Source organism: Cetorhinus maximus, chromosome 3, assembly GCF_964194155.1.
Source record: "Cetorhinus maximus chromosome 3, sCetMax3.hap1.1, whole genome shotgun sequence".
Taxonomy (NCBI): domain Eukaryota; kingdom Metazoa; phylum Chordata; class Chondrichthyes; order Lamniformes; family Cetorhinidae; genus Cetorhinus; species Cetorhinus maximus.
In genome coordinates this window covers 57,568,727-57,640,815 of record NC_135881.1, presented here as the reverse complement: position 1 = coordinate 57,640,815, position 72,089 = coordinate 57,568,727, and the positions used below count along the sequence as shown (strand labels likewise).

At 43.1% G+C, this 72,089-nt stretch overlaps 2 protein-coding genes across 4 annotated transcripts; one reads left to right on the top strand and one right to left on the bottom strand.

The window, feature by feature from the left end:
• Nucleotides 1-20,945: 20,945 nt before the first annotated feature.
• pter (phosphotriesterase related) lies at nucleotides 20,946-65,467 on the top strand. Its single transcript, XM_078538412.1, has 5 exons — nucleotides 20,946-21,068; nucleotides 21,487-21,933; nucleotides 39,284-39,549; nucleotides 62,492-62,632; nucleotides 64,585-65,467. Exons 2-5 carry the CDS (start codon nucleotides 21,502-21,504, stop codon nucleotides 64,793-64,795), a joined length of 1,050 nt encoding a protein of 349 aa, XP_078394538.1. The 5' UTR covers nucleotides 20,946-21,068; nucleotides 21,487-21,501; the 3' UTR covers nucleotides 64,796-65,467.
• Nucleotides 65,468-65,718: 251 nt separating this feature from the next.
• Nucleotides 65,719-70,764, bottom strand: c1ql3a (complement component 1, q subcomponent-like 3a). Of its 3 annotated transcripts, none has more exons than XM_078538400.1 (3): nucleotides 70,627-70,764; nucleotides 67,769-68,927; nucleotides 65,719-67,191 (listed from the first exon to the last, which is right to left on the bottom strand). In XM_078538400.1, exons 2-3 carry the CDS (start codon nucleotides 68,351-68,353, stop codon nucleotides 67,012-67,014), a joined length of 765 nt encoding a protein of 254 aa, XP_078394526.1. In that variant the 5' UTR covers nucleotides 68,354-68,927; nucleotides 70,627-70,764; the 3' UTR covers nucleotides 65,719-67,011. The 3 variants fall into 3 exon arrangements, with proteins under 3 accessions (XP_078394526.1, XP_078394527.1, XP_078394525.1); XM_078538401.1 differs by lacking the exon at nucleotides 70,627-70,764 and adding an exon at nucleotides 69,970-70,116; XM_078538399.1 differs by lacking the exon at nucleotides 70,627-70,764 and adding an exon at nucleotides 69,283-69,650.
• Nucleotides 70,765-72,089: the final 1,325 nt, after the last annotated feature.

Genomic DNA, 72,089 nt, shown 5'->3' with positions numbered 1-72,089 from the left:
TAATTGAATGTATGGGCAGAGTGGAGAAGCAGTGCATATTAAGATTGCCAATTAACAGGGACAGAGGGACTAAAATATGTTGTCTACACCACAAAGAATTATTCGGACAACCAAATATTCACAAAGCACCACCAAAGGCAGGGAAGAGCACCTCTGTCCTCAGCCTTTATGTTTCAGGGCCATTGCATGGACCCAGAAATGGCATTTCAAGACTCAATGGTTTTGCTCATTTGCCTTTTGCACATCAGATATTTTCCTTTCTGCACAAAGATGTATGAAAATTGAAGTAAATTTATTGAATATGCTAAATTTATTGTGAATTTCTCAATGTTTCTTGTAGACAACAAAAACAACTACAACAACATCATTTGCCTTTATATAGCACTCCAATGTAGTATAATGTCCCAAGGTGCTTCACAGGGCCATTACAAAACAAAATATGCCACACGCCACATAAGGAAATATTAACGCAGATAAATGGAAGCTTGCTCAAAGAGATAGGTCTTAAGGAATGTCTTAAATTAGGAAAGAGAGGTAGAGAGGCAGGGAAGTTTAGGGAGAAAATTTCAGAGCTACACAACTGAAGGCATGGACACCAGTTGTGAAGCAATTAAAATCTTGCATTCTCAAAAGGCCAGCATTAGAGGGACCCAAGTATTTTGGATCGTTGTAGAAGATTGCAGTGATAGGGAGAGGTGAAGCCATAGAGAGATTTGAAAATAATGATGAGAATTTTAAAATCATTTTAATTGTTTTCATAAGCTGATCATTGGTAATATCTGGAACAGTCTACAACAGTGACTACACTTCACAAAATACTTCTGACTGTAAAGCATTTAGGACATCCTGAGATCATGAAAGGCGTTATATAAATGCAAATCTTTCTTTTAGGAGTGTATCCTTTAGGAGTTTGGTTTCAAAACTGAGGGAGGAAAATAGAAGAGGAAATCTGCAGCAGGTTAGAGCCAGAAACAGGAATAACAAAGTTGATGTCCTCTGAGATTTTAATTATCAACTTATTGCATGGAGCAGGAAGGGAGTAAAAGGAATAGAATTCCAAAATATGTACAGAACTCCTTTCTCGAGCAATATGTTTCCCTGTCTACACGGAGGAGACATTTGTGGACCCCATTACGAGTAATGAAATAGATCAAGTAGATGAGCTGATGTAGGAGAGCATCTTGGGAAATGATGATTACAATATGATTTTTTTTTAATTCATTGAATGTGGGCGTTGAGCATTTATTGCCCATCCCTAATTGCACTTGTTCAGAGGGCATTTAAGAGTCAACCACATTGCTGTGAGGCTGGAGTCACATATAGGTCAGACCAGATAAGGATGGCAGATTTCCTTCCCTAAAGGACATTCGTGCACCAGATGGGTTTTTACAACAATCGGAAATAGTTTCATGGGCTTCGAGGGAAGAATTTTCCCCTCGGCGAGTGGGGGCGGGGCCCGCTCGCCAACGCGTAAAATGGCGTTGGATGATGTCGGATGGAACTCCCAACGTCACCCCGCGTCATTTCCATTTTCAGGTCAGCGGGGGTTCAGCCGAGCCAGCTGTGCGCCCGCCAACCTGTGAACAGCCAATTGAGGCCATTGAGAAACTCATTAAAATCATTAATGGACCTGCCCGTCCAACCTTAATGTTGGTGGGCAGGCCGGGAGCCCTGGAGGGCTTCAGAAAAAGCATGAAACCTCATCCATGGGCGGGATGAGATTTCATGAGGATATTTAAATTTTTAATAATGGTTTCAAAAAAAGTTATGGACATGTCCCAACTCATGTGACAGTGTCACATGAGGGGACATGTGAGGGAAATTTTTCTATCATTCGTATTATAATTTTTAATTCAGAGCCGATCTCCCTGAGGCAGCACTTAGCCTCAGGGAGATCAGTGCGCTCTTTCGCATACATGCGTGAAAGAATGCACTTCCGGCTAAGGGAATCCCACCCCCCCCCCCACCACCCCCCCCGACCTGCACAGGGAGCGCATAGCGCTTCCTGGTGAATGTAATGCTGGGCGGGCCTTAATTTGCCCACCCATGTAAAATGGCGGCACGCCCCTGATTGGGGGCACCAATCAGAGGCGCGCCCACTCCCGCACTTCCCCCCCAATGGGGGGGAAATTTTTCCCTTAATTATTTTTAATTCAAATTCCTGGCGGGGTTCTAATCCTGGAATTCTAACCTCGGTCCTTACCCCGAGCACCCCACGGGTCTCTAGATCACTAGTCCAGCGACAATACTACTACCACTATGCCATTGTCTCCCCTTGTCCATCTAGGTAGCAAAGGTTGCGGATTTGGAAGGTGCTGTCAAAGTAGCCTTGGTGAGCTGCTGCAATGCATTTTGTAGATGGTACACACTGCTGCCACTGCACATTGGTGATGGAGGGAGCGGATGCTGACGGTAGTGGATGGAGTGCCAATCAAGCAGGCTGCTTCCTCCTGGATGGTGTCGAGCATCTTGAGTGTTGATGGAGCTGCACTCATCCAGGCAAGTGGAGATACACTACTATGCATATAGATAAAGAGCAAATAGTTATAAGTATCCAGCCCAGAATTTACAAGGCACAATCATGCGTGACAAACTTTGAATTCTTTGAGGAGATAGCAGACATGGTAAATGGCAGAAATGCAGTGGATGTAGTGTATAAGGACTTGAGGAAAGCCTTTAAAGAGCTACTATACAGCACTTCAATGGAAAAAAAATGAAGGATATGGAATTATGAGGAGGATAACACATTTTATAATTGGTTAGAAGAGAGAACTCAAAAAGAAGCAGTTAAAGTCAGATTTTCAGAGTTGTTAGACGTGTGTAATGGTGTCCGACTGTTCACTGTACATCTGAATCATTTGGACATAAGCCAAAAGAGGCCAGGTCAAAATTTGCAGATGATAATAAAATTGGAAGCATAGTTGATTATTTGGTAGATCAAAGGAAGTTGTTAAAGGATTTTGACAAGATGGCAAAAAAGTGGCAGATGGAATCCAATGCCTGTAAATATTAGATTCTATAATTTGGTTAAAAATAAGAGAAATTATACACTAAATGAAAGTAGACTCAGTGCTGTGAAAAAGCAGAGATTTTTAGTGCATGTTCACTGAATATTAAAGGCAACAACTCAAATAGAAGAAAACAATAAAATAATTAAGAGGGTTCTAGGTTTTATCATTGGCTAAGAAATATAACAGTCAAGAGGTAATGATAGACCTATAAAAATCTTTAAGATCTCAATTAGAATATCAAATGTATTATTGACCTCACACAATTAGAAGGATATTGAGACATTAGAGAGGGGACTATACAGATTCACCTAGGTGCTGCCTGGTAAGAGGAAACATAAATACAAAGGAAGACTTGAAAAATTTGGTCCATTTCCATTAGAACAGTGCTGATTACAATTATATGATAGAAGTGTCTAAAATTATAACAAGATTAGGCAATGTAGATAGAAGCAGACAACTTCTAGGTCTAGAAGCCATAGAAATAAAATCAAATGTGCAACATTAAGAACAGGGAGCAAGAGAAAGCTGCTTGCATTTGTGAAGCTGTGACATTCAATTCCAGAGTTGCTGTTTAAGATAGGAACTAAGTCAACATTCAGGATTAGATTGAATAGGCGAAGGAAGGAAAGAACACTAGAGAGATATGGGAACAAGATAGATAAATGTGGTTAGGACTATTTGCTCAGATGTAGAGTAAACAACACAGACTGATTAGAATAAATGCCCCCTCCTGGGCCTGAATTTCACTCTTGGTGGGCAGACGCGATTGGTGGGCCCGCAACCGGTCAGGAAATGGGCCGCCACCTGTGCTCCCCCTCCGACCGTGATTTCACACTGGCTGACCAATTAAAGCGTCTTCCCAATGGTCAGAAAGGCCCGGGCAGGGGCAGGGCCTGTCGGCCACAGGGTCCAATGGCAACCCAGCGGGCGGTTTTAAAACAGCACAGGCAGCTCCTTGAAGGCTGCCCGGGAAGAACACATTTGCAGTGCTCTGGACAGCGAAGTTATGGCCTTAAGTGTGGCTGGAGATGGCAGGCAGCAGGACAGATCGGGCGTGCACTCACCCCCCACCTCCCCTCCCTGGTTGAGCCTCTGGAGTCATCCATTAGGCGGCAAATGCTGGATGCCCAGCGGGATGTGCGGGAGGATCTGGTGGAGATCCATGAGGATATGCATGACGTGGACTCTGTTGTGGAGGAGTCCATGCGGAGCATAAGCTCTGCGTTGACCCTCATGGCCAAGTGCATTGCCTCCTCCATTGACAGAGTGGTGACTCTCATGGAGAGGCAGCTCCAAGGACAGAATCAGGGGTTCCTGGGGTTGCACTTGGACCTGCAAGCCCTCACAGGCAATGATCTCAGGCAGTAAGTGCCAGTGTGGGAGATGGATGATGTACCCAGTATCCCAGGTAGGTGCCCATCCATCAATAGTGAGCAGGGAGGTCCAGAGCGTTGGCACATGAACTGCTTGTTGCCTCTGCAGGCTCCTCTCACAGAGCTCTGGATGACAGCAGCAGCTTCTCCGCCCCTCTGCCAGTGACTGTTACATCTAATGAGGCTGCAATGACTGGGGAGATGCCAGCCGTGGCACTGGCCGCTCCCTCCCAGGCGGTGCCAGCACAGGCTCCACGGGCCAGAGGATGCTCGCCAAGGTCATCAAGGCCAACCAGACCCTGGAACCCAGCAATCGCTGCAAAGCCTCTGGCTCACTCAGCCTGGCTGGCCTCGTCCGTACGGAAATGAATAAATGTCATTACCCGCCTGAACAGAACTTCTGTCATCAGCTTCACACAACTGTGGACAGCTGATTGGGAGACTCCACACAGATCCCCCACTGACCCCTGGAAAGAGGCAGAGAAGTTGAGGGCCACTGTGACCTTCAGAGTCACTGGCATGTGGCATCCACCCACACAGTTGGAGCTGATCTCAGGCGCAATCATCTGACAAATGGAGATCATGGTCTCCCTGGAGAGGCGGAGCCTCCTCCGACACTGCACCTCGGACATATTGAGGTAGCTGCATTGCCGCCTGTAAACCCTGGCAGCAGGATAGTGGCATCTTCTGCGGCCCCTTCCACCTTGGACTACCTGTTGGCCCTGTGCCCCCTGTGTCTGTGCCTCTCCTCCGACAGGTCGCTCCCCTGGAAGCTGCATTGGGACACCTGGCCTCCTCTCCCTTCTGCCCCTCTCTTCCTCCTCAGAGGTGCCACCAGCAGAGAGCACAATCCCCATTACCAGAGTAACAGAAGGCTGTCTGATACCTGGAAGAGTCCACATGGTCAAAATCATCCGGGGACCGTGGAGACACCAATCAGTCCTGAAATGAAGCCTGGAAATGCTTAAAATGAAGCTCAGGACAGAGACAAAGCTGTCAAGCAACCCACAGCAAACTATCTCCTAACCCCCTCACTACTCACAATGGCAATGCTGCTGACCCTTTTTATCCTGCCCTTGGATGAGGTTTTGCAAAATCTGGGCTGCCCGCCTGCCCGTTTTGCCCGTGCGACGAGTGTGAAATCGCACGGGCAACGTAAAACTTGGATCAATTGGGTTTTTAATGGCCTTAAATTGCCTCTTAATTGATGGCTGGCACGGCTCCAACTCTGCCGACCTGACAATTGTGCGCGTGCGGGATGATGTCGGGATGCTTGCCCGACATCTTCTTGCACTTTTTTATGCCCAGTCGGGTCGGACACATGCCCACCTTCGAGACGCAAAATTCTGCCCTTAATTTTGCAGTTCCTATACATTTCATAAGTTTTTATATTCCTAATCCTTCTTAAAATTAAATTAAAAATATCATTTTCATGGAGCTGTTCACTAGGGATGGTATCAAAATGGTTATGTTACAGGACGAGTCACCCAGAGGTGTGGGTTAATACTCGGGAAGCATGAGTTCAAATCTTACCATGGTAGCTAGAGTCATTACTGCATAGAAGGAGACCATTTGGCCCATTGTATAATCTCTGTATACAATTCAATCAATTCCATTATCCTGGACCTCCTCAGGTACACTTACATCCTTCCTTAAGACTGATTATCAGAACTGGTCACGAATATTCTAGTTGTGGCCTATAAAAGTTCAGCATAACTTCCCTTCTTTTGTATTCAGTACCTTTATTTTGAAGCCAAAGACCTCATAGGCTTTGTTAATTACCCTCTCAGTACGTCTGTCTGCTTCCAAAGATCTATACACATGAACTCCCAGGTCTCTCCATCCCAGCTCCCAGCTTGCTCTTTGTAACTATGCCATCTGTCATTGGGAAAATGTTAGAATCCATTATTAAAGAAGCAGTAGCAGGACATTTAGAAAATCATAATAAAATCAGCCAGAGTCAGCATGGTTTTGTGAAAGCGAAATCATGTCTCACAAATTTATCAGAGTTCTTTGAGGATGTAACAAACAAGGTAGATAAAGAGTGTCACGAGGCTATTCCCCTTTATTTTTGAAAATATGGGGCAGAATTTTTCACTTGGCGTGCGGGCGCATGCTCAAGAGTAAAATAGCTTGACGATGTCGGGTGAGAGTCCTGACATCATCGCGTACTCGCGTGATATTTCAGTCGGCGGGTGCACCCTAAACTCAGAACTGCAACCACCGGCAATTAAGAGGGCTATTAAGCCCATTAACGGTGCAATTAACTGGGATTTTTTGCTGCCCCATCCAACATTACGGTTGGTGGGCGGGCAAATCGGCCAGGCGGCCTTTGCATTTTTCAGGGAACCTCATCCAAGGGCGGGAAGAGGTTTCCATCATTAAATTTTAAAAATAAAAATGTTTGGACAGAATTTTCATGTGTTCAGGTGACTGTTTCTGATGTGTGGGCATTTATTAAAATCTTAATTTTTTGTATCTGTATGCTTGCTGTCCCTGAGGCAGCTCTCTGCCTTCAGGGAGCTTTCATTCCATGGTGCCCTACGCCTGTGCTGATTTCAGCATTCATCCTCCTCCCGTCCCCAACCCAGCACGGGTTGTATCAGCACGTACAAATCGTGGTCGGTGGCCAATCGCGGTCGACGTCCGTTTCCTGACCACTCCCGCGCCCACAGATGGCACCCACCCATCGAGCTGAAAATCCAGGCTATGAGTTTTCAACTTTCAACTGGCTGATCATTTTGCAATTTGAATTGAGATAGAGCAAACTGCTTAAAATTCAAGGCCACATTCAAAGTTGAAGCTGAGAAACAAACAAATCACCCTCAGGGGAGAATGAAAAGAGAGATATTTCCTGTAATCCAGACACCCATGTAACTTGTAACTTTCTAAGGAAGAGACATTAAAGATTCAAAATACTGGATATTGAAGCAATGGTTGCCACAGAAAAACACACCCAAAATCTCTTGAAGTATTTCAAGGCAAGGCTATTTAGAGAGATTGCAAGTAATGCAAACAGTGTCAAGAAAGTCTTCAGCAGAGGAAACAGGCTGAAGGTTGCTTTCTCTCTCTCTCTCTCTTTTGGATCAAGTGTGTCACTTGCTACAAAAAGCCAACTCCACCAGAAACCTAGCAGCCACCCAACGTCTCTTAATAATTGCAACATCTTCTACATCTGATTGCATCCAAGAAACCAGCTAACCTAAATCGACCACAGCATTTAAAAACCTCAAGGACAATCAAAGGACACTTAACCATATTTTCTTTTACCTTTCTTTAAAATTGTACTCTAACTCCCCTTGTTTCTGATACCTGTATGTGTGTGTGTGTGGGTGTGTGTTTGTGTTTGTTTGTATGTGTGTTTATGTGTGTGTGGTTGTGTGTATATTTGTGTGTGTGTGGTTGTGTTTGTATGTAAATGTGTTTGAGTGTGTGTTTGTGTGTATGTGTGTTGTGTTTGTATGTTTGTGTATTTGTGTGTATGTATGTGTGTTTGTGTGTGTTTGTATGTATGTGTGTTTGTGTTTGTATGTTTGTGTATTTGTTTGTGTGTATGTGTGTTTGTGTGTTTGTGCTTATGTGTATGTGTGTTTGTGCGCCTGAATGACTACATGAGGGCTGAATGCTTGACATCACGTATTTATTACTTTTCTCAGATTTAGTGGTTAATAGATTTGATCTTTGACTCAAGGAAACCTGGTTTGATTGACTTCTTATTGCTCACAGCTTTAATAGTTAAGTACATTCTGATTTGGAAAGGGAATATCCTTGTGAAAAATAAACTTAAAACCTTGTTGTGACGAACCAAGGAGGTTGAATAGAGAAGAGTCTGTTCAGCCCTTCTCACCTGGTCATAACAAGGGAAACCAGTAGATGTGATGTATTTGGATTTCCACAAGGTGCCACACAAAAGGTTACTGCATAAAATAAGAGTTCAGGTTATTGGGGGCGATACATTAGCATGGGTAGAGGATTGGTTAACCAACAGGAAACAGATAGTCAGGATAAATGGGTCATTTTCAAGTTGGCAAACTGTAACTAAAGGAGTACCACAGGGATCAGTGCTGGTGCCTCAACTATTTATGATCTATATTAATGACTTTGACGAAGGTGTAGATTGTATTGTAGACAAATTTGCTGATGATACAAAGATAGGTAGGAAAGCAAGTTGTGATAAGGATCCAAAGAGTATCTGGGGTATTGTGTGCAGATTTGGTCTCCTTTCTTAAAGAGGGATCTACTTGGATTGGAAGCAGTTCAGAGAAGATTCATTGGGCTAATTCCTTGGATGAAGGGGTTGTCTTATGAGGAAAGGTTAAGCAGGTTGGGCCTATACTCATTGGAGTTTAGAAGAGTGAGAGGTGATCTTATTGAAACATAGAAGATTTTCAGGGGGTGTGACAGGGTAGATGATGGAAGGATGCTTCTTCTTATGTGAGAATCTAGAACAAGGAAGCACAGTTTAAAAATAAGGGATTTCCCATTTAAGATGGAGATGAGGAGGAACTTCTTCTCTCAGAAGGCCTTTTGAATTTTCTTCCACAGCGAGCAGTGCAAGCTGAGTCATTGAACATATTCAAGGCTGGGTTAGACACAAGGGAGTAAAGGTAGGAAAGCTGGGTTAAAGGCACAGTGTGATCAGTTATGATGGTGAAGCAGGCTTCATGTGCCAAATGGCCTACTCATGCTCCTATTTCTTATGATTATGACCTTATCACCTTATATTTAGGTCAACATTGCCTCTCCCTAACACTTCTGCCAAAATGCATCACCTCACTGGACAATTTAAATTCAATTGAACATATCTCAGTAATGGTGACCAAGAAACTAGCAGATTGTTGCTAAAAACCCCACCTGCTTTACCAATGCCCTTTGGAGAAGTAAATCTAACATCCTTACACAGTCTGGTCTACATGTGACTCTAGACCCTCAGCAATGTCCTTGACTCCAAACTGACCCTGAAATGAACTGACAAATCAGTTCCTATCAATAGTGGCAGTCTTCCTTCTCATAAGACAATGGTCAATTCTGTGTTAAGCGTTACCTGGTGTAGCTCAGGAGCCTGACTCTGGCATGGCATTCTCTGCTCCATTGACTGCAGAGGAAGACAGTGGGCTGATAAGGTGCATGATTCGCTGGCCTCTGTTTTCTCTGGGCCCTGATATCAGCCAGCTGAGCTTTTCATTTCTGCTACCTCTTCCAATGCCCTTCCAAACAGTCAGCCTCAAGAGCTCATGGCCATCAGCCAATGTCTGTCAGTTGTGTGTCAATGTCCGCCATCTTCACATGCAGCTTGCAGCAGTATGGAGGCCCAAGAGGTCAATGCCGACTGGCCAGTTCACCATACAGGAGGTCGTTGGGTACATAGCCATCATCCATCAGATGAACCTGGCCGAGCCAGCGCAGACATCATTGGCTTAACAATGAGTGTATGCTGATGGAATTAACAGGCTCCAGGACCTCTGAATTGGTGACCTTGACCTGCTAAAAGACGCTGAGGATATGTCTGAGACAGCGAAGGTGAAAACTGTTTAGCCTTTTCTCCTCCCTAGCATATGTCATCTAGGCCTCACCACTGTAGACGAGCGCACTTAGGACTCAAGCTTGGGAGACTTTCAGTTTGGTGTTCTCAGTCAGGTAACTGTTGTTCCAGATTCTCTTATTCAGTATGGGCATAACAGCTGCAGCTTTTGCAATGCATGTGTTGATTTCAGTGTCAAGTGACAGATTGCTGGCGATTGTGGAGTCTAGATAAGCGAAACTATCAACAACCTCTGCGTCGCATGTCAATGCTGATAAATAGCAGTGTGACAACATCCTGGACAAGGACATTTGTCTTCCTTATGCTGATGGTCAAACCAAACTCTTTACAGGGCATGAGAGTCTGTCTACTTACCACTGAAGAGGTTCCTCAAAATGGAGTGCAAATGCAGCATTGTCAGCTTACAGCAACTCTCTGATGAGGACTTGGCGCAACTTTTCTTGGATCTCAGGCAAGGAAAGCTGAACAGCTTTCAATCAATTTTGGTATGTGAGTAGACACCCTCTCTAAATTACTTGAAGGCATGTGACATCAGTAACGAGAAGAATACGCTCGAGAGTGTTAATGCCGGAGCACAATCCTGTTTGACCCCACTACGTATTACAAAGGGTTCCTATGTTGCACCATCATATCTGACCTTAACAACCATGTTGCCATGGAAAGAGGATTGATCAGTTTCAGCAGACAGTGAATACACGCCAGCATATTCAACCGTGCTCACATGGTCGAATGCCTTGGTGAGATTGATGAAGTGATCTCCTTTGTTCATAGCATTTCTCTTGAACCTGCCGTCAGACAAGGGTAACATGAGCAAATACTTTTCCCATGATGCTCATAATTGTTGCAAGCCTGTGACTGCCCTTGTTCTTGTACAGGGTCACAACCTTTGCATCACACATATCCCTCCAGCAAAGAGAAGTTCATGCAGATGCTGCAGGGTGCTGGTTTCCCATGTTTCATGGGGTCAGGTGGTATAGCATCAGCATCTGGAACTTTGCCCCCTGCCTTTGTTTGCAATGGAGTTGTTTTCTTTGCTGATGGGCCTGTTGCCATTTACATGCCCCTAGTATTCCCTGTGTTGAAGGATATCAGGATATTCTGGCAAAATTGTAACTAGTAGTCATTGGCGCACTGCCTAGCAGTCCATTGGACTTTACTTCAATCGGCTCTTAGTGCATTTAGAGTCTTCTCGCTCGTATCTCCCTTGTAATTAGTGAAAACAGATCACTTGGCTTCGACAGGTTCCATCACAGCGATGTTAGCCTCAAACCCATCAGCATGTTTTCTGCTCTTGGCTCCCACATGTTGAGAGTGCGGTATTGCAGTCGGTGTCTCGACATACGTTCCATTTTGCTTCTGCACTCTGTGTGGGAATGGCGGACAGCAATTGTTCAATTGCGTCAAGCAGCTGTTTGTTTTTATCTGGGTTTGGCTGACATTGATACAAGAACGGCATTTCTGCTTTGAGTGAAAAAATGTTAAGGGTTGCATCCTAACCCTGGTACACGCCAGGGGGTGACCTGTAACACAGTTAGCACTGTGATAGCTGCCTGTGTTGAGAATGCTGTTCAGAGAGTCACGACTGGCGATGATCAGATTCAGCTAATGCCAATGCCCTGATGTTGGATGTCTCCAGGACACCTTGTGGCATGGTTTGTTCTGAGAGAAGGTGTGTTAATTACACAAAGCTCATGGTAGCAGCAAAGCTCAAATAGTCTCTGTCCATTCTCATTTATCTTTCCCAGGGCATGATGTCCAAGGCAGGAGGGCCATGCCTCATGGTTTGCCCCTCCTCTTGCGACAAAATGCCCCAGTAGGTAAAGATATTCTGACTTAGGGATTCTGCTGTTGGCAGTATCCAACTCCTCATAGAACCGCTCTTTTGCCTCTGTAGCAGAGCACAGCATTGCAGCATAGATCCTCATGAGGTTAACTGGCCCTGTTTGAGTTGAGAGGCTGATGGAGTGAACACATTCTGAACCATTTGTGGGGAGTTCCATCATCGAGATCAGCAAGTTCTTTCAAGCGAAGCCTACTCCCTGCTCAGGCGTTTCCTCTGAACTCTTCCTCTGCCAGATGAACACGTAATTCATTTATTTCTGTGATCTGCTCTCACAAGCCTGGTCTCTTGTTGGGAAGCTACATCAATGTTCAGCCTATCAAGTTCAACGTTGATCACAGCTGTCTGACATGTGTTCTCGACCAGCTGCAAATCACCTGTCAATCCTGTGCACATGGACCTGATGTGCCAGCTTGCTAATTGAAGAGATGGCATCTTCTATCTGTTTGTTTGTTTTGTTTGCTTGCCTCGGGCAATGGATTCAGTCCATTTGCTGAGCAGATATTCAAAGCTCCAAGCACCCATTGAAGTAGATGGGCAGTGGGGAGTCAGCACCTTACTAGTCAAGGTTGCCTGAATTGAGGCAGGCTGACCAGTAGGGCACGATGGTCCATTCAACCCATTCTCTACGCGAATCAATTTGGGCTTATCATTTAGAACTGCTGTGTCCCATGTTGTGTTAGTGCTCTGCAGTGAAACTGGAGTGACCTCTCCAGGTTGCAAGCCTGGGCAAATATTTATGCAGACTGTGGGCTGCACAAATTTCAGGGTAGTCCTCCAGGCCTTGGACGAAGAAGCTGAACATGACAGCTGAGGCAAGAGTGACTGGCCTCGACATCAAGGCAGCATTTTACCGAGTGTGGCATCAGGGAGCCCTAGCAATGGGAATCAGGGGTAAAACTCTCTGCTGGTTGGAGTCATAAAGGAAGATGGTTGTGGTTGTTGGAGATCAAACATTTCAGTTTCAGGACTGCAGGAGTTCCTCAGGATAGTGTCCTCGGCCCAAACACCTTCAGCTGCTTCATCAATGACCTTCCTTCCAACATAAGGTCAGAAGTGGGGATGTTCGCTGATGATTGTATGATGTTCAGCAACATTTGTGATTCCTCATATACTGAAGCAGTCCATGTCCAAATACAGCAAGACCTGGACAATATCCAGGCTTGGACTGACACGTAGCAAGTATCATTCTCGCCACACAGTGTCAGGCAATGACCATCTCCAACAAGAGAGAATCTAATCATCACCCCTTGACATTCAATGGCATTACCATCACTGAATCCCCCACTATCAACATCCTGCGGGTTACCATTGACCAGACACTGAATTGGACTGGCCATATAAATACTGTGGCTACAAGAGCCGGTCTGAGGCTAGGAATCCTACGACGAGTAACTCACCTCCTGACTCCCCAAAGCCTGTCCACCATCTACAAGGCAGAGGTCAGCAGTGTGATGGAATACTCCCCACTTGCCTGGATGAGTGCAGCTCCAACAACACTTGAGAAGCTTCACACCATCCGGGACAAAGCAGCCTGTTTGATTGGTGTCACATCCACAAACATTCACTCCCACTACCACCGGCACACAGCGGCAGCAGTGTGTACCATCTACAAGATGCACTGCAGGAACTCACCAAGCCTCCTTAGACAGCACCTTCCAAGCCTACAACCGCTACCATCTAGAATGACAATGGCAGCAGACAGATGGAAACACCACCAGCATAGTATAGGCAGAGCTAATCAATCCTATAATGAATGGATCAGATCGAAGCTCTGCAGTCCTGCCACAAGCAGTTGTGAATGGTGATGGACAATTAAACAGCTAACAGAAGGAGCAGGCTCACCAACAACTCCATCCTCAGAAATGGGGTTAGTCAAGAATGTCAGTGCAAAAGACAAGGATGAAGCATTTGCAACCATCTCCAGCCAGAAGTGCTGAGTGGTTAATTCTATCTTGACCTCCTCCTGACATCCCCAACATCATAGATATCAGTCTTCAGACAATTCATTTCACACCATCTGATATCTAGAAATAGTTGAGTGCACAGGATACAGCAAAGGCAACATGCTAGTTGTAGCACTGAAGAGTTGGTGCACTAGCCCCGCTAGCCAAGCTGGTCCAGTACAGATACAACACTGGCAGCTAGCCACCCAAGTGTAAAGGTGGCCAGATATGTCCTGCCCAATCCCGCAGCCATAGCAGGTTGGCACCTCATTTCAGGTATGCATGGTGATGTTTCTGGCATGCCCCCCTGCACTCTTTATTGAACCAGTGTTGATCCCTTAGCTTGGTAGAGTAGGGGATATGCTGGGCCATGAGGCTACATATTGTGGTGGAATACAATTCTACAGCTCCTGATGCCCACAACACCTCATGAAGCATGGATTTCTGCTGCTGGATTTGTTCTAAACCTATCCCATTTAGCATGGTGGTACTACCACACAGCATGATGGAGGGTGTCCTCAATGTGAAGACCAGACTTCATCTCAACAAAGCAGGACAAATCTAATCCAACCAACTGCCGCCCTATCAGTCTACCTTCAATCATCAGCAGTGATGGAAGACATTGACATTTACTCATCAATAACTTGCTCAGCTATGCCCAGTTTGTGTTCTGCCTGGACCACTCATCTCCAGACCTCATTGCAGCTTTGGTCCAAACATGGAAAAAGAGCTGAATTCTAGGAGTGAGGTGAGAGTGACTGCCCTTGACATCAAGGCTGCATTTGACTGATTGTGGTATCAAGAAAAATTGATGTCAATGGGAATGAGAGGGAAAACTCTCCACTGTCTACAGTCATACCTAAGACAAAGGGTGTATTTGTTGGAGGCCGATCATCTCAGTCCCAAGACATTGCTGCAGGAGTTCCTCAGGGTAGTGCCCTAGGCCCAACCATCTTCAGCTGCTTCATCAATGACCTTCCCTCCAGAATAAGTTCAGTTGTGGGGATGTTTGCTGATGATTGCACAATGTTTAGCACCATTCACGACTCCTCAGACACTGAAGCAGTCCATGTCCAAATGCAGCAAGACCTGGACAACATTCAGGCTTAGGCTGATAAGTGGTAACTAACATTCATGCCATATAAGTGCCAAGCAATGACCATCTCCAACAAGAGAGAATTTAATCACTTCCCCATGGCATTCAATTGCATTTCCATCACTGAGTCCTCCACCATCAACATTGCTCTTGACCAATAGCTTAACTGGACCAGCCATATACCCGGACCAGCCACAAGAATAGGTCAGAGGTTGGAAGTTCTGCTGTGAGAAACTCATCTCCGGACTCTCCAATGCCTGTCCACCATCTACAAGGCACAAGTCAGGAGTGTGATGGAATACTCTCCACTTGCCTGGATGAGTGCAGCTCCAGAAACACTCAAGAAGCTCAACAGCATCTAGGACAAAGCAGCCTGCTTGATTGGCACTGCATCTGCCACCTTAAACATTCACTCCCTCCACCACCAGCACACAGTGAGTTCAGTGTGTACAATAAACAAGACGTACTGTAGCAACTCACCAAGGCTCCTTCGACAGCACCTTCCAAACCCACAACCTTTACCCCCTAGAAGAATAAGGACAGAGAGTGTGCCCCTACCTGCAAATTCCACTCCAAGTCTCACACCAATCTGACTTGGAACTATATCACCATTGCTGGACCAAAGTCCTGAAAGTTTCTGGGTGTACCTATACAACATGGACTGCAGTGCTTCAAGCTCGCTCACCACCACCATCTCAAGGGCACGATGAGATTGGCAATAAACACATGTCTAGGCAGCAACAACCACATCCCATGAATGAATGAGAAAAAATAATTTCCAACTGTAATTTTGTTTTGCACCTATCCAAACATTGAATGGTATCCAGTCTCATTGTTACATCTTCCTTGTTTTCATCAGTTGACTATTTCCCCGGAAATGGTAATTGATTGAGCTGCTAGTTTCAGGATCATTATATATTTATTTACAACAAAAACAGATCATAGTGCACGTTAGGTCTCAGGTGGCAGATGGTCAATTTCAAGAATTGAGCCTCAGTGCCATGCTGCCAGTGAGCTACATGCTCCAAATGGGGGTTTTGCAGCTGATCACCAACTGCAATATCAGATATCAGATCACTCGGCCGACAGGAAGGTCAGTGTGGTAACTGCATGCATTGTCCCTCCCTCCTGTCAATCACAGGTCATGTGATGTACTACGGGGGCTTCGACCAGAGAGCTTTTAGTGTGGGCAAACCGGGGATGGAGTCTTTCGGACGAGGGATCAGGTCTAGGTACAAGCACTCATAGATGCCTCCGTGATAAAGCTTTACTGTTTCTTTACAAAACCTGTCTGCTCCATCAAGTTATCAGATTTGGCGACAAGGGTAACATCAATTTCGACTGTGCACCTCACCCTTTACTGTGAGTAAATTGAATTTTAAAAACTACTCACCAGTCATGCCGCCGTTTGGAAGAATCGATCCATATGATGCTATTATTGAAAATTGGAGCCAGTATGTTGAGCGCCTTGGATTTTACTTTGTAACAAATGAAATAACCGCCGAAGAAAAGCGGAAAGCGATCCTCTTAAGTGTGTGTGGCAATAAAACATAAAACCTGATTCACAACTTGACTGCCCCAAGCGCGTCCAATTCCAAATTGTATAGTGAATTAGTGGACCCAGTGAAAGCACACTCCCAGCCAAATGCAGCGCTTTAAATTTAATTCAAGAGTTTGCGCCCCGGGAGAGTCCATCTATGTGGCGAACCTCAAGCAGTTACCGGGATACTGCAATTTTGGGGATGCATTAAACGATATGCTGTGGGACTGACTGGTATGCGGAGTCAAGGACAATGCAATATCGTGCTGCTTACTTGCCGAAATCGATATCAATTTTAAACATGCTCTAGAAATCTCCCTCACCCTGGATAGCGCTGTGAAAGACAGGCAGGCTTTGCAACACATGGATAATGGTGCCCTCCTTCATGTGGGGCAGGAACCCAATGCCAAGCATAGTGCTGAAACCAGATCTGCAGCATTAAAACATGATTCAATGTCCACTGTAAGAAACATTAAGAAGCCTAACAGAAATGCTTCACCAACAACTTCAAGACAAAATTGCAATAGATGTGGAGGCGACCACAGAGCAGATACTTGTAAATTCAGAGAGGCAGAATGTCATTATTGTCACAAGAAGGGACATGTGGTTAGGCAATGCTGAACAAAGATGAAGCAGCCTGCAAGACAGCAAACAAATATGTTCGAGTTAACAGGTGCTGCAAAGGTTGAAGCTGCTGGTACTGATGTGTACTCCCTGTATAATGTAACTGCTGTGAAAACTGAGCCTATTGTGATGGCAGTACAAGTAAATGAGAAGCCACTACGTATGGAAGTTAATACTGGTGCCTCAACTATGGTGGCTGGAGAGCACACTTTCAGGTACCTGGATGAATGAAGACAGCCAATAAACCTGCACCAGACAACCGCTAAATTAAGAACTTACACAGGAGGATCTATTCAAGTAAAGGGCATTTCCACTGTCCCAGTCTGCTACAAGCAACAGACAACCCAACTGCCTGTGATAATCATAAAAGGGGAGGGATCCAATATTTTAGGTGGAGATTGGCTACAGAAGATAGCCAATTTTAAATCAGGTGGAATCCAAAGCTTCTGAAGAAATGCACAATGGTTTTTCGGGATGAATTAGGAAAGTTGGAAGGCATGCATGCCAAAATATATGTCAATCCCCAGCCAACACCATGTTTCTTCAAGACCAGACCTGTGCCTTATACACAAAAAGAAAAGGTGTTTTCAGAGCTGAGCGGGTTAGAAAGCCTGGGAATAATATAATCTGTCCAATTCTCTGAATAGGCCAGACCCATAGTTCCAGTTGTCAAGCCCAACAAGACCATACGTATGTGTGGAGACTACAAATTGACAGTAAATAAAGTAGCAAAACTAGACAAGTACCCCATTCCAAGAAAAGATGGCTTATACACCAAGCTGGCAGGAGGCAAGTCATATACAAAATTAGATATGAGCCACACCTATCAACAATTAGAATTAGATAGCACGTCGAGAGAATGCGTGGCTATTAACACACACAAGGGTCTCCATCAGTACACTCATCTACCCTTTGGAGTCTTATCAGCATGCGCTATTTTTCAGAGAACAGCGCAAAGTCTTTTACAAGGACTTCTATGAGTGATTGTATATTTGGATGTTGTTCTCCTCACTGGGTTGACCAAGGCTGAATACTTAGCCAACCTGGAGGAGGTGCTGAGAAGGTTCATGGAAACCAGCGTATGGTTAATGAGGGAAAAGTGCACATTTCAAGTATCAGAAGTGACTTATCCAGGTCACAGTGGACACCAAGGATTTGCATCCCATGGAAGATAAAGTTCAGGCAATAAAAGATGCATCATCAGCATCCAGTGTAACGGAACTCAAGTCCTTCCTGGGTATGATCAACTACCATAGTCACTTCCTACCCAACCTATCAACTGTTTTGGCACATTACACTCATTGCTGAAAAAGAACCACCATTGGTCATGGGGTTCACAACAGGAAGAAGCCTTTGTGACAGCAAAGAAATTGCTGCATTCATCGTGCTTATTGGTACACTACGACCCATCAAAAGAGCTGGTGTTAACATGTGATGCTTCTCCTTATGGTGTAGGGGCTGTTATATCACATAAAATGGGAAATGAATCAGAAAGGCCCATTGGCTATGTCTTGAGAACCCTTTCCCAAGCCAAAAAGGCCTATTCTCAGTTAGAAAAAGAAGGATTATCAGTAGTATTTGGTGTAAAAATGTTTCACATGGGTGATGTTTTACCATTGTGTCGGACCATAAACCATTAACGGGATTATTCAGTGAGGATAAGGCCATTCCACCAATAGCATCAGCAAGAATACAACGCTGGCCTCTGACATTATCTGCGTATGAGTATACTTTTATGTACTGCCCTGGTTTACACATTACAAATGCAAATGCACTCAGTCATTTCCTGTTACCAGATAGTATTGTGAATACTCCCATTCCACAAGAATTAGTGCCATCATTGAATTTCTTAGATTCTTCGCCTGTGTATCTGAAACAAATTGGAAATTAGATGAACAGGGATCCAATATTGTCAAAAGTCAGAGACTATGTTTTGCAAAGATGGCCAAACTCGCCTGTATCTGAAGATTTGAGACCATTCCATGTCAGAAACACAGAATTAAACTGTCAAGACGGAATTTTGTTGTGGGATTCAAGAGTTGTGGCCCCATCACAAGGTAGAGAGCCACTCTTGACAGAGCTTCACAGTGCGCATCCAGGCATATCAGAGATGAAAATGCTTGTGTGAAGCTATGTATGGTAGTCAGGCATTGACAGTGACATTGAAAGCATGGTCAAGCACTGTCTCCAGTGCCAGCAACAGCAGAAGTTGCCTGTTTCCGCTCCTCTGCATCCATGGGAGTGGCCTAATCGACTCTGGGTTCGACTACATATCAATTATGTAGGACCATTCCTAGGTACCATGTTCTTGTTAATTGTAGATGCACATTCAAAATGGATGGATGTATATGAAGTCAAATCGCCAATGTCAAATGCAACTATCAAGAAGCTACATCACTGTTTCACTATACATGGCCTACTTGAAATTGTCGTTTCTGATAATGGTACAGCCTTTGCCGGCACCGAGTTTCAGAAATTTATGGATGTGAATGGAATCCACTATATAAAGACAGCTCCTTGGTATCCTTCATCGAATGGCCTAGCCGAGAGGGCTGCACAAATTTTAAGTCTGGTATGAAAAAGTTATCAGAAGGCACCCTGGAATCTCGACTTTCCTGGTTTCTCTATCGTACAACACCACATTCGACTATGGATTCAACACCCTCAGAGTTATTAATGAAATGCTGTCTGTGTACATGTTTACACTTGGTGTTTCCGAATTTAGAGGAGAAGGTAGCGCAGAACCAGAGTAATCAGAAATTTAGCCATGACATTCAGTGTAAGTGACACGGTACACATGCAAAATTTCGGCAGTGGACCCAGTTGGGCACTAAGGAGCCATCGTTTCAGAGACCGGTCCATTATCTTTCCAAGTACAAGTGGGAGATAGAATCATCGGTAAGCACGTACATCACATCCATGTCGGAGAGACATCCCAATGATTATCTGATCAACCTATGATTAATGTTGAACCGTCAACTTCTGAGGTGTGCGATCGACCTAGAACAGACATCCCAGATATTTCAGAAGAGTTGGCAAATCCTGAACTGCCCAGTTTCAATGATGTGTCAGGCGGAGTCTTTCGGATGAGAGTTTGGGGCTAGCGTGCAAACACCCCTAGTTGTCTCCGTAATAAAGTTTTACTGTTTCTTTACAAAGCCTGTCTGCTCCATCGAGTCATCGCAGACGGTTTAAGAAGTGAGGTAGGTGGGGGCTAAGCATTGGGTAGGTGTAGTTAGGGAGCTTGGATTGTAAAAGGATGGGTGAGCCAGTTTTTCCATTATCCTTCAAAATTGCATGTGGTCCTATGTATGACATCAGACCCTAATTTGCACAATAAGGTTTCCATGTTATTGAGGTGGGCCCAGGGCAATGTAGTGGACGCCCCAGTAAATAGCTGGATTCGGGAATAGGACAGCAAGTTCATCACAGCTATTTTAACTTTTATATCTACTGGATGGGCCAAGGTTTCGTGTTTCTTCTATTTTTTCTGTGACATTTAGACAATGAGTTCCACATGGAAATGTACAAACAACTTACTGCATATGTTAAAGGCAATGGGGATAAGTACTGGAGGGAAGCATGTTGTTTTTTATATGTATGAATATTTGCTTTCAGGGAGGAAGATCACCCTAACATCACCATTCGAGCTCTAGCTGTCCCACCCCTCTCTACCAGCTTATATTTCACCTCATTTCTATATTTCTTAGTTCTGATGAAGGGTCATGTGGACTCGAAACGTCAACTGTATCCCTCTCCGCAGATGCTGTCAGACCTGCTGGGTTTTTTTTTGTTTTTGTTCTAACATTTCAGTATTTGGTGATGTAACTTGCTGTACATATATATTTTCAAACTAAATATGCCGACAGACACACACTAACTAAACGATATAAATATAATAACTGCTCGACTGGTTCCTGTTGCTAAATCTAGATAAGGGAAAAATGAAAAGGGCAAAGTGCAGTGAGAGCCTCGCGAGAGTGTGCGGGCTCGGATCGCGGAAGAGCAGTCAGACGAGTGATTGACAGGATTGGCCCTTCAACCGGGATTGATAGCAAGATTGCACCTCGGTTCACGCAACTGTTGTACCAACTGGGTATGGATTTTAGGAATTCATAGATCGACTATTTCTTTTAGACCAGTTGTAGCACTAACATTACTCAGTTCAGTTTAAAATGCAAAGCAATAGTATCCTGCCTGAACTAAGAGAATGACATGATCCGTTTGCACTTTCTCTCCAAAGGAAATTGCCTTTAGCTGCTGAAGCTATTCAGAGAGTTAGCGAGATTGTGGGATATTATCACGTGTGTTTTAATCTGTAGTTGGCAAAGGTTGTTAAAACTCCTGTGTCAGCGTTACTTTGCAGCCGCCTTGTGTCCAGCCGTGACTTTAAACTACTCTTGGAAAATGCTAACTCCCATTATGTGCAGAGTTCAGGACAACCTCTCTCTCATTAGTGAACACGAGCTGGCAAAGAAACCACAGCTAATCGAATGCTTGCTCTTCGTTTTCAGGGGCAGTTCAAGACAATGCCGGAGCTGAGTGGGAAAGTTCAGACTGTGCAGGGTCTGATCGATCCCAGGCAGATGGGACGTACCCTGACCCACGAGCACTTGGCCATGTCTTTTGCTTTCTGCTACTCGCCACCACCCCCAGGCCAAGAAGCGTGCTCTGAAATGCCGATGGTCATGAATAACGTTTATTGGCTCAAACAGAACCCATACAGCCACAAAGGCAATCTCCTGTTGAACGAGGAGATCGAGGCGGTTAAAGAGGAACTCCTACACTTTAAGAAACTAGGTGGTGGAACTATAGTGGAAAATACGACTGCCGGGATATGCAGAGATGTGAAGGCTCTCCGGCGCCTTTCTCAAGAGACCGGAGTTCATGTCATCGCAGGGGCAGGGTTCTACGTGGGTGAAACACACTCCCTGGAAACTCGGAACACGACCGTGGAGAAGGCGAGTGCACATAACTGGGGTAAAATCAGGGCCATGAGCAGATAAGGGATGTCACATTTGTGATGGATACATTGAATTCCCCTGTTTTTATCACCAGTTGCAATTGATGTGAGAAAGAAAACCAAAAGCAGTAGCGAGGTGGGTGGAGAGGGTAGAGGTGATACTTGGATGTTAACCAGGAGGACATCAAACAGCTGACCTTGTAGTATTCTTTCCCCAGTGAATTTTCAATATTAAAACATGCTGTCAATTAGCTTTTATCCAGAGCTGATTTTTTTAACTTCTACTGGGCGTGGGGAAAGGGGTGAACGAATCAGTCTAGTGTCTTTACTTCACGCCTTCAGCCCCCAACAGATGTTATATGACTTTACTGCTGGATTAATTCACTCAAGCCATATGGTCGATAGACAAGGCATATGTTGATCTTGCAAGTCAACACAAACCAGCTGTGAAAACCATTCCACTTGTCCCAGTAAACCTTAACTAAATGGATAATATATTATTAAAAATCAGTAAAATATTATCAGACAGGTAAAGTTCTGCCACATGTCACAATTATTAACAAAAGGCAAACGAGTAATTTCAAACCTGGAGAGAGACCTCTCCAGCAACAACCAAAAGCTTTTTGACATCAGGATTAAAAGTATCTCTTACTTTTAGATAAAGCACCACATAACAGACTTATTCAAAAAATAGAAGCACTGTTGTTAAGGGGACATTGGTAACTTGAATATGGAACTAATAAAAGAATAGGAGACAGAGAGTAATGGCAATGGATGTTTACCTGACTGGAGAGAAGTATGCATTGGAGTCTTCTCGGGGTCAGAACTGGGACCATTGCTTTTCTTGTTATAAAAAAATGACCTGGACTTGGAAATAGGGAGTATTGAAGTTTTCAGATGCTACCAAATTTGACAGTATAACAAATAACAAGGAACCATGGAACCATAGAAAAGTTACAGCACAGAAAGAGGCCATTTAGCCCATCATGTCTGCACCAGCTGAAAACAAAACTAGCCACTCATTCTAATCCTGCCTTCCAGCACCTGGTCCAGGTGCTGCAGGTTACAGCACTCCAGGTGCAGATCCAGGTACCTTTTGAATGAGTTGAAGGTTTCTGCCTCAACCACCTTGGGCAGCGAATTCCAGACACCTACCACTCTCTGGGTGAAAAAGTTTTTCCTAATATACCCGCTAATCCTTCTACCACTCACCTTAAATATGTGCCCCCTGGTAATTGACCTCTCCGCTAGGGGAACTAAGTCTTCCCTGTCTACTCTATCTGGGCCCCTCATAATTTTGTACACCTCAATCAAGTCACCCTTCAGCCTCCTCTGTTCCAAGGAAAACAACCCCAGCCTATCCAATCTTTTCTCATAGCTGAAATTTTCCAGACCTGGCAACATTCTTGTAAATATCTTCTGTAGTCTCTCCAGAGCAATTATGCCCTTCCTGTAATATGGTGACCAGAATTGTATGCAAAACTCCTGCTGTGGCCTAACCAGTGTTTTATGCAGCTCCAGCATTACATCCTTCTTTTGTATTCAGTACCTCATCCAATAAAGGAAAGCATTCCACATGCCTTCTTACCACCTTACCTACCTGTCCTGCCACCTTAAGGGACCTATAGACATGCACTCTAAGATCTCTCACTCCTTTACCCCCCTCAATATCCTCCACTTTTATTGAGTATTCCCTAGCTTTGTGTGCCCTCCCAAAATATATAACCTCATACTTCTCCGGATTGAACTCCATTGCCACTTTTCCCCCACTCAATGAAACCATTGATATTGTTCTAGAATCCACAGCAATCCTCTTTGCTATCAAATACACGGCTGATTTTTGTGTCATCTGCAAATTTACCAATTGTGCCTCCCACATTTTAATCCAAATCATTAATATATACAACAAACAGCAGGAGATCCAATACTGAGTCCTGTGGAATGCCACTGGAAACCACTTTCCATTCACTAAAACATCCATTGATCATTACCCTTTGTTTCCTGTCACTGAGCCAATTTTGGATCCAACTGGCCACATTGCCCTGTATCCCATGGGTATCCCACATGCCAGGGTTTGGGGCATCTGCTCAGGACTGGAGAGGAACTTGCAGTGGGAGGGGAAGGATCCAGTGGTTGTGGTCTATGTAGGTAGCGATGACAAAGACATAGTCACTATGAAGAGCTTGGCACCAAATTAAGGAGCAGAACCTCAAAGGTAATAATTCCTGGATTATTACCTGAGCCACATGCAAATTGACATAGGACAAATAAGACTAGAGAAATGAATGTGTGGCTAAAAGATTGGTGTGGGAGAAGTGGGTTCCGGTTTGAGCGGCACTGGCACCAGTATTGGGGAAAGTGGGATCTGTACTGTTGGAACGGTCTACACTGGAACCATGCGGGGTCTTGTGCCCTCGTGAGCCACATAACTAGGGAAGTATAGAGGGTTTTAAACTGAATAGTGGGGACAAGGGATCAAATTTGGGAAGGGATGGTAAATCAAAGAGTAGGTACAAGGCAAGAGAGAAAGGTATTAATATGGGAAATGATAAACAGACCATAACATGAAGGGACAGAGAGTACAAACCTGAGAGTAAATCAGCAGATAAAGCTAGACGTTACAAAAATAATAAAAGGACAAAACTAAAGGCTCTGTATCTAAACACACATAGCATTCAAAACAAAACAAATAGACTGATAGCGCAAATAGAAATAAATAAGTAAATAAATAAGATAGCCATTACAGAGATATGGCTACTGGATGACCTAGATTTGGACCTGAATATGGAAGCATATGTGACTTTTAAGAAGGACAGGAAGTTAGGAAAAAGTGGAGGGATGGCCCTGTTAATTAATTATGGTGTTAGCATATTAGAGAGGGATGACCTAAATTCAGGAAACCAGGATATAGAAGCAATTTGGGTTGAGATGAGAAATGATAAGCCCAAGAAGTCACTTGTGGGAGTGGTGTACAGGCCTCCTAATTGTAATTACAATTATGACAGATTATAAAAGAAGGGATAATGGGAGCTTGTCAGAAAGGTACAGCAATAATCCTGGGGGATTTTAATCTATATTTAGACTGGAAAAATCAGGTGGGCAAAGTTAGCCTAGATGAGGAGTTCATAGAATGTTTTCAGGATAGTTTCTTAGAACGGCATGTTCTGGAGCCAACCAGAGAGCAGGCTATACTAGACCTGGTACTGAACAACGATATAGGATTCATTGGTAACCTCATAGTGAAGGCACCCCTAGGTAGCAGCAATCAAAATGTGATCGAAATCTATCTTAATTTTGAGGGAGTGCGCCCAAGACTAGTATGTTATACTTAAATAAGGGCAATTATGAGGGCTTGAAAGCAAAGCTAGCTAAAGTGAACTGGCAAATGAGGTTAAGGGATAGGTCAATAGAGGTTCAGTGGCAGACATTTAAAGGGATATTTCAGAATATACAGAATATATACATTCCAATGAGAAAGAAAAGTTCCAAGGGCCCACTATCCGTGGTTAACTAAAAAAGTTAAAGATGGTATCAAACTTCAAGAAAAGCATATAATTATGCAATGATAGGTGGCAAGTCAGAAGTTTGGAAAGAATATAAAGAACGGCAAAGAATGACAAAAAGATTAATAAGGAGGGAAACATTAGAGTACGAGAAAAAGCTAGCTAGAAATATAAAGACGGATGGTAAAAGTTTCTATTAGATATTTAAATATGAAAAGAGTTAACAAAGTGAGCATTGGTCCTATAGAAAGTGCAGCTGGGGAATTGGTAATGGAAAGTAGGGAGATGGCAGATGAGTTAAACAGGTGTTATGCTTCGGCCTTCACTTTAGAGGACACAGTTAACATCCCGGAAATAGCTGTAAATCAGGAAATGGGAGGGAGAAACTCGGGAAAATTATACTCACCAGGGGAGTGGTATTGAGTAAGTTGTTGGGGCTGCGGGCTGACAAATCCCCAGGTCCGAATAGACTTCACTCTAAGGTCTTGAAAGAAGTGGCTAGTGAGACAGTTAATGCATTGGTTTTAATTTTCCAAAATTCCCTAGATTCGGGGAATCCCATTACAATGGAAAATAGTAAATGTAACTCCTTTATTCAAAAAGGGAGGTAGAAAGCAAGAAACTAGAGGCCAGTTAGCTTAACACCTGTCAAAGGGGAAATATTAGCTATTATTAAAGATGTTATAGCAGGGCACTTAGAGAAATTCAAGGCAATCAGTCAGAGTCAACATGGGTTTGTGAAAGGGAAATCAAGTTTAGCCAATTTATTGGAGCTCTTTGAAGGAGTCACATATGTTGTGGATAAAGGGGAACCGGTGGATGTACTGTAGTTAGATTTCCAGAAGGCACTTGATAAAGTGCCACATCAAAGGTTATTGCGGAAAATAAAAGCTCATGATGTGAGGATAACGTATTGGCATGGTAAAAGATTGGCTAGCTAACAGGAAACAGAGAGTTGACATAAATGTGTCTTTTTCTGGTTGGCAGGATGTGACAAGTGGTGTGCCACAGGGATCAGTGCTAGCGCCTCAACTTATTACAATTTATAGAAGTGACTTGAATGAAGGGACCAAAGGAATGGTTGGTAAGGTTGCTGACGACTCAAAGGTAGATAGGAAAGTAAATTGTGAAGAGGATGTAAAGTGGCTCCAAAGTGACATGGATAGGTTAAGTGAGTGGCAAAGATCTGGCAAATGGAGTATAATGTGGGCAAATGTGAAATTGTTCATTTTTTCAGGAAGAATAAACAAGAAGCTTATTATCTAAATGGTGAGAGGTTGCAGAGCTCTGAGATTCAGAAGGATCTGGGTGTCCTAGTGCATGAATCTCAAAAGGCTAGTATGTAGGTACAGCAAGTAATTAGGAAAGCTAATAGAATGTTATCATTTATTGTGAGGGGAATTGATTACAAAAGTAGGGAGGTTATGCTTCAGTTGTACAGGGCACTAGTGAGATCACATCTGGAGTATTGTGTACAGTACTAGTCTCCTTTTTTATGGAAAAATGTAAATGCGTTAGAAACAGTTCAGAGAAGGTTTACTAAACTAATACCTGGAATGGGTGGGTTGTTTTATGAGGAAAGATTCGACAGGTTAGGCTTGTATCCACTGGAATTTAGAAGAGTAAGAGGCGACTTGAGATCCTGAGGGGTCTTGGCAGGGTGTTTGAATCACACAATCTCACAGTGCAGAAGAGGCCCTTCGGCCCATCGAGTCTGTGGAGTGGATGTTTCCTCTTGTGGAAGAATCTAGAACTAGGGGTCACTGTTTAAAAAATAAAGGGTCGCTCATTTGAGACAAAGATCAGGAGAATTTTTTTCTCTGAGGGTAGTGAGTCTTTGGAACTCTTCCTCAAAAGGCAGTGGAAGCAGAGTCTTTGAATATTTTTATGGCAGAGCAAGATAGATTCTTGATTAACAAGAGGTTGAAAGGTTATCAGGGGTAGGCAGGAATGTCAGGTTGAGGTTCCAATCAGATCAGCCATGATCTTATTGAATGGCGGAGCAGGCTCGAGGAGCTGAATGGCCATCTCCTGCTCTTCATTCGTATGATCGTATGTTTTACTTTTCTGACCAGGCTACCATGTGGGACCTTGTCAAATGCCTTATTAAAATCCATGTAGACCACACCCATTGCAGTACTCTCATCAATACTCCTCTTTACTTCCTCAAAAAATTCAGTTAAATTAGTAAGGCATGATTTTCCCTTAACAAAACCATGCTGACTATCCCTGATGAATCCATCACTGAATCCCCCACTATCAACATCCTGGGAGTTACCATTGACCAGAAACTGAACTGGACTAGCCATATAAATACTGTGGCTACAAGAGCAGGTCAGAGGCTAGGGATCGTGTGATAAATTATCACTTTGGAAGGAATGGATTCATCAGGGATAGTCAGCATGGTTTTGTTAAGGGAAAATCAGGCCTTACTAACTTAATTGAATTTTTCAATAACAGAAAATTCTGTTTCTCAGAATTGACTCTGATACTTTTTCCACTACCAAAGTCAAATTGACCAGCCTATAATTGTCTGGCCTATCCCTCGCACCCTTTTTAAACAATAGCACAATGTTTGCACTCCTCCAGTCCTCTGGTAACTCGCCTGCATCTAGTGAGGATTGAAAAATGATCCTCAAGGCATCCGTTAGTTCCTCCCTGGCTTCCACTAACAGCCTGGGATACAATTCGTCTGGCCCTGGTGATTTATCCACCTTCGAGGATGTCAGTCCCTCCCATATCTCCTCTCTCACTATGCTTAGTGAATCTAATATTTCACACTCCTCCTCATTAAGTAGAATGTTTGCATCACCCCCTCAGTGAAGACAGAGGCAAAGTACTCATTAAGAAACCTGCCAACATCTGCATCAATGTATAAGTTACCTTGTACATCTCTGATAGGCCCTAACTTTTCCTTAGTTGTCCTCTTGCCCTTAATGTACTGATAAGACATCTTTGGGTTTTCCTCGATTTTACCTGCCAATATGCTTTCATATCCTCTCTTTGCTTTCCTGACTTCATTTTTTACTTCATCCCTGTATTTTCTTTTTAATTTTTTTTTGTTCATTCATTCACAGGATGTGGGCTTCACTGGCTGGGCCAGCATTTATTGCCAATCCCTAGTTGCCCTTGAGAAAGTGGTGGTGAGCTGCCTTATTGAACCATTGCAGTCCATGTGGTGTAGGTACACCAACAGTGCTGTTAGAAAGGGAGTTCCAGGATTTTGACCCAGCGGCAGTGAAGGAACGGTGATATATTTCCAAGTCAGGATGGTGAGTGACTTGGAGGGTTCCAGGTGGTAGTGTTCCCATCTATCTGTTGCCCTTGTCATTCTAGATGGCCGTGGTCATGGCTTTGGACAGTGCTGTCGAAGGAGCCTTGGTGAATTCCTGCAGTGCATCTTGTAGATGGTGCACACTGCTGCTACTGTGCGTCGGTGGTGCAGGGAGTGAATGTTTGTGGATGTGGTGCCAATCAAGCAGGTTGCTTTGTCCTGGACGGTGTCGAGCTTCTTGAGTGTTGTGGGAACTGCACTCATCCAGGCAAGTGGGAAGTATTCCATCACACTTCTGTCTTGTGCCTTGTAGATGGTGGACAGGCCTTGGGGAGTCAGAAGGTGAGTTACTCATCGCACGATCCCTAGCCTCTGTCCTGCTCTTGTAGCCACAGTATTTATATGGCTAGTCCAGTTCAGTTTCTGGTCAATGGTAACTCCCAGGATGTTGATAGTGGGGGATTCAGTGATGGTAATGCCATTGAAGATCAAGGGGCGATGGTTGAATTCTCTCTTGTTGGAGATGGTCATTGCCTGACTCTTGTATGGTGCAAATGTTACTTGCCACTTGTCAGCCCAAGCCTGGATATTGTCCAGGTCTTGTTGCATTTGGACATGGACTGCTTCAGTATCAGAGGAGTCACAAATGGTGCTGAACATTGTGCTATCATCAGCGAACATCCCCACTTCTGACCTTATGATGGAAGGAAGGTCATTGATGAAGCAGCTGAAGATGGTTGGGCCAAGACAACTATCCTGAGGAACTCCTGCAGTGATGTCCTGGAGCTGAGATGACTGACCTCCAACAACCACAGCCATCTTCTTTTGTGCTAGGTTTGACTCCAACCAGTGAAGAGTTTTCCCCCTGATTCCCATTGACTCCAGTTTTGCAAGGGCTCCTTGATGCAACACTCCGGTCAAATGCAGCCTTGATGTCAAGGGCAGTCACTCTCACCTCACCTTGGAAGTTCAGCTGTTTTGTCCATGTTTGACCCAAGGCTGTAATAAGCTCAGGATCTGAGTGGCCCTGGTGGAATCCAAATTGAGCGTCAGGGAGCAGGTTATTGCTAAGCAAGTGCTGCTTGATAGCACTGTTGATGAACCCTTCCATTACTTTACTGATGATGGAGAGTAGACTGATGGGGCAGTAATGGGCTGGGTTGGATTTGTCCTGCTTTTTGTGTACAGGACATACCTGGGCAATTTTCCACATAGCCAGGTAGATGCCGGTGTTGTAGCTGTACTGGAACAGCTTGGCTAGGGGCGCAGTAAGTTCTGGAGCATAAGTCTTCAGTACTATTGCTGGAATATTGTCAGTGCCCATAGCCTTTTCAGTATCTTGCCACCACGTGGAGTGAATTGAATTGGCTGAAGACCGGCATCTATGATGCTGGGGACCTCCGGAGGAGGCCAAGATGGATCATCCACTTGGCACTTCTGGCTGAAGACTATAGCAAAAGCTTCAGCCTTACCTTTTGCACTGATGTGCTGGGCTCCTCCGTCATTGAGGATTGGAATATTTGCGGAGCTGCCTCCTCCAGTGAGTTGTTTAATTGTCCACCACCATTCACAACTGGATGTGGCAGGACTGCAGAGCTTAGATCTAATCCATTGGTTGTGGAATCACTTAGCCCTGTCTATCACCTGCTGGTTATAGCTTCACCAGGTTGACACATCATTTTAAGGTATGCCTGGTGCTGCTCCTGGCATGCACTCCTGCACTCTTCATTGAACCAGGGTTGGTCCCCTGGCTTGATGGTAATGGTAGAGTGGGGGATATTCCGGTCCATGTGGTTACAGATTGTGTTCGATACAATTCTGCTGCTGCTGATGGCCCACAGTGCCTCATGGATGCGCAGTCTTGAGTTGCTAGATCTGTTCGAAATCTATCCCATTTAGTGCCACACAACATGATGGAGGGTATCCTTAATGTGAAGGCGGGATTTCGTCTCCACAATGACTGTACGGTGGTCGCTCCTACTGATACTGTCATGGGCGGGATGAGGTCAAGCATGTTTTTCCCTCATGTTGGTTCCCTCACCACCTGCCACAGACTCAGTCTAGCATTTAGGACTTGGCCAGCTTGGTCAGTAGTGGTGCTACTGAGTCACCCTTGGTGATGGACATTGAAGTCCCCCACCCAGAGTACATTCTGCGCCCTTGCTGCCCTCAGTGCTTCCTCCAAGTGGTGTTCAACATGGAGGAGCACTGGTTCATCTGCTGAGGAAGGGTGGTACGTGGTAATCAGCACGAGTTTTCCTTGTCCATGTTTGACCTGATGCCATGAGACTTCATGGGCTCTGGAGTTGACGTTGAGGACTCCCAGAGCAACTCCCTATTGACTGTATACCACTGTGCTGCCACCTCTGCTGGGTCTATCCTGCCGGTGGGACAGGACATGCCCAGGGATGATGATGATAGTGGTGTCTGGGACATTATCTGTAAGGTATGGTTCCGTCAGGATGACTATATCAGGCTGTTGCTTGACTAGTCTGTGAGACAGCTCTTCCAATTTCGGCACTGCCCACCCAGATGTTAGTAGGGAGGACTTGGCAGGGCCGACAGAGCTGAGATTGCCGTTGTCATTTCCGGTGCCTAGGCCGATGCCGGGTGGCCTGTCTGGTTTCATTCCATTTTTGTGATTTTGTAGCAGTTTGTTACAACTGAGTGGCTTGCCAGGCCACTTCAGAGGGCATGTAATAGTCAACCACATTGCTGTGGGTCTGGAGTCACGTGTGGGCCAGACCAGATAAGGACAGTAGATTTCCTTCCCCAAAGGACATTAGTGAACCAGATGGGTTTTTACAACAATTGACAATGGTTCCATGGTCATCGTTAGACTTTTAATTCCAGATTTTTATTCAGTTCAAATTCTACCATCTGCCGTGGTGGGATCCAAACCCGGGTCCCCAGAGCATTACCCAGGGTCTCTGGGTTACTAGTCCAGCAACAGTACCACTACGCCATCGCCTCACTTATATTTTATACTCCTCTAGGCTTTCCAATGTATTAATTGTTTTTTACTTTCATAAGCTTTCTTTTTATGCTTTTTCTTAACCTGTATGCTTCTAGATTACTGGGGGCTCTAGATTTAGCAATATCACCCTTTTTCTTTGTGGGGACATGTCTACATTGTGCCTGTAGAATCTTGCTTTTGAATACCTCCCACTGGTCTGTTACTGATTTCCCTCCAGTCTACTTTTGCCAGATCACTTCTCAGCTTTGTAAAACTTGCCTTACCCCAATTTAGAACTTTTACTCCTATTCTATCTTTATCCTTTTCCATCATTATGCTAAACCTAACTGTATTATGGTCACTATTTCCAAAATGGTCACCCACTGCTACTTCATCCACTTGCCCAGCTTCATTTCCTAAAACTAAATGTAGAATTGCGCTGCCTCTCATTGGGCTTGTTACATGCTGGCTAAAAAAGTTCTCTTGAATGCAGTTTTAAGAATTTTGTGCCCTTCACACTGTTTATCCTAGTTGATATTTGGGTAGTTGAAGTCCTCATCTATTACTGTTTTATTGTTTTTGCACTCAGAAATGTGCCTACATATTTGATCTCCTATTTCCCTCTCCCTATTTGGGGGCCTACAGTACACTCCTGGTAGTGTTGCTATCCTTTTATTTCTAAGCTCAACCCATACGGCCTCATTTGATGATTCATTTAGTATATCATCCCTCCTCACAGTTGTAATTGATTCTTTAACCTATAATGCTACGCCCCCACCTTTTTTAGCCCACGCTGTATCCTGTCTGAACACCCTATGTCCAGGGATGTTGAGCTGCCAGTTTTACCCCTCTTTATGCCAAGTTTCCATTATAACCATATGCTGTCACGTGTGTATCCGTGCCCTCAGCTGAGCAGTTTTGTTTGCTATACTCCTTTAAATATACCTTTAACATTGCCAAATTCCTGTCCTGTACACTTTGCCTCTTCTGTCTTTCAGGGTCGGTCTCTATTTTTCTGTCTCCTGCTCTCTGCTCTGAAGTTGTCCTATCTGAACCTGCCCTCAGGTTCCCATCCCCCTGCCAATCTAGTTTAAACCCTCCCCAACAACACTAAGAAATCTCCCTGCAAGGACATTTGTCCCAGTCTGGTTCAGGTGTGTCCGGCATGTACAGATCCCACCTTCCCCAGAACCAGCCCCAATGCCTCAGAAATCTGAAGTCCTCTCTCCTGCACCATTTCTCCAGCCACACATTCATCCAATGTATTTCCCTATTTATATACTCACTAGCATGTGACCTTGGGAGTAATCCAGAGATTACTACCTTTGAGGTCCTGCTTGCTAACCTCTACCCTAACTCCCTAAACTCAGCCTGCAGGACCTCATCCCTTTTTCAACCTATATCATCGGTACCAATGTGGACCATGACCCCTGGCTGGACAGGAGATAATGAGTGGCAGATAAAGTGATTAGGAAAAGAAATGGAGTTTTAAAAATAGGGGTATTGAATATTAAAAGAAAGAATTTATGCTAAACCTTTACAAATCACTGGCTAGGCCTCAGCTGGAGTATTGTGTACAATTCTAGACAACAAACTTCAGGAAGGGTGTCAAAACCTTTAAGGGAGTATAGGGGAAGTTTACCAGGAAGATATTAGGGATGATGGTCTTCCACTAGTCTGGTATTTGCACTTGAAAGGAGAATGGAGTGTTGATCCCAATGTGCACCTAGTAATCAAGGTGTGAGAGCAGTGTTGGTAAATAATGGCCTTTTATTTTGTGTCTGTAGAGCATGCCTGTTCTGAGCGTGACAGATAGGTGATTGTATCCTGGAGATAAAAATATTCAGCTGACCAAACTGTTACTCTTGATCCGCCATGAATATAAAAAAAATCAATGAAAATTATGACAGGCCTGCTTCATTTGAATGCTTCCTATGGTACTTTCCATTGTAAGCCTTACAAACTTAGAAACTTACTTAATAGGTATAAATACTCAAATCATTATATGCGCTTTCTGTTCATAAAATTGCCTAATTTAGATGCCAGACTATTGACCCCATTGCTAAGGACTTACTAGATAATGAATCATTGAGTTGTTATTTTGTTAAAATACAGTTGCAGGGCAAATAAGTTTGAAGGGCCTTATTTAAATCTCAAAGTGCAACTGGTAGGGGGGTAATTTTCAGTGGGGATGTAAAATTGACAGGAGTGGGCAGCCTCCTGATACACAGCCCACCCGATGACCTTTCCATTAGGGCCGATTTTCGTCTTGTGAAGATAGGAAACTGGTGGGAGTAGATCAGCTGGAGTGTATAACAGGCAGCCAATTTGGTGCTGCCAGTTTCTAACCCCACCAAAGGTGAAAATCTGCCCCGTGTAATAGTTGAATACATCACTGAGTCATCAGACTTTATTGTTTGTACTAAACACAATAAAGGTAAGTTTTCAAAATATTGCTGAGTATTTCTGAAGGGTAGACTTAGTGAAATCCCATCACATCAAATTGGTTGCAATGAACAAAATAAGCTTTGCATATGGTTGTGCAAATATTAAAATTGATCTGAATAAATAATTTAACCAGTTAAATTTAGCACATATTTCACAATCATTCCAATTGTGTATTCTCATAATGGAAAATCTTAAATGTTCTGCTTATGTGAAATTAAAGTAACTTATTGAAAAGTAACATACTGAGAAGTAACATACAGAAGGCCACCAATCATCAAGGGATTTTAATTAAGCATTCTTGCCCTATTGGGTTCAGGAACTTCACCGGATCAGTTCCTCACCTTAATTACACAGAGTTGAAATGAGAGCCATTGACGATAAGCAACATGAAATACCGTTGGTTGATGTGAAGCAGTGCCATCATGTAACTGCAGATGTCCCATAACTGTCTTCATGACCCTGCAGCTGTAGAAATCATTAGTGTAGTGCCACTGTGTGTGTGGATTTACAGATTGTGTTATATTGCCCCATCCCTCTCCTCCATCAGTTTACTGTAGCTCTAGGAAAGTATTCAAGAAATGGGCATTTCGCTTTACAGGTGATAGTTGCGCTGAATGTTGTGCTGGTAAGAATTCAATCACCACCATGAAATAGTCATGTTCATCACACTGAAATAAAGATCAGCACAGAAACATGGGCAGTTAATTATGTTTTTAGAATGAGCTTAAGACATAGCAGGTCCTGAAGATGCATTTTATTGACATACTGGTGCAATAATACTATAAATTATTTATTTACCTGTCCAGTGTAGCCACAATACCATCTGCAATGGTTTCTCCAATTCTTGCAAGATTACCTACAGTGTGCCACAAGATGACATCCTTGGCACCTTCCTATTCCTTGCTAGTGTTGTTCCTCTTTGTAATCCATTTAGTTGCCTAAGATGATGAAGCTGAGAAGACATAAAGTTATAGTGAATATGGGAGAGATGTGGCAAAGTTAAGGTTTGCAGTCAACAAGGTATTTGGGTGAGGTAAAGTTAGATAGAGGGAATGTATCATAAGTGGAAAGTCACTGGTCTTGGCATTAGACAGGATATGACTCATAGACATTGACTCATTGACATTTACAACACAGAAGGAGGCCATTCAGCCCATCATGTCTGTGCTGGTCAACAAAGATCTGACTACACTAATCCCATTTTCCAGCGCTTGGCCCATAGCCCTGGAGGCTATGGCAACGCAAGTGAATATTTAAACACTTTTTAAATGTTACGAGAGTTTCTGACTCAACTACCCTTTCAGGCAGTGAGTTCCAGACTCCCACCACCCTCTGGGTGAAAAGATTTCTCCTCAACTCCCCTCTTAGCCTTCTACTTCACCTTAAATCTATGCCCCCTAGTTATTGACCCCTCTAGTAATGGAAAAAGTGCATTCCTATCTATGCCCCTCATAATCTTATACACTTCTATCAGGTCCCCTCTCAACCTTCGCTGCTCCAAGGAAAACAAACCCAGCCTATCCAAACATTCCTCATAGCTCAGACCCTCCTGCCCAGGCAGCATCCTGGTAAATCTTCTCTGCACCCTCTCCAGTGCAATCATATCCTTCCTATAATGCAACAACCAGAACTGCATGCAGTACTCCACTTGTGGCCTAACCAGCGTTTTATACAGTTCCAGCATAACCGCCCTGCTCTTGCATTCTATGCACCGGCTAATAACGGCGGGTATCACATCTACCTTCTTAACCACCTTATCTACCTGCCCTGCCACCTTCAGGGGTCTGTGGATATGCACACCAAGGCCCCTCTGATCTTCAGTACTTTCCAGGGTCCTACCATTCATATTGTAATCTCTTGCCTTGTTAGCCCTCCCCAAGTGCATTACCTCACACTTTTTTCCAGGTTGAATTCCATTTGCCACTGCTCTGCCCACCTGACCAGTCCATTGATATCCTCCTGCAGTTTACAGCTATCCTCCTCACTATTTACCACCCTATCAATTTTTGTGTAATCTGTGAGCTTCTTGATCATACCCACTACATTTAAGTCCAAATCATTTATGTACATCACAAACAGCAAGGGCCCAGCACCAAGCCCTGTGGAACGCCACTGGAAACAGACCCAGTCACAGAAACATCCCTGCACCATCACCCTCTGCTTCCTGCCTCTCAGCCAGTTTTGGATCCAACATACCACTTTGCCTTGGATCCGGTGGGATCTTAATTTCTTGACCAGTCTGCCATGAGGGACCTTATCAAAAGCCCTGCTAAAGTCCATGTAGACCACATCAAATGCATTACTCTCATCAACACTCCTGGCTACCTCCTCAAAAAATTCAATCAAATTTGTCAAACATGACCTTCCCTTAACAAATACATTCTGACTATCCCTGATTAATCCATGTCTCTCCAGGTGCAGATATATTCTGTCCCTCAGAATTCTTTCTAGTAACTTCCCCACCATCAAGGTTAGACTGACTGGTCTGTCCCTTCCTCCCTTTTTTAATAATGGGACAATGTTAGCAGTCCTCCAGTCCTCTGGCACCTCACCTGTGGCCAAGGAGAACTTGAAAATTACTGTCAGGGCCCCTGATATCTCTTCCCTTGCCTCCCTCAACTGCCTGGGATACATCTCATCCAGCCTGCAGATTTACCCACTTTCAAGGCTGCTAAACCCGCTAGTGCGTCCTCTCTCTCTATGTTAATTTCTTCTACTATTTCACAGTCCTCCACCCTGATGTCTATATCTGTGTTGTCCTTTCCCATTGTGAAGACAGATGCAAAGTATTCATTGAGGACTGTACCCATATCTTCTGGGTACACACACACATTACCTCAATGGTCCCTAATTGGCCCTACTCTTTCCCTAGTTATTTTCTTGCTTTTTATATATTTTAAAAAACCCCTTTGGGTTTTCCTTTATTCTACCCACCAATGCTTTCTCATGCACTCTCTTAGCTTTCCTAAGTTCCTTTTTAAGTTCCCCTCTGCACTTTTTATACTCCTTTGAGGACTCTGCCGTATTGAGCCCTCAGTATCTGCCATTAGCTTCTCTTTTTTTTGCTTAATCCTAACCTTTATGTCCCTTGACATTCAGGGTTCTCCGGACTTGGTCCCCCACTTTGTTTTTACGGGAACATATTTGCCCTGTACTCTCACTATTTCCTCCTTGAATGACTCCCACTGCTCTGACACAGTTTTATCTACAGGCATCTGCTCCCAGTCCACTTGGGCCGAATTGTATCTCACCTCAGCAAAATTAGCCTTTCCCCAGTTTAGAACTTTTATTCCCGGTCCAACTTTATTCTTTTCCATAACTATCCTAAATCTAACTGAGTTATGGTCACTATCTCCAAAATGCTCCCCTACCGATACGCCTTCCACCTGCCCAAGCTCATTTCCGAATATTAGGTCCAAAACAGCCCCCTCCCTTGTTGGGCTTTCTACATACTGGCTAAAAAAGTTCTCCTGGATGCAACTTAAGAATTTTGCTCCCTCTCTACCTTGCACACTAAAACTATCCCAGTTAATATTTGGGTAGTTAAAGTCCCCTATTATTACTGCCTTATTATTCTTATATTTCTCTGAAATTTGATACATATTTGATCCTCTATCTCTCCCTGACTGTTTGGGGGTCTATAGTACACACCCAACAGTGTGGTTACCCCTTTTGTGATTTTTTAATTTCTACCCATATGGCCTCATTTGATGATCCTTCCAAGATATCATCCCTCCCTCCTCACTGCTGTAATTGATTCCTTGATCAATATTGGGATCCCCCTCCTCTTCTACACCGCCCCCCCATCTCATCTGAATACCCTATAACCAGGATTGTTGAGCTGCCAATCCAGCCCTCCTTCTAGCCAAGTCTCGGTCATAGCTATGATATCATACTCCTATGTGCCTATCTGCACCCTCAGCTCGTCTGTCTTATTCCTCAGGCTCCTTGCATTACAATATATTCCATTTAGCCTTGTTAAACTCATTTCTTTCCTATCTAGCCTGTGTTTCCTCTGCCTTCCAGACTCACTTACTAGTGTTTTAACTTCTAATTCCATCTCAGCTTCTCTCCCCTCTGAACTATTTTTCAGGATCCCATCCTGCTTTTTGATTTTTAGCTTGGAGCCAAGTAGCAAACAATGATTGAGTCAAGTTGTGCTAAGTTTGTGTGGATATTCAGGAAGGTGAAAGGATCAGGTCAACGTGTGGCAATTCTGATGGAAATTAAATAGGATATCTTCATTCTTTTTAATGTGGATTGCACGAAATTCTGGTTTATTAGATAGGCAGTCCAACAGCATAGCAAAATTTGAAGTATCAAGGATAAAATAGCAAAGTAACAATAACATACACATAAAACCTGGCCACAGACTTCTAGATTATATCAGTGAGGGACAATATCAGAGAAGCTATTGCAGGTGGCATGCTGGCTACATCATGCAAGTAAAAATGTGTATTTTATTGCAACTTTAAAATCCTTGGGATTTACCAAAGCTTTATAACCAATGGGTTATATTTGGCAGCTAATCACCTGTTTTCTCGGCAAACACATGCAAGAAGAATGTTGTACAAGCAGCAATAAGACGAAATGCAGGACCAGATCCATGTGGGTGCAGGAGATGAACCAAGGATGAGAGACAGTGGAGGAGGGTGTTGTGGTTGATCATGTTGAAGACAACAAAAATATCAAGGAGGATGGAGAAGAATAACACCTCCCAATTGTGCAGAGTGTTGATGGTGACTTTGAATATGAGGATATCAATGCTGTGGACGGGATGCAATAAGGATGTTTCTGGTGCAGAGGAAGACACTGAAACTGAAGAAAGGTCAGAGATGAGGGTGAAACCAGAGGATGATGCTGAGGGATTGGGGTGGACATGAAGACGTGAAATGATCAGAGAAATGATGAAGTGGTTGGAGTGTCAAGTGTTAGAAATCTTAGCAGTGGTGGGGGAAAGGGGAACACAAAGGTTGAGGAAGTGGAAATGGATGAGGCTGATCAACAACATGGGAGCATAATGAGGAGAGCAGTTGGGGGAATTTGGGTGTATGTTGAAATCAGTGAGCAACCTATCAGAGTTATCTTTGTCATGAGCACTATTTTTAACAGCAAAAGTTATTGTGGAACTCTGGTTTAATTACACCATTAGGTTTGCTTTGTTTAGTTAACAGATATTATGGTGAACGAAATTCTGCATGGAGCTGATGGAACTGACATCAAATGTGGAGTGATCGGAGAAATTGGCTGCTCTTGGCCAGTGATGGAGAGTGAACGAAAAGTTCTTCAAGCTACAGCTGAGGCACAATCACAGCTTGGCTGCCCTGTCATCATTCACCCAGGCAGAAATAGTGACTCACCTTTCCAGATCATCCGAATACTACAAGAGGCTGGGGCTGATATCTCTAAAACAGTCATGTCCCATCTAGATCGGTAAGTGGAGAATGTTGAAGGAGAGCATTGCTTATGTCCAAGATTCCTTAAATAACTGCTTTAATGGAAAAAATAAGTTTTGACTTGCCTGAAGTTATCCAAGCAAATTAGGCAACTAACTACTATAAAATGGTAATCCAGAAATCAGTATTTTAGGAAAGTGAGATGAAAACAGCAGAAGAATGTTTGTTTATTTGTGAAGCTGATACAATGCAATAGAAATAGTCGCCCAACCTCGGACGGCCCGCTTCTACCTCCTACCCAAAATCCACAAACAGAACTGTCCTGGCAGACCGATCGTGTCAGCCTGTTCCTGCCCCACGGAACTCATTTCTCGTTATCTTGACTCCCTTCTCTCTCCCCTTGTCCAGTCCCTTCCCACCTACATCCGTGATTCCTCTGACACCTTACGTCACATCAACAATTTCCAGTTCCCTGGCCCCAACCGCTTCCTCTTCACCATGGATGTCCAATCCCTCTACACCTCCATCCCCCACCAGGATGGTCTGAGGGCCCTTAGCTTCTTCCTTGAACAGAGGCCCCAACAATCCCCATCCACCACTACTCTCCTCCGTCTGGCTGAACTTGTTCTCACACTGAACAATTTCTCCTTTAACTCCTCTCACTTCCTCCAAATAAAAGGTGTGGCTATGGGTACCCGCATGGGCCCCAGCTATGCCTGTCTCTTTATGGGGTATGTGGAACATTCCTTGTTCCAGTCCTACTCCGGCCCCCTCCCACAACTCTTTCTCCGGTACATCGATGATTACTTCGGTGCTGCTTCATGCTCTCGTCGGGACCTGGAAAAATTTATTAATTTTGCTTCCAATCTCCACCCCTCCATCATCTTCACATGGTCCATCTCTGACACTTCTCTTCCCTTCCTTGACCTCTCTGTCTCAATTTCTGATGATAGACTGTCCACCAATATCCATTACAAGCCTATCGACTCCCACAGCTACCTCGACTACAGCTCCTCACACCCCGCTTCCTGTAAAGACTCCATCCCATTCTCTCAGTTCCTTCGCCTCCGTCGCATCTGTTCTGATGACGCTACCTTCAAAAACAGCTCCTCTGACATGTCCTCCTTCTTCCTTAACCGAGGTTTTCCATCCACGGTCGTTGACAGGGCCCTCAACCGTGTCCGGCCCATATCCCGCGCATCCTCCCTCACGCCTTCTCCTCCTTCCCAGAAACATGATAGGGTCCCCCTTGTCCTCACTTATCACCCCACCAGCCTCCGCATTCAAAGGATCATCCTCCGCCATTTCCGCCAACTCCAGCATGATGCCACCACCAAACACATCTTCCCTTCACCCCCCTTGATGGCATTCCGTAGGGATCGTTCCCTCCGGGACACCCTGGTCCACTCCTCCATCACCCCCTACTCCTCAACCCACACTTATGGCACCTCCCCATGCCCACGCAGAAGATGCAACACCTGCCCCTTCACTTCCTCTCTCCTCACCGTCCAAGGGCCCAAACACTCCTTTCAAGTGAAGCAGCATTTCACTTGCATTTCCCCTAACTTAGTCTACTGCATTCGTTGCTCCCAATGCGGTCTCCTCTACATTGGAGAGACCAAACGCAAACTGGGCGACCGTTTTGCGGAACACCTGCGGTCTGTCCGCAAGAAAGACCCAAACCTCCCTGTCGCTTGCCATTTTAACACTCCACCCTGTTCTCTTGCCCACATGTCTGTCCTTGGCTTGCTGCATTGTTCCAGTGAAGCCCAACGCAAACTTGAGGAACAGCACCTCATCTTCCGACTAGGCACTTTACAGCCTTCTGGGCTGAATATTGAATTCAACAACTTTAGATCTTAAACTCCCCCTCCCCCCATCCCCACCCCGTTTCTTTTCCCCCCCCACCCGCCTTTTTTTTAAATAATTTATATAGATTCTTCTTTCCCCACCTATTTCCATTATTTTTAAATCTAAAACTAAAACCTTTAGTCTTTCCACCCCACCCCCACTAGAGCTGTACTTTGAATATCCTGTTTTCCATTCTTAATTAGCACTTTTCTCAGACAAAGACCACCACCTTCAACACCTCTTTGACCCTTTTGTCTCTGACATCTTTTGATTATCTGCTCACACCACACCCTCAATGTGTCTCTTCCCCCCCACCCACCTTAAACCAATTTATATTTCTCCCTTGTTGAAACTATGCTTCAGTTCTGCCGAAGAGCCATGAGGGCTCGAAACGTTGACTGATTTCTTCTCCGCCGATGCTGCCAGACTTGCTGAGTTTTTCCAGGTAATTCTGTTTTTATTTTGTAATAGAAATATATTTACTGCTTCAGTTTCTGTATGTCCTTTTTGGACAGGTGTAGCAAAGAAAATACATGAAATATTTTAGGCTTATTATGTGACAAGTTTTACCAAAGTTTTATAACCAATGGGTTATGTTTGGCAGCTAATAACTATTTTCTTGGCAAACACGCATTAACAAGTTTAGATTTATGCTGTGATTATAAGATGATGTTTACTATTGAACTTAGTTCACATGTCAGAAGGTGCACTACGCTTCACAGACTTTCCAGAAGCAACATTTCTATAGGTGCAATTAACACGTTCCATTGGAGGTAGAAACATTAACATGAAGAGTTTTCTTTGAAATTTGTGTACCTAGTCTATCATCTTTAATCTATTACTATCAGGTGAATACACAACGCAAATTGTATTAATTGTTGTGGTATATTCAGTTTGCTCCTCCTGCTTATAGAATAGACAAATCAACATAGGATTACATAGGATGTACAGCACAGAAACAGGCCATTCAACCCAACCAGTCCATGCGGGTCTTTTTGTTCCACTTGAGCCTCCTCCCATCTTTTTACATCTAAATCTATCATCATAGCCCTCTATTCCCTTATCCCTCATAAGCTTTCCCTTAAGTCTAAACTATTCACTTCAACTACTCCCTCTGGTAGCGAGTTCTATATTCTTATCACTCTTTGGGTAAAGAAGTTTCTTCTGAATTTCCTACTTGATCTCTAGGGAATTATCTTTAATTCTTAGCTTCTAGTTATGCTGTTCCCAACCAGTGAAATCCACTCTATCAAACCCATTTGTAATTTTAAAGATCTCTATTAGATCACCCCTTAGACTTCATTTTTCAAGAGAAAAGAGATACAGCCTGCAAGCTTTCTTGATATGTATATCCATGCATTTCTACTTTCATTTTCCTGATATGTATAGCCATGTATTTCTGGTATCAACTTGTAAAATAAGATGACCTGAATTTGGTTAGTGCATAGTAAATGCAAATTTGGTCTAATCCACAGATCACTTGAATGAATAGTTTATTCTAGTAAGGAAACATCTATTACTGCTCTGAAAGTTAAATTATTTACCCTGTAGCTTTGGCATTGTCATTGTTTCCACTCAAAAATATTGCTTATACTTTTGTGTTTTTTATTCTGTGAAGATGAATGTTATTATTTTAAAATATTTTTGGGAATATGGTGGTACCCTGTGAAGAAGGCTGTGAGTGTGTGTGTGTGTGTCTGTCCATGGGTAATTAAACTGGGGGAAGGTTAGTAAAGACAGACTATCTGTGGGAGCAGAGAGATGAAAGGTAAAGGGGCTAGATGCATGCATTTGTAATGAGAAGCTATGGTGAAGTTGAGTGTACGAGTAAAGATGTTGGGTTTGAAATTTGCATTATAAAATAATTAGTAACTTGACTTTTCAGCTGTTAAATTTCAAAGGGAGTTTAGAAGTGACAAGGGACTTTTACAACTTACAAAGGTTTCATTGGTAAACAAGGCAATGTTATTAAATTTTATTTTGCTCAAAAGTGGAGGCAATGGAAAGACATGAAAGATTTTTATATCTTGGAAAGATTGAGTTCAAACAGGTGCTTAGAACAGTGGAGTCTAAAATCAAAGGTGAAAAGGATATTTAAGGAAAGATGTGTGGGGGAGATGTCCTGAGACCAGCTCTGGGCTGAGAAAAGTTGTGAATTTGAAGCAACCATCCGGTTTCAAGCCAGATAAGCCTTTATTTTTAGAAAGCAGTGTGTTTCTGAACTTCTTCAGTTCCACAACTGAAGGAAAGAGAGTGAGAAGTTGTGTGGTATACTTTATTAAAGTAGCAGCAAGTGTTGCCTTGGGTAATATTACCGGATTTTTATGGTTAAAAATCTATAAGGGAGCTGTTGCCAAGTCGTTTACTTGTGTGCTTTGACCAAATGGGTTGTTCTTGGGGTGGGGGGTGGGGGGGGGGTGTTTTGTAAGACTGTTTAACTGTATAATTTTAATCTTTTGTGCCTATGTTTTTTCTTCTCCTTGTTAAATCTTCTAATTTTAAAATCCTTAAAGTGTTACTGGGATTCCATGCTTCTGGGAATAGTAGTTTTCCCCTTGTTTTCAAAATACAAAAAAAAGTTATGATCATTAAGACAAGTTTCCCTCTGGGATTTGGCTTGCTCAGCATACAACATCAGCTGCGGTCATAACAATTCTCAAAAAACACTCAGCGGGAAAGCAATGTGTAACTTACCAGAAGATCTCAAATATGACTCCTAGCCTGTTCTGAGATGGTTGATTTTATGCTTAGGTCATTGCAATTAATTTTAGCACTCTGGACTAAGGAGGGGAGACTTGGCCATCATCCAGCATTCCCAATCCTGATTTCCATTAGTAACCCTTGATATCAGAGAGAACATCCCAGAGCTGATGAAAAAGGAATCCAATGAATCATAATTTATGCCCAGGTAACAATTTCAGAAGAAAGACATGAGTTATTTGATAGAAGAACACATGATGGTAACTTGTTCAGAAATGCACAGTGTGAAATAATAACAATTTGAATTTATATAGCCCCTTTAATTTAGAAAATGGCCTAAGTATATATCATAAAGAATGTAGAAAATGTATGAAGACTAAGGGAACAGATGCTTTTTATCTTTATAAAAATACTCTTTATCTTGGTGTCTATTTTGTATCTAATGATCAGTGATACTATGGGAATCAGGAGGGATAATTGCATGGGAGGGTTTCTAGGGACCAAGAATTAAGAGGAACTTGGAGAGGGCAGTGGATGAAGTGGAAGGGCAGCTAAGAAGCGATGAGGGAGATCGAAGGTAAGGTGGATTTGAGGTTGGAGCAAATAAGGAAAGTAAAGCCAAGGGATAACTGTACAGAAGAGTTAAGGAAACCCATGAACTTTTCATATTTGGTATTGCAGGTGAGGGACAAGGGAAAAGTTCTTGAGGAGTAGTTCATCATGAAGAAAATAAATCTTGGTTTCTTCTTGCTCTGGGAGTAAGAGAGACTGAAGAAATGGTGTAAGACAGCAGTATTTTCAAAGGTGCATATTTTGAAAATGATTGGAGAGATAGGATCAGAGATCAGATAACAAATGATCCACTGTGATAAAGATCAACCTGATGTAAGTTATGGTTGTAAAACAGAATCAACCAGTGCAGGGATGTTCTTTGCCAAGAGCATCAAGATTAGAATGGAGGAGAAAACTGCGACAGTCAGCAGTTTTTCTTTTAGGAAAGCTAGCAGCTGAACAAACACAGCAGATGGTTGGAAAATATGATTCAAAGAATTTTCAAGCGGCAACATGACAAAAAAGGAACAGCAACTTGAGAAACAGAAAGGCAGCATCAGTACTTCTCTTCAATAAAGTTGCATTAAGCAGCTCTAGGTATGAATTTAGAGGTTATAAAATGATTGAATGATTGGGATTCTTCTAGACTGATCAAGGTACTAGGTGCAATAGGTTGAATTTCTATGAGAAGCAGTAGAATGGTAGGAATGATTTAGTCAAGATCCAGTGTGAGATCTGGTAGGAGTGGAAAGCCTTCCATATGAGTTGCAACAGAGGAGGTAGTGGCATAGTAGTATTGTCACTGGGCTGGTAATCCAGGGACCCAGGGTAATGCTCTGGGACCTGGGTTCAAATCCTACCACGTCGGGCCGTGAAATTTGAATTCAATAAAAATCTGGAATTAAAAGTATGATAATGGCCATGAAGCCATTACCAATTTTTGTAAAAACCCATTTGGTTCACTAATGTCCTTTAGGGAAGGAAACCTGCCATACTTGCCTGGTAGGTCTACATGTGACTCCAGATCCATAGCAATGTGGTTGACTCTTAAATGCGCCCTGAACAAGGGCAATAAGGATGGGCAATAAATGTTGGCCTAGCCAGCAACACCCACATCTCATGTACAATTTCTTCTAAAAGAAAACAGTTGCTATAAGAATGTCCAAACAAAAGCAGTAGTTTACTGGGGTAAAGCAACAAAAATTCTGATGCCTTCCTTATTGCTTGACTAATGGGGGAGATAATTTTCCAAATTTTCCTGGTACCAGCACATCCCCAAAATACCTCAAAAAAGTCTTGGTTAAGAGAAGCAATAGAATGGTAGGAATGAGAAACTATGCAGAATTAGTCTGTAGTTTTAATAGCCTCCTAAGTGTATTTTTTCCTGCTGAACAATCCCTCAATAATTGTTGGAATGTTGTCTGTTTACCTTAAACAGAATACCAATTGCAGTTTTACAGTTTCCAGAACAAAAGTATAATGTGTCTCTGAAACACAACTGCAATTGATCTGTATCCATCTTTGTCCAGCTATAAGCTTGTCTCTATTTCAGGTGCGTGTGTACTCTGGGATAATAAATTACAAAATACCCTGTTGGTCGCTGCAAAGGAGTTGTTTTCATCCAGCTCAGTAATGTCCTCAAGGTTATGATCATCATAAAGGGCAGTGACTTGGCTGATGAGAGAAGGGAATGCATTGGTACAAGGCAATTGTAGCTTGTGAACAGTTGCAATCTAGAGCGTCTACAGTGTGCTGCCATACAATGGAACGCCCTGTCTCCTAATATCTGATACCCTACATAGGGGCATACAGTTGAAGTATATGCTGGACTTTTGGTAACACCAAGTCCTGGAGGGTAACATTGTATTTTGTGGTGGAAAGTATTTGCCTGCATAATACTACTAATAATATAAAAAACAGTTTCTAATCCAGAATTAGCCAGATGATATTTATGCATATTGTACATTTATGCATATTGTACATTTTGGCTGGTTATAGTTATGAAACAATTGGGTGCTTTTGCATTCTGCTAATCATGGTGATGCTAACTCAGAACCTTACTGTATGCTGATCTGGGATCCAGATGTTCATAGTTTCTTCAAGTCATCCAAGAGCATTTCTACACTGGTTCCATTCCCCTGTAACCTGTGGAGCATTCTGTAATGCATAGTTTCTAGCCAATTCTGGGCCTCACACTTGAAGGATGTCAAGGCCTTCGAGAAGATGCTGAAAAGATTTACAATAATGATGCAAGGGGTAAGGAACTTCACTTACATGGAGAGATTGGAGAAGGTGAAGTTGTTTTCCTTAGAGCAGAGATGATTGAAAGGAGAATTTGATAGAGCTGTTCAAAATCAAGAATGGTGTTGATAGAGTAAATAAGAAGAAATTTCTTCCAGTGGATGAAGGGTTGATAAGCAGAGGACACAGATTTAAGGTGATTGGTAAAGGTAACATGTTGTGACCTGGAATGTATGACCTGAAAAGGTAGTGGAAGCAGAGTTAATAATAGTGTTCAAAAGAGAATTGGATAAACACTTGAAAGGATATAAAAAATTACAGGGCTATGGGAAAGGGCTAAATTGTTTAAAGTGCTTTCCCAAAGTACAGGCTCAACATATTGAATGGCCTCCTGTGTAGTATTGTTCAATGGTTCTATGACTAATGGTTCTTCTTTCTGCTTCTCTTATGTTACATTGGGCCACCAATGCTGTTTGACCATCTTCGTATCAACCATTATTTTTGAATTTGGTGGGTGATTTTACAGCCAGATGTCCTTCCTGCCATTAACAAGTCCTGGAGTGGGACTTGAACGAGGGGCCTTCAGAGACACGAGAGCTACCCACCGAGCCATTCTAGCTCCCTAATGGCTCTGTGATTAATATATAACAAAAAGTGCAGTGGTATCTACACTGACCCCTGGACACTGCTGCACACATCTCTCCAGTCTGAAAACAACTGATCATCACTATTCTCTGCTTTCTGCCCCTTAGTCAATTTTGTATCAACATTGCCTCTTTAAGCTCATAGGTTTCAATTTGTGGTACCTTATCAAAAGTCTTTTCAATGTTCATAAATACAGCAACCATACTACCTTCATCCACCCACTCTGTTACTTCATCAAAGATCTCTATCAAGTTAATCAAACACTTCTATTTGCCTTTAGCAAATTTGCGCTGGCTTTCATTTATTAACCATATTTGTCCAAGGCCCAATGAATTTTACCCCTGATTAATGTCTCTAAAAGTTTCCCCACACTGAAGCTAGGCTGACAGACCTGTAAATGCAGAGTTTAGCCCTCTCTGTCCTATTTTGAACAGCCGTGGAATTTTTCATTCCACTGGTACCATTCCCATCTCAGACAACGCCTTCTAAACCAACGACCACTACCATCTAGAAGGACAAGGGTAGCAGATGCATGGGAACACCACCACTTGCAAGTTCCCCTCCAAGTCACACACTATCCTGACTGTGAAATATATCGCTGTTCCTTCACTGTCGCTGGGTCAAAATCCTGGAACTCCCCCTCTAACAGCACAGCGGGTGTACCTACATCACATGGACTGCAGCGGTTCAAGAAGGCAGCTCACCACCACCTTCTCAAGGACAATTAAGGATGGGCAATAAATGCTGACCTAGCCAGCAAAGCCCACATCCCATGAATAAATATTTAAAAAATTATCTAAGAAGGATTGGAAGATTGTGGTCAGAGCCTCCACAATTTTCAACCTTGCATCCCTCCGCAATCTGGAATGCATCCCATCCAGACAGGGTGACTTTTCTACAGTGAGTACTGCCAACCTTTTAAGTACCTCCTCTTTACCTATTTTTATCTTATCCAATTTCTCTACCACATCCTTCTGTACTGTGATATTGGCAGCCCCCCCGCCTTCTTTATTGAAGATAGATGCAAAGTACTCATTTAGTACCTCAGTCTCTACAACTAGATCTTTTTTTTGGTCCATAATCAACCATCCCCTTTCTTTGACTACCCTTTTACTATTTATATATTTATAAAAGACGTTTGCTTTCTCTTTTATGCTACTTGCTAATCTTTTCTCATTGTCCCTCATTTCATTTTTCAGTTTTCTGCTGTATATTTGCATTCAGCTTGATTCTCTACTGAATTATGAATCTGCTATTTATCATGAGCTTCCTTTTTCTGTTTCATTTTAATCTCTATTATCTTCAGCCATCCAAGGAGCTCTAGCCCTTCCTCCCTCCTTGTGGGCCTGTGTCAATTTGTACATGAACTATCTCATCTTTGAAGGCCTTCCATTGCTCATTTGCTGCTCTACCTGCCAATCTTTGACTCCAATCTACCTGGACCGGATCCCCTTTAAACTCACTGAAGTCAGATTAATGTTTTCATGTTTGATTTTCCCTTGTACTTTTCCATAACTACTCTAAACCTAATGATATTGTGATCTGTTTCCCAAATGCTGTCCCAAATAAACTGAACTTGTCCCACCACCAGAACTAGATCCAAAACTGCTTTCTTCCTTGTTGTGCTGGGAACATATTAATCAAGAAAGTTCTCTTGTATAAATTTTAGAAATTCCTTCCCGCCTGTGTCTTTAACACCTTTGTTTTATCAGTTTTTATGAGGATAATTGTAATCCTGCTTATCACTGCATTATTCTATCTGAAAATTACCTGCAAATTTGCTCCTCCGTCTGGCTCCCACTATTCGGTGGCCTATAGTGTGTCCCCAGCGGTCTCTTATTGTTCCTTAATTCTAACTCAATAGATTCTGTCTTTGAACTCACCCTCAAGTAGACCATCCCTATCTGGTGCTGCAAAGATATATTTGATCACTACTCTCTTTTTGTTCCTTTCTTATCGTTCCTAAATATGTGTTGGCAGGAATAGATGCCTTTTCCTCTCCTTGGTTGAGCCAGATCTCTCTAATTTCCACTATATCATAATCTCATCTGGCTACTTATGCCTGCAGTTCCCATGTTTGCCACGCTCTGAGCATTCAAGCACATGTACTCTAAACCCATTGTGGTCTGCCACACGTCCCCCAACCCCCGCCCCCCCTCCCCCCTCATATTTCTGAACTATTCTTTGTTTTAATGCTGTTATCCCTCCTGGCCCTCTGAGTATCTTGCATCTCCTCTCCAATACCTCATGTTGGTGGACCCTAAGTCCCTGGGCCCACCACCACACCACCTCCGCCCCGCCCGGCCCCGACCCACAGTCAAACTAGTGTTAGAATCATATCTCTCAACTGAATAGTTATTTTGCAAAATGGAAGGACATGGGATAATCTGTACATTTGGAAGCTGACTTGGGTTTTTTTTAAAAAGGTCATAAATTCACCTTGCAACTATCAACAAGCAGGCCTCTTCCAAGAAATCACCTGACTTTATGGTACTTGAGGAAGATCTGGTTATCTATTTGAACAGCAATCACTTTAATTGATGGGGGCAAAAGTTGGTAACTTGCTAGAAATCACATAGGAGAGAGAAAAAAACTTAAGTTGGGAACCTGCTGGTTTTAAAGGCAGTCTTGTTGGGAAACAAGCTTAAGAAGGAAGACTGCGCTAGCTGGCTCCCTCTCTCTACCTTGCCTAAAGTTGTGTGTGGCTATCAACCTGTAGCCAGAGAACCCTCATCTGAGTGTAACTAGTCTGCATTTGGACCTGCAAAACTGAGACCAGTCGGTGAGAACTTCCAGACATCACCGGGACCAGCAGCTGTCTTCACACGAGAGCACTCCAGGTTGAGACCCTGTGGACTTTATCCTTTATTCTATAACGCCCATCCTCCAAAGCCCATCTCTGCAGAGAAACTCTATCTGTTTGTGCTTTGTTCGTCTGTGTGTGTGTGTCTGTGTGTTTGCAGGGGGGATTCTTTAGGAAGAGATAGATACTTATACTTCACGATTACAATTGTGTGATAACCAGTACTTGCAACTTGTTAAAAAGAAGTTTCATTTTATAATAAACAGTCGTTCTGAGTTTATTGAAAGAAGCCTGGTTGGAGGCTTTTTTATTCTGGGCACCAGCAGGGGAAAGAGACGGTTGGCAATTTTGGTGAGAAAATTAAACTTTTAGATGAATGCCTGCGGAGTATTGGGGCTAGGTCATACATGCAAACCTCCCATCCCGGTCATAACATTAGCTTAAACGCTTCCCCACAGCACTAGTTAAACTCCATGTGAGGATATTGGTCCCAGCCCTCTTGCGATGCACCCCACCTCCCTTTATCTCATATCTGGTCCCAATGCACCAAGAATATGATGTCTTCCCTCCTGCACCATTTCTCCAGCCATGTGTTAACCTATTTTATCTCACTGCTCCTAAACTCACTGGTACATGGCAGTGTGAGTAATCCAAAATGACTACTTTGGAGGTCCTGCTTTATAGCTCCCCTCCCCAGCTCCTGAAGTTCTGCCTGTAGGACCTCAAACCTATTCTTATTTACGCCATTGGTTACAACGTGGACCATGGTTTCTGGCTGTTCCCTTTGCCCCCACAAAATGTCCTGCACCCATTCAGTGATAGTCTTTACCCTGGCATTAACACGCCATCAGGTCGGCGGTTTCAAAAATGCCTGTGTCATTCATCAAATCCCCAATGACCACAAGCACCTCTATCCTTTGCTGTACCCCCTGCCCCCACCCCATGTAGTCGTTTGCCCAACGAAGTTCTGCACATGCTCTTGGCAGCATGAAGTTCCAGTACCCTCACCGGTATTTAGCACTGAGAGTGCCACACTCCTGAAGGACTCCTGCATTTCCCTGTTTCTTTATACCCTTTTGTATGATCACCCATATGATGAATTCTCTGGAGCTGCAAGGTGACCACCTGCTGGAACATGCACTGCAGGAATTTATCAGCCTCCAATATGTCCTGCAGTAATACCTGTTGCTCCTCAAGCTCAGAAATCCCAAGCTTGAGTTTGACCAACCGGAGGTACCTCTGCTTACTCAGCCTGACATTGCCATGTGGCACAGAAATTAGAGGCAATAGGTCTCGGCTGTCACAAGATTTTGTTTAAATGTATTATTTAGTTATTTATGTATCTAGATTTTTATTTAATGCAATTCATATCCCTTTAATGTTAGTATCCTCTTCATTAATTTTTAATTTTATCTGTTTAGATCTAATTAATTACTGTGATTATTTGTATATTTACTTATTTACTGTTGCTACTTGGTTTAAATTATAGTTCGTAGCACTTCCTTCCCCTTCTGCACCGAATTCCCACTCTCCCCAAATTCCTGTCATCACTCTGCTTAGAAAGCAACTCCATTGAACTGATTCACGCAACTCTCACTCAGCTTAATTGTCTATAAAGCGCTTTGGAATATGCTCAGGTTGAGTTTAGGGCAGGAGACGCCTATTCAAAAGTGACAGGTCTCCTCTCAACAAGAATGGGACCACCCAAAAGGAAATAAATGGTAAAAACTGGGAAATAAAAATACTGGTCTGAACTGGTCTTGTATACTTTAAAAAGGAATACCAATAAAAACTGGGAGATAAGAGTACTGGTCCGAATTGTTTTCTCCTCCTGGGCAATGGTCTTGTGAGGAGGTTCACTTGTGTACTTGACAAGGGTTTAAACCAAATTAGCAAAGGGTTGGCACTGGCATATAGAAGTAGAAAAGAGGAATGAAGTATATAAAGGATTGAGAGTGTTGGATAGTATTAACATATTAGATAGGAGCACATTAAGAAGGATTATGAGGAATAAAATGACAAGCTTAGAATGGATATACGTAAATGCACAAAACGTGGTGATAATGTCGGTGAGCTACAAGCACTAGAGATTTCTATAGACCTTGAACAAACTCAGCATATTCCAAAGCGCTTTACAGACAATTAAATTGCTCTAGAGAGCTGGCATAGACTCGATGGGCTGAATTACCTTCTCCTGTGCCATAATGGCCCTGATTCTAAATATGAGTCTTGGGGCTGAATTTTTAATCAAGGTTTCGAAACTGGACATGGTCCAAGCCAACCTGGGCTGCCCAAGTTGCAGACTGGAAATCCTAGTTGGTGCAAGAATAGGTCCTTAATGGGCCCATAATTAAATTTAATTAAATTAGCAACCTGCTGCTTGCCGACTGGCAATTGATCCGACCCTGAACCAGACTCTTTCAAAATGGGCTGGGATTGTGGTAGCAAACTTGTGCAGAAGCGGGGAATGCCAAATTGCAGGCTTGCTCGCTTCAGATCCAGACCCCAACCTGTTTTAAAAATCCAGTCCTTGGCCCTTCTATGTTAGGATTTACCTGCTTTAATATCTAAATTGAAATTTCCTGCATGGTGGAGCATTGATGTTAGCAATTCTCCCAGGTGGAAAATCACCAGCTAAGTACAAGTTGATTGCCTCATATCCAATGGGACAGAATTCTACAATATCTGGATTCAAATGTCTGTCCTGTTTCTGCATATGTGTGCACACGTGTAGGTGTACACATATTGGAGTTGTCTATAGATTTTTATATATTTGCTTATTTACTTTTGCGTAGCTGTTCTTCCCTAGTCACAGTGGTAATATGTAAGCATGCTGAAAAAGAATATAAATAAATATTTTCATGTTCATATTGGAACATTCATTGCTAAATAGAATGCTAACCTTCTGACCTGGGGAAGGTAATTCCCATTTATGTCATTCCAGAACTAGTGTTAATTGAGATTATTGAATCTCAATAATGCTTAAGATTAAAGTGCTTAAAGTGAAAAAAATAAAGGTTGAGTTCCACTAAAAATGAAATGTCACAGTTGCTGAAGTAAGTAATAACATCCCCATGCAGAAAATTGCAATTTAAATGTTAAATTAGATAAATCCTAACATAGAAAAAACAAGACTCACATTTTATATAGTGCCTTTCTCAGCCTGAGGCTGTCCCAAAGTACTTTCAATCCACTTAAATAACTTTGAAATGTAGTCACTGTTGTAATGTAGGAAACATAAACACATTATTTATATTAACATTACATTCAGAATCGGATGAGAGTTAAGTGAATCTGCTAAATGGAGTGACTTGCTGAGATATTGGGTAATGAAGTACACTTCCTTGATAGTTACCTATATATCATTAATTTCACAATTATGTTAAGCTAGTATTCTGTTAAAACATACACAAATATACATTTTTTTTATATTCAGTGAGGACCAAGTAGCATTTTGCGATGTTCTTTCATACCCAGCACACAGAAAAGCTCTCCTTCTGTGCTGCAACCCTTCTGTGATTCTATCTTATAATTTAAGGCATATCCTTGAGGCTGTAGAGAGGTTACTTAAGCCACAACAGACCTGGGAATGCCTGATACTGATACTAGATATAAAAGTGCGCAAGCATTCTTAAGATATTAAAATCTGCAACTAACTGCTTTTAATGCTTTTCTGTGTTTTTTACAATTTTTATGAAGTTTGGTATTGCAAAACTATCCCTTAGATCCATATATCACCACTGTTGCGAATCTCCAGAATTTGCTGGCAAATTTAGAGCTTTGCACCAGCAGCATTTTACCACCTCATTTTTTAAAAACATGTTGGACTTTCACATTAATTGCCCCTTAAACACATCACAGAAAGTTAGATAAATAGTGTAAATACCCTTTTAGCAATGTTATCATTGTTAATGCAATGCCAATTGATCTTTCTGGCTCAGAAAGGGAAGAATTTAAAGTGTTCAATCTCACCCCTGCATGTAATTTCTTCTAAGAGATTTTTGCATTTCTAATTTTTAATTTATATATTTGTATCTTCCTGTTCCTTTCTGCCTCTCTTTTTCTCTCTCTTAATCCAATTGTTTTTTCCCTCGCTTTATCTTACGTTCTGTACCCAAATTGACACCAATTCACTTTTCTCCATTATTCCTCTCTTTTATCCTCAATCTTTAAATCTCATTGGTTAAGGAGATAGAATGTTGGTCACACCGTTCACTAAGATCCTATTGCTCTTGCCATTCTGTTTATCAACTTGGACTTCCAGCAAGTGACAGAACAAAAATATTTGTTCTGAAGGTTACGAGATAAAACCTAGCTGTGTATGTTGCAAGCTATAGCCCATTCTGTTTATAGATGACATTGCTGAAGGGAGGAATGTTGGCCAGGACACTGAAAGAACCCTTTCATCTTTGATTAGTGCATAGAGTTTTGATGATATGTGCACCAACAGAGCAATCAAACAGAACCCCATTGCAGGGCAGAACATTCAACAATATAGTATTCCTTCATTTTTCTCTGGAGTGTCAGCCTTGTTGATGAGTTGAAGTCCTGGTTTGGTGCTTGTAAATTCATAACCTTTTGACTTAGAGCAGAGAGTAGTGCTTCATAATAAACAGAAAAAATCCTATGTATTTAAAATGTCTAACTGAAGCTTCAAGTTAGTTTTGTAACTGAAAATTAAGTTACCACAGACAAGACAGGACAAAGAGGGATTGAATTCATGAGTAGTCCCATGCATTAATCATAGATTCAGTTTCTGAGGTCTACTTGATTCCCAATACTTTTGTTACCTGACTGAGCTGTATCAACTCTCTTTTATCTTTGTCTTTTCACTGCATAACTGAAATCTTGATAGAACATCCATCACTTTTTACTTCATTTCAGCTTTCTAAAATAAATATTCACAGGATATATAAATAAATACTGTGGCTACAAGAGTAGGTCAGAGGCTGGGAATTCTGCAGCAAGTAACTCGCGTCCTGATTCCCCAAAGCCTGTCCGCCAACCACAAGCCACAAGTCAGGAGTGCAATGGGATAGTCTCCACTTGTCTGGATGAGTGCAGCTCCAACAATGCAGAAGAAGCTCAACAACATCCAGGACAAAGCAGCCCACTTGATTGGCAACCCATTCACCACAATAAACATTCACTTATTCCACCACTGGCACACAGTGTGTGCCATCTACAAGATACACAGCAGCACTTTCCAAATCCGTGACCTCTACCACCTAGAAGAACAAGAGCAGCAGGCACACAGGAACATCTCCATCCGCAAATTTCCCTCCAATTCATGCACCATCCTGACTTGGAACTACAGTAAGTCCTCACTTGAAGGTGTGGTTGTGTCCCTGAAAATCACTAAGTGAAATGACTAAGTACAACATTGGTTCCCATAGGAATCAATGTTCAAATGGCAGTTAGGTTTTGTAAGACCTTCCTTATCAGGAAAAGATAAATATTAAAACATTATACCCTCTAAGCTGAAATATTTTACATTGCTAAATTCCTACACTAAATGAAATAACTTTGAAATAAAATAAATTTAAAAATATAAAGGAAAACGTATCTTTCTACTTACAGTACCTCCTGCTTTCCGAACCTACTGCCCCCTGGTCCTCCTGTACCTCCTGGTTGCTGCAGACCCTTGCCCTCCCCCGCCTCAAAGTTGTGGTCTCTCCCCTCTCCGCACTCTGAACTGCGGCCTCTCCTCTCCCCTCGTCCCTCAAAGTTGTGGCCCCTTCCCGTCCCTGACCTTAGTGTTGTTGCCTTTCCCCCCTCCGGCATCCTGACTCATCCTCTTCTCCGTTTCCCTCTCCTTGACCTGCGTTCCCATTCAAGATCCAGGTTTGATCTGAAGCCGAAGCTCTGATGTTGTGGAAGTGTGAGTCCAGATGATGCAGAAGTGCCGAACTGGGGCTGCTACAGTCCATGTTTTTTTTCAAAACGCTCTTGCCTCACTGCTCTTCTCCCAAGCCCTTGCTGGCAAGTGCATTTCAAAAAAAACATAGGTTGTAGCAGCCCCAGATTGGTTCTTCTGTACTATCAGGACTCGCACTTCCACAACGTCTGAGCTCTGGTTTTGGATCAGATCCGGATCTTCAACCAGATTGCAGATTCAGGAGAGAGAAACGGTGAGAGGGTGAGTCAGGGAATGGGAGGTTTGGCCAGTGGGTGGTCAGAAAGGGTGGAGAGGCTACAACTCGAGTAGCAGGGAGGGGAGAGACCGCAACCGGAGGTCGGGGAGGGGAGAGGCCACAACCGGAGGTTGAGGAGGGGTGAGGCAGCAACTCGGGGAGCAGGGAGGGGAGAGGCTGCAACTCGGAGGTCGGGGGGGTGGTTGTGGAAGGCGTAACTCGGAGGTCGTAGGAGGGGAGAGGCCTCAACACGGAGATCGGTGAGGGGAGAGGCCACCACATGGAGGATGGGGCACGGAGGAGCGGCCACTTCAGAATGGCAGCAATCGGGTCTCACAGGCAAATGCATTAAAATGATTCCTGCAATGCTCAACGAAATTACAGGCCCCATTAACTGACTGATGTTAAAGTGAAACAACATTAAATGGGGCTGTGTTAAACGAGGACATACTTTATATCAGCGTTCCTTCACTGTCACTGGGTCAAAATCCTGGAATTCCCTTCACCAGATGGACTGCAGTGGTTCAAGAATATCACCACTCCTTTGCTGTGTTGAAGCTCCTTCCCTAATGGCACTGTGGGTATACCTACACCACAAAGACTGCAGTGTGCCACCACCTTCTCAAAGGCAACTCAGAATGGGCAATAAATACTGGCTTTGCCAGTGATGCCCAATCCTAAGAATGTTATGGCACAGCCGATGGTAAATGCTGAGGTGCTCAAATCCCAAAGAGAAACTTGAAACAACTGCTACAACTGTTTTTCAATTTGAATAAATTTCGAAATATGTGCCTTGAATTCAGTAGTAATAAGACCACTGAGCCATATAGGTTTCTTACAAAGCTAAATTAAACCTTTATTAATAGAAGAAATAACTTTGAGCACACAAATAGATCTATGAATTACTATTACGATAACTTATCACCTAATTAATCTAACTCCCAGTTACACTTTCGTTAAGACAACAGTAAGACACAAAGGGAAAAATGTTCCCCCATTGGGAGGGAAGTGCGGGAGCAGGCGTGGGCGGGCGTGCCTCCCATTGGCGCCCCCGATTTGGGGCGCGCCACCATTTTATGAGGCCCACCCAGCGTGATGTCCACCAGGAAGCACTATGCGCTCCCTGTGCAGGCGGTGGGGGGGGGGGATTCCCTCGGTGGGGAATGCGCTCTTTCGCGCATGTGCTCAAAAGAGCGCACAGACTCCCTGAGGCTAAGTGCTGCTTCAGGGAGATGAGCTCCGATTTAAAACTTTCATTAAACGTGTTTAAAAATTTTCCCTGCCATGTCCCCTCATGTGACACTGTCACATGAGTTGGGACAGGTCCATAAGTTTTATTGAAACCTTTCTTAAAGATTTAAATACCCTCATGAAACTTCATCCCGCCCTTGGATGAGGTTTCATGCTTTTTCCGAAGCCCGCCAGGGCTACCGGCCTGCCCGCCAACCTTAAGATTGGACAGGCAGGTCCATTAACGACCTTAATTACTTTTTCAATGGCCTCAATAGGCTGTTGACAGGTCGGTAGGCACACAGCTGACTCGGCTGTGCCCCGCTAACCTGAAAATGGAAATGACCCGGGGTAATGTCGGGAGTTCCACCCGATGTCTTCCTGCGTCATTTTACGTGTTGGCGAGTGGGCCCCGCCCCCGCCCACCAACTGGAAGATCCTGTCCATAGATTTTAAAAGGCCCAGGCAAAGAAACACAATACCCTGAACAATCCAATTCAAAGTGAGTTTTCTTAACTTCAGTTCTATGTAGGCTGCAGCTTGAGGCTTAGATGCTGAATGGTTTCACACTTGTTAGATCTTAGAATTCCTACTCTTACACACAGCTTTCACTCCTTTATACATATTTTCCCCTTTTAATGCAAATTCCCATTGTTTCACTATGTCTTTGGACTTTACCTCTCTGATAATAAAAATCTCTCATAGTACCAATTTTACCAGTAACCTTTGGGAAAAATAAACACACTGTTTCTTACTTCTCTTGGCTAGGTGACATTGTTCCCCCCTCCTTTGGAAACAGCCTTGTCTGGTTCATTTAAAAATGCAAATATTCCCTTTATCCCTATGTTTATCTACTTAACATTTCAAACCTAGCTTATCTTCTAATACATCAAAGCCTTCAGACCAGCTGCCTTTAATTCAATTAAGTGACACACACACACACACACACACAGACCCCACTATTACTCTACAATAAATTCTGCTAACATTGAGAATTATTATATCTTCCTGATGAGAACAATGATAGTAGTTAGCATACGCAACTACTTTCACCTATTTTTTAACATTACCCTGTTGGTTTTGTTCCATTAAATAAAGTAATTTACTTTCCAGCTTTGCTAAAGCATTTATATGTACAATCTTAACCCATTTTTCCATTTCTGATGCTAAAGGACCTGCTGTGCATTTCCAGAATTTTCTGTTTTATTTCAGATTTCCAATGGCTGCACTTTCATTTTAGCCTCTCCTTTCACCTTTTTTTTTTGAAGAAGTGTCTCAGTGCTGCTGTAGGGTGATTTAGTTTCTTTTTTACTTCCCTATTAAGCTCTACCTTTCCCTAGACTAAAGACAAGTGACCTATACCTTTACTAAATCATCAGTATGAAGTGCAAGAAAGATAGGACTCAAAGGATCTCCTGACAGCTTGCTATTTTAATCTATCTGCTCTCTGCATCTTCCAACTGCATCCACCACCCACCCAGCACTGCCCCCTCTCCCTCCAAGTGTTTAAGAACCTTGTACCATGATATCCACAGTACTTCACCTTACTTATCTGTGACACACTTCCAGTGTGTTGTGCTATCATAAAAATCATATCCATTTCTGACCTGTTCAAAATAATGCATTAATTCAATTTAAATTGGTAATAAGTTAATGTTGGGTAATAATGGCCTCACCCTATTGAAAAAGATTGAACAAATGTATTATTTAAAATGCTGTTTTTGAAAAAAATATCTTGCTATTGGTTATTAACACTAGATAAATGTTGTATGACAATTCAAATAGCCTGTGTAAAGGATAATGGGACAGTTTGCTCTTTGACTTAAGTTTATTAATTTGATGCTAAAGAGGGTGAAGATGTCACACAGTAATTAACCTTGGTTTCTGGGCATGGAAAGATCAAAAAAAATTATTCTAGGCTTCTAAATGGCAAGTTAAAGCTCTCCTGACTGCTGCTGTCCTAATCTTATCAACTCTAGTGTACCATTGCATTGGTCGATCATTACCTGCACTTCAACCTTTCAAGGAATGAGGCTTAGGCCACACCACTAATATCTGGTGGGGTAGAAGGAATGGATGAATAAGTGAAGCTACTATTGTCCTGGTCTTCCAGACACCATTTTGGAGAAGACTGATAGCCCTGCCAGTATTGTAATGCAATAAGGTATTCTGCATTGATTTTTAGCTTCTCCGCAGCACAGCAAAGGCTATTTCATCTGAATGTGGAGAGCTATTTTGTCCTGCAGTTGAGCAGCAGCACTGAGGTGTGCGATGCAAAATTTCTACATGAATGTTCTAAATTGGTCATGCTTCACACTGAATTGATCAGAACATTTACCATTTGGGGTTGTATTCTTGTTTAAAATGAACACACTTTAGTAAAAAGTAATTTAGCTTTATTAGGGGAATAAATAATTTAAAATATTAAAACTGGCAAGCAGATAGGAGGGGTGAATTTGAGAATTGTTTACATTTTTATTTAATGTTGTTCATGTATTTGCATTCTTGAATTGACATGGCAATAATAACAGCACTTCTGACACCTGAGAATCTTTATTCTGTCTGTCAATAAACTTAAAACACACAACTAGTCTAGGAAGTATGTGTTACCAGCTTGTATCATTTCATAAAGGACTTGGGCAACCCATTTTTTGTAATGTATGAGCTGCTTCATACAGCTGCTTCCACTGCTCCACCCAGTTTGCATTGAGTTTCTGACCCCAGGTCATTTATTTAAATGAGAAACAGTAGCAGTACAATACCAAGCTCTGAGACACCTCTTCCTCCCTTCCACTTCCCTCCACTACCATCAGGTAACTCCTCTAATCAGTAGCTATTAATTTCTACCCCTCAATTAGTGCCTTATCCATTCCCAGGATTTACCCTGAATTTACCGAATGAGCTGGGCACAGTGTGAGTGGACATAAGGATTGCAGATGAAATTTAATGCAGACAGACAAAGGACTACACATCAGATGGGAAAATAAGCGTCACACTTAGAGAATGAATGGCGTTGAAATTGCAAGAGGTGAAGAGGACAAGGACCTGCAAGTCATAGTTGTATCACCGCTCATAGCCTAAAAGTGCACAGCAGCAGTCAACAAAGCAACTATAGCATTCACTACATAATCAAAAGAGTAGGGAACAAGCCTGTAATGATCAGAGTGTTTTGGTCAGAGTGCATCTTACATTGTGTTGAGACACAGGGCAAATATTGAAGCACTAGAGCCAGTGCAGAGATAAGCCATGAAATAGGTTCCTGGTGTTTATGATCTGAGTTATGAGGAAAAGCTGTTTTTAAATTTGGAAAGGGGGTGCCCGAGGCGATTGTGAAAGGTATACAAAATGGTAAATGATATGGAAAAAGGTTAACCTGGAATGTTACTTCAATTCAAATTGTGGTAGTAAGACAAGGGCTCGATACTGGTAAACAGTAATTTTATGTTTTAAGGCAGAGAGTAATCAGCACTTGGAATGGGCTACCCATAAGGGTAGTGAAGGCAAAAACCGCGGATGCATTTTGAAACATTTGGAAATTTCAAAATAGGTGGACAAGTTGCTTCTGGGCAGATAGATGATGGTTCATCAGTGTTTCCTCATCCCGAATTTATCATGTCATCTACATGACCATTTTCTCGTGTTTAATGTTAATGGTTTTGAACCATACTGAGATTAGGAGCAAGAGACCTTTTTTAAGCATGTCAAAAAACCGGAGATTTCACACCACTGGCCCGACTATGTCGGCTGGGAGCTACTGGCTATGACAAGTGCCAAATGTTATATTTGTTGTAATGGACCATATTATAAGACAAATAACAGTTCGTCTGTTGTTTTAGTTATTGTGTTGAGGTTATTGTCCATGCCAGATTTATATCTGGTATTGTGTGGGTTACTCCATTTGCTGGGTCACTGCCACTTGACTATTTCAATTTGTTTAGCGCTATTCGAAAGAGAAGCATGCAGGCGCGTTAAATTGCATGTTACTGAAATCAAGAGGACACTGAACCCCGTCTTAATTGGAATTGTAAGGAGAGTCTGGTAGCTGGATGAATTTTCAGTAACACTATAATTCTTTAAGTACAAGGTGCTTCTCGTCCACTAACATAAGATTACGGGAATCGAACCATTGCTGGAGAACTGGTTCCTGGAGTCGGCCATCGGCGTGTCACATTCCAGCACTTGCTGAGCATTTGGGAACCTGTTCATATCTGTCTCCTCGTAACCTACCGATGTATGATGTCGATTAGTTCCACTTTTTCATAATCGTATCACCAAACCATGAAAATTTTGACAAATTGGTTTTCACCCATGCTTTCAAAATCATTGTTTTGTTGTAAGAAAGCAAACTGTGCGTTCAAGGATGTGCAAACTCTTCGGTAAATATACAGAAAAAATTTCACAGCACTATCCAGGCGGCTCAGTATGTGCTACCAAGAACCTTTTCAAGTATGTTTAGATTGAAGATAGAGATAATTGTTTTGATTCCCTATGGTAAACTCCACCCGGACAGCATCATTTACTGATCAGTCCGCTCAGCAAAACTTCATCCATAGCTTGGGAGGGATGTGGCAGAATCCGGTGTTCGGACGGATGGTGCTGGGATTTTGCAGTTTAACCTTTCAAATATGGGTTGATATGATGTTACATTGGAGCCCACGTTCCCTTTAAAACATGCAAAATGCTCTTCAATGAGCGGCAAAGAGTGTATAAATGAATATTAGCCTTAAAGGGCACTGGGACCGCTGGGCGATGCGCTGGAGTAAGGTTCACTGTTGAAACGATGGTGTAGACATATATTTTCATATGTAACTTGTTTTTGATAGGACCATACTTGAGCAAGACAAACTGCTCGAATTTGCCAAACTGGGAAGTTACCTGGAGTATGATCTGTTCGGGACTGAACTGCTGAATTACTCGTTTTGCCCTACCGTGGATATGCCCTCTGACATTGAACGGATCCATCGGTAGGTAGATACCTCGAACAGGTGTCACATGGATACAGCCTTTTATTGTGTTATGGGAAATATGTGTTAGTTTAATGAGTTAGAATGTATATCGATATAAAATTCTAAAGATGTATTTGATTTTTTTTTACCATTTGTATTAACATTTCCTTCTCGAATTCTCGACAACGAGAATAGCTCTTGGAGCTTTTAAAGGTCGATGTTTTAATACACATTTATAAACATATAAATATATTAATTACCTTTCAATTAATTTCTATTGTCAAATGTTCTTCACAAAGTAAACTGCCATTTCTAATTTTATGTTATGACATTTGAATAATGGAACTTAACAGTGCGAATTCTCAATTTAAATGACACGACACTGGAACAAGTCTTAGAGTTTCCACAGTGTCCTATTGCGAAATTCTGAAATCAGAAAACTTTGTATAACACATTGGCTGTTGGCTGCAAAAGAGACGCGCGAATCCCTAGGACAGATTGGTGCTTCTCGCTGTTTGGTAGATCAGCTTTATTTTGATGTGGGGAACCAATTCAGTTCAACACTCGCTATATGTTGACGTGTAGAATAAAAGAAGACGTCATGTTTCAAAGAAAAGTTCACTTTTGCTTTATTATGAAACTGTCACCGAGAGTGCCCTCACACTTTAAGCAAAAGTTGTAGAGTAAACTTCCACGGAAAGGTAAAACAATATCTGTGAAACCGTGATCTGAATTAGGGTGGATTTTTTATATATATATATTCATTCACGAGATGTGGGCCTCGCTGGCTGGCCCAGCATTTAATGCCCATCCCTAGCTGCCTTTGTTATTTATCATTCATTCCATCATTGCGACTTGCTGCTTGTTTTTACTGCAACATAATACTTACCACTGAAAGGAATGTTTACCTGAATATATTCAACAAGCTTGTGAGCTATTTCTGCATTTACTGCATTGCCCCAAGAATAAATAATGCCTTTCTTTTACCAAAAAAAAACTTGGGTGTTTTTGTTTTTAAATTCTATTGTCTTTTTGATACCATCGATTAATTCAACATTCACAACGCAAATCTCCTAATCTGACAGGAGGTAAATCGTTCTGGTGTTTCTTGTTTTGCTACAAGGGGCGAGTGAAGGAGGTAAAGCAGCTTCAGAAGTCGAGTCATTGGATAAGTCCCACTCCGCCCTGCCTCAGCTTATCGGCTCCTGAAACCATCATTCGTGTCCTTGTTACCGCTAGACTTGATTATTCTAATTCACTCCTGGCTGGCCACCTGCATTCTACCTTCGGTAAACATAAGCACATCCAAAACTCTGCTGCCCATATATCCTATTTGGCAACAAGTGTCATTCATCCATCATCCCTGTGTTTGCTGACCAACATTGACTCCAGGTTCAGCAATATTTTGATTTTAAAATTCTCGTCCTTGTTTTCAAATCTGCCCCTGATCTCACCCCTCTCTATCTCTGCAATCTCCTCCAGCGCTACAACCCTTTGAAATATCTGCTCCCATCCAATCCTGGCCTCTTGTGCATCCCCGATTTTAATCGGCTCTCTGTTGGTTGTGATGCCTTCAGCTGACCAGGCCCTAAACTCTGGAGTTTCCTCCCCATACCTCTGTCTCTCTATTTCTCTCCCCTTTTAGGATACTGCTTCAAACCCAACTGTTTGACCGAGTTTTCAGTCGTTTGCTCTAATTTGGCCCTTATGTGGCTCAGTGCCGAATGTTGTTTGATAATGCTCCTGTGAAGTGACTTGGGACGCTTTCCTATATTAGAGGTGCATATAAATGCAAGTTATTCTAGTTAAGTGGTTCGAGTTCCTGTGCCATATACATTTTTCTTGAGAAGAGCTACTATGCCTGACCATTATGCAAAACAATTTCCAGAAAGAATGTAAGAAGTTTATTGTAGCTTGAAAGCTGACAAGTGTCCTGACTTGAATTGACCAGTATAGATTTGTATTTTCAGCATCCGTTTGCTGGTTGAAGAGGGTTACGGAGACAACGTGCTGATGGCCCACGATATTCACACCAAGAACAGGTTAACTAAGTACGGAGGGCACGGCTATTCCCACATCCTCACCAACATCGTTCCGCTAATGAAGCGGCGAGGCTTCTCCCAGTCTGCCATCGACAAGATTTTAGTGGAAAACCCGAAACGTTGGTTAACGTTCAAATAATTAAATGGACACTAGCTGATTCTTTGAAAGTAATTTACAGTTTTTAAGCACTATGCTTCCCAAGAGACTGATTTATAGTTGATTCTCTATAAAATCTTAATTCATAACACATAAAGGAAATAAAGTTTTCTTAGCCTGTGTTGGATTGCGCTGGGGAGCTGGGGGAAACGATGAACTTGTAACATCATGTGGAGTGCTTGTTTTGCGATGTCTCTTTACTGTTAAGGGATAAGGGAACGTCGAGTAAAGGTAATGAGGCATATCATACAATTTGTTGCAGCATTTTCCGTAATAAGAAACGATTTAGAGCAATTAAACAACCCACTTGAGGCTAATTTGACTTGGACGATAAGTTCTCGATTTGTTGTCTGCATCCCACGGCGTGTTAAAATTGCTGCCAGGGCTAAGGCAGACGTCAATCATGCGTGGAGGATAAATGTATGCAAGGTTTCTGCCTACATAACAATAATGGCTGTACTTAAAAGTTACTTGTTGGTTGCAAAGCACCCTGAATCGTCCCGAGAAACTGATAGTGTTTAATAATACATGTTCGTTTTATGATTGAGCTTGGTGTTTGTTTCCGATCGATAACTATCATATTTAAATATTAGCACCATGTTTCAGCGCAAAGAGCAATCGAATCCTAATAAACAATTCATTTGAAATAAGAAACAGTCTGGTTGTCTCAAGCCTTCACTAGAAAATTAAAGTTTAAAGTGCATCTGTTGCTCAAGGTTACTGTACTACTTGTTTGAAAATTATTTGAGGGAAAAAAAATGTCTTTTTATATTAACCTCTGACTCCAAGTGTAAGATAATATGTCACTGGACAGTGTAGAGTTTGATATTTACATATTGAAGCAATACCACTTTTACATCAAATCAAGGATAACGCGAATTTTAAAACAAAATAGACCAGACGTTTGAAGATGTTTTATTCTCTTTTAATGAACAGCAACATTGTTTAACAGTAACCCGGGCCCCAAAACAGTAACTGAGTTATTGTAATACGCCGCGTAAAATTAATCTAAATGGGGAAAAGCAAATGCCTGCCTTATACCAGACTACTCCTAAACTAAATTGGGAAAAAAAAGTTAGTTGTGGAGGTAATTAAGTGCAAAATATCTTATTTATTTCTGCTGAATTTAAGATAGAGACCTAAAGCTGGAAGCACGTTTTAACACTGCGCTAACATTATGATAGGTTCTTACAGAGAATCCCACCGCACTTGATCATCAGTTAAGTGTGTGGTGAAATTGCTCATCAGACAGGTAGAATGTATCTTATTAAATCACAAAGATACCGAGAAGGAACCTGCAAGGTTGAATGGTTTGAACCATTTACTTATTACGTCTAATAAGGTCCTATTATGTGATAAGAAATGTTAACTGATAATCAAACTGTGAGCAATCGAATCAATGTAAAAGAGCTAAAGTCATGGTAATTCGTAGGCGTTGCACGAAAATATTGAATACTTTAACACTTCTATGATCAAAAGATTTATTTTAAAAATCTATGGCATCTTATTGCATATACATGGATATATCGAATTTGAAATTCATGCCACAGCGATCAGAAAGCTGCACAGTATCTATTGCACGCACGTAATTCTCTATATTAATTTGTGATTGTTAAATGAATGACTCTAATAGAAGGCAAACACTGACCTTATTAAAAACAGCAGCATACTCATTTAACAATGCAATTATAATAGTTGTTAGAAAATCGTCGCTCGCCACAGCGATTAATGTGGTATTCCAAGCAGAGAAATGGCTAGTCACGACAACCAAATGGGTGCTGCATGGATAAAGCTGTGAGTTCAATATGTCAAAGCATCAGAGAATGAGGAACACTTGAAAATCTTGCTTTTTTTTCCCCCCACACGATCTTGAGGTTTTATAAACTGACCACTGTGCTCAGTACTGGACAGAATTCCTCTCACAAACACAATCTAACACTGAGAAATTGCTTTGGGTGGACTAACCCAAACTGAGCCAATTTACATAAGACATGGTCTTTTCGAGGTGTGCAGGTATGTTTCAAAAAGCATTTTTTCAAAAACAAAAACAACGGCTGGTTGTATCCAGAAGTACGGAGCACATCTGGCGACCGTCCACTTGGTTTTTGCAGTGATCTTATCAGGCCGTGGGAATCCCACCCTCAGTCCTTCACGCAGGAGGTGATTTGATTTGGCTACTTTATTTGTTCGCCCTTCCCTCAGTCCGCGTAGACTATAAATCCAGAGAAGGTGCTGTACTTGTTGTTGTTACCGCCGTGAGCCTTGCCACCATCCAGTTTAATATAGACTTCATCCCCTGCATCCAAGTGCAGCACCACGCTGTTACTGGCATAGTCGTAGTTCTGGTCGGCGTCCTGGGCAATTGCACTGGCTCGAACCTGCGGAAAGTGCAAGACCAAAATAACAGCTATTATCAAAGGGCACCGATAGCCGCGGAGTCGTTTCCTTTTATCTGATGCATTTTATCAAGATCTGTTTTGTTTAGCCTGTTCTAGCTGTATCTCTGTTTATTTACGTCTTGTGTCAATTGGTTTATGGGATCGATGGGGTCCGAACTCTGAAACACAGCCGGTTGCCCACTCCAACTGAAACACATTTACCTGCTCCTCTCCGATTAATGTCGGTGAGGAATTTCACAATCATGTCAATCGCTTCGTTCTTAAAGTTAACGTTACCCACAAACACAGCACTCAGGCATCCTAAGCTGAACCTTCCCGGGGAGCCTGACACAACAGGCAAGTCATATGGACATATTCCTGCTGAACGCGGGAATCAGAAGGTTCATTCATTGGGGAGTCGTACAAATTCATCAACGAATTGGAAACTCCCCCGGCCTGGCTTGTGTATACACACCTACCTTCACTGAGTTAAAGAGGAGCACAAGGCTCTTGCACAAGGAGAGCCAATGATCACTTTGCCCGCACTTTGTGAAACTTGTTTGCAAGGGTCGCTCACCTGGCCGTTCTTGCACAGATCTGCCCACATGCTGGTGCCGTCCCCTCCTCTCATCAGCACATGGTAAGTGAAGAAGTAAATCCCCGGGATGGAGCAGGTAAACTTGCCGGTGGTCGGGTCGTAGTGGTTCCCCAGGTTGGTGACCACGTCGTCGAATTTGAGCATCTCGTAACCCTCGTGTGGCCGTTTGAGGCCGGCGTAGAAGGCGATCTTGGGCACTGTGCTGTAGGTGGCGGCGCTGATAGCCCCGGCATTTGGCCCGGGAGGTCCCGGCAGGCCGGGTAGCCCCGGTCTACCCGGCTCCCCCTTCCCTCCCGGTGGCCCGGTGGAGCCGGGGGGCCCCGGTTCCCCGGGCGGGCCCCGCGGGCCGGCTTTCCCTGATCTCCCGGGCTCCCCTTTGGGTCCTTGGATGAAGGTGGGCAAGGGCATCACGCTGTGATCTCGCACCGTCTCCGCCGCCGCCGTGGTGGCTTTGGTCCCGTATGGGTCGCAGACCATCCTGCAGGTCCCCAGCATCTCGTAGTGGGCGGAGGTGCCGGCCGAGTTGACCAGCACTGGGATCAGGATGACCAGCAGGAGCACCATGAGGACCCCCACCGCCGCGGCCACCAGTCGCTTCTTGCGGACGACCCGCGGGAGAGGGGGGCGATCGTCCTGCCTGCCTTTGGAAGAAATGGTGATGGCTGAGTAGAAACCTGGACCAGGGAGAAAAAGGAGGGAGGCTTTGACAGTGCACTTCGGGCCGCCCGCTTCACTCGCCCTGTGCCAGCAGGCAGCTCGGAGGTGTTCGAGGCTGAAGTTGCTGAGTGAGGGCACTGGGAGACAGTGCCTGGAATTTAAGCGAGGGCACCGACTGGAAGCAGTTTCCTCTCACGCCTCCAGCCAGCTTTCCACCTGTCCCGATCCTAGATTCACGTGTGAGTCGAAGAACAAATCATCTCAAAGCATACGCCAAAAAAAAAAAGGGTTTCCTCAGTCCTTATCGAGTTAGTGGCGATCGACTCCTCTCTCCAATGTGACTGTCCGGCTGACACCTCCCAGCTATTTCGGCACAGCCGCCGACTCTAAGGCGTGGGGCAACCTGTTGTACCTCACAGACTCATCATTCATGAGCAGCCACTGAAAGTTCCTTCTCGCAGCCCCAGCGATCAGAGCAGATCTGAAAGAGCCAAATAGACAACAACAAAAATAAGCACAGTTAGCACAGTCCGAAACACAGCCAGACTGAAACGCTGCGTGGCCTCTCACCGAGCAGTGATCTGACTAGAAGGCTAACTGCAGCCTCCCACCAGGGAAAGCTCATTTGAAAGTCTAATGGCCCCTGTCATTCGTGGGAGCGTGTGTGTGTGTGTAAATATATATATATAAATATATATATAAAATGCCTGCCAAATCAGTGATGCATATGAGTTCGTATAGTATTGTAGAGTGAGTGCCGTACACTGTGCAGAAATATTTAACATTGTTTATCGACATGCAAGGCTACTTTACCGGCACTATCTTCACATTCTTACCTGATCTGTTAAGGTCATACACCGTGACACTAGAGAACAAAGAGATATCGATCGGTCATCCTTAATATAAATGTCAGTTCCTCTGTTTACAGGCACTGGACTGAGCTACAAAGCCGCCCAGTTCCACACATAGGAAGAAGACAGGCAAGTGCTGATATTATTGTTCCACTCTATGTTGGCCAGGTCAAAGCTGACCGGAACTGATAATACTTGGCGGTTTTTTAAAAAAACCTTAATGTCAAATTGTGGATGTCCTGCATGTTTGTTTCCTGAGACCTAGCTTCGTGTAAAGCACCATCTAAACTGTCTCACGTCTCAATTAAGATCCACTTTTTCATTCGAAACAGACACGTTGTCAAGACTGCTTTCATACACTGAGTAATGACGGGCTTCGGTATGTTTAAAAAGTCAGATTACTATGCGGGTTTAATATGGGGGGTGCAGAATATAAATACAGAATTTTGCCAAAGTGCCACATCCGATATTTAAGGATTCCTTGTGTGACGAGGTTGTTCATTTTTTTTTGCAAGTCAGCAGCTGAACAAGATAAAGGTGTAAATGTCGGTTCCCTTCAATTCTCTTGTATGAGCATGGCACAGGATTTTAAACTTCACACCTTACCCGTGTAATTGTGAACAATGTTTGATAAGATTTCACACAGACCATACCATATTAGAACATGCTCACCAAGCTTTCCAGAGCCGCCCTCTGATAGCGCAGGTTACAATCTCTTGGCTGAGGAGAGCTGCAAATGCCTTTTTAATTAGTATAGTATTTGGGAAAATGATGCGAAATATTATTCTGTTCGTTTGTTCAGCCCCACGGTTTTACACAGGTGACATGAACTAATTAAAGAATAGACTGGAAATGTCCTGTTGTTTTCCCTCTAATAACTGACGGACCGATTAACACACAGCGTCTGCCATCAGGCTGCCTGTTTGCTCAATAAGAATTTACTTACATAAAAGTCATAGCATAAAAGCAGAACACTGGGCCCAAACAGACTCTGTGGATTTACCGTCCATTGGGAGGATCTAGTCCTAATCGCGTTACCTTTCCTGTTCCCATACCCATCCCCCCTTTCCCTCCAGACAGTTTATTCAATCCAATCTGGAAAATTGACCTCGTTTCTGCCCCAGCCACTAACTCTGGAAGTGAATTCCACAGCCTGACAACTTCATGTGGAAGGAGTTTCTCTTGCTATCTGGTCTAAATCCCTACCATTTAAATATTTGACTTTAATTAATTTTCCTCCTTTTTTTGTCATTTTTCTCACCACTGCCCCCCCCCCCCCCGCCCCCTCCGCTTCCATCTCTTCTGGGTGTCGGCTTCCATGATGAATACCTGGCCTAAGTGACCATTATTCATATACGAGCCTTCACAGGGAGTGTTGGTAGATTAGTTAAAACAGCGCATCCCAGCCAAGCCCAATTTTGTTCTCAGTTCAGATGCACACACACACACAAACGCATATGGACAGATGCAAACACTTCCAGCAAGGGCTGCTGGTTATTGAGCAGGAGTGGGAAACCTGGAAGATTCTCAGTGAGACCTGCATTTTATTTACTGATTGGCTAAATGCATTTTTTATGGTATCACTATAAACACATTAAATCTTGAAAAGTTCCTATAATTACAGGTTCTTACTAGGCCTAATGTACACGTGCATAGTTAAATGGCTGGAAATTTCAATTTTCACATGCGAAAATCGCCTGGAATTTTATCAACACAGTGGGGCCCCATCGACAGGCTCAAAAGCAGGGGGCAACACCACCTTAGCCAGTTGTGGAACCCTGCGCCACATATTTCTGCTGTCCATTAACAAATTAGTTGCCACCAGGGCTCCCGTCCCTTCACAGACAGATCCCAGGAGCTGCCATCCAATTAAAGGGCAGAGAGCAAAGCAGCCTCAGCTGTGCCATCCAGTACTGTGGTCACTTCTGGGAATGCGCCTGAAAGAGAGGATACCACGGAAGCAGGATGCCCTCCCAACCAGGCAAGTAGGGGTCTGGGGGCATTGGGGCCAGTGATGGTGGCCCGGGGGAGGGGGTAGTTGGTGATGGCAGGATGTACTGATGTGGAGATCAAAAAGAGGGTGACACTCGGAGCCTGAGGGGTGGACTGCTGGGTTCACCAAGCAGTGTCCCCACACGATGGGGGGCCCAGCCACCACTATTAAAATGTCTAGGCAGCAACAAAAGTCTTTAATGGCCACTTAAGTGGAAACACAGCTTGTACAGGTCCCATCTTCCCCAGAATTAATGCATCAGGAATCTAAATTCCTCGCTCTTAAACCATCTCACCAGCCATGCATTCATCTGGTCTATTCTCCTATTCCTGATCCTGAGATTACTACCTTTGAGGTCCTGCTTTTTAATTTATTTCCTAGATCCCTATATTCTGCTTTCAGGACTTCATCTCTCTTTTTACCTATATCATTGGTACCAATATGGATCACAACCTCTGGCTGTTCACCCTCCCCCTTCAGAATGTCCTGCAGCTGCTCAGTCACATCCTTGACCTTGATGGCAACAGACCATCCTGGTATCACGTCTGCAGCCACAGAAATGTCTATCTGTTCCCCTTATGATAATATCGCCTATCACAATTGTTCTCCCACTCTTTTTGCTCCCCCCCTTCCAGTTGAGCCACTCGTGGTGCTACGGTCTTGGCCCTTGCTGCATTCCCCTGAGAAACCATTTCCCCCAGTAGTATCCAAAATGGAAAATCTGTTACAGAGCAAGATGGACCCAGGGGACTCCTGCACTAACTGGCTAGTGCTTTTACTCTATCTGGCCGTCACCCAT

Bases quoted from the DNA above. Each gene is read 5' to 3' on its own strand.
- pter (XM_078538412.1), top strand. From the start codon at position 21,502: ATGCCGGAGCTGAGTGGGAAAGTTCAGACTGTGCAGGGTCTGATCGAT. The intron at 21,934-39,283 runs GCGAGTGCACAT...TGCTTTGTTTAG, and splicing joins GGAACACGACCGTGGAGAAG to TTAACAGATATTATGGTGAA. The intron at 62,633-64,584 runs GTAGGTAGATAC...TTGTATTTTCAG, and splicing joins GACATTGAACGGATCCATCG to CATCCGTTTGCTGGTTGAAG.
- c1ql3a (XM_078538400.1), bottom strand. From the start codon at position 68,353: ATGGTGCTCCTGCTGGTCATCCTGATCCCAGTGCTGGTCAACTCGGCC. The intron at 67,192-67,768 runs GTGAGCGACCCT...CACTTTCCGCAG, and splicing joins ATCTGTGCAAGAACGGCCAG to GTTCGAGCCAGTGCAATTGC.